Source organism: Bufo bufo, chromosome 8, assembly GCF_905171765.1.
Source record: "Bufo bufo chromosome 8, aBufBuf1.1, whole genome shotgun sequence".
NCBI classification, from domain to species: Eukaryota; Metazoa; Chordata; class Amphibia; order Anura; family Bufonidae; genus Bufo; species Bufo bufo.
The window spans coordinates 176,614,664-176,686,752 of NC_053396.1; the positions used below are offsets into that span (position 1 = coordinate 176,614,664).

The 72,089-nt window shown below is 43.2% G+C and overlaps 1 protein-coding gene across 2 annotated transcripts; it reads right to left on the reverse strand.

The window, feature by feature from the left end:
• Positions 1-19,564: 19,564 nt before the first annotated feature.
• On the reverse strand, positions 19,565-39,869 carry LOC120977039 (galectin-9-like). Of its 2 annotated transcripts, XM_040404765.1 has the most exons (11): positions 39,582-39,867; positions 35,335-35,423; positions 34,604-34,799; positions 29,603-29,719; positions 28,950-28,997; positions 26,913-26,954; positions 22,388-22,429; positions 22,254-22,286; positions 22,092-22,180; positions 20,863-21,028; positions 19,565-20,153 (listed from the first exon to the last, which is right to left on the reverse strand). In XM_040404765.1, the coding sequence occupies exons 1-11, from the start codon at positions 39,609-39,611 to the stop codon at positions 20,010-20,012; spliced, it is 996 nt and encodes a 331-aa protein (XP_040260699.1). In that variant the 5' UTR covers positions 39,612-39,867; the 3' UTR covers positions 19,565-20,009. The 2 variants fall into 2 exon arrangements, with proteins under 2 accessions (XP_040260699.1, XP_040260700.1); XM_040404766.1 differs by lacking the exon at positions 26,913-26,954 and having other exon boundaries at positions 39,582-39,869.
• Positions 39,870-72,089: the final 32,220 nt, after the last annotated feature.

A 72,089-nucleotide genomic window follows, 5' to 3' on the forward strand; every position in this document is an offset into this window, starting at 1 on the left:
AAGCAGATAAGGTGGAGGCAAACAATATGGCTTCATCATCCTGGACTAGATTATTAATGGTCTGTTTTCAGGATGGGTCATCAATATCAGACCCTCTCGACCCCCCAGATCAGAGGACCCACAGTCCCTTTATTTTATTTTTATTTTTTTACCACTAACATACTTTAATAGAGTCTGTTCCTAGTATTTCCACACAGTCCTAATCACTTGAATGGGATTGAGCTACATTAAACACCAGGTACAGCCTCTATAAAAAGAACAGAGCTGTACCTGGTAAAAAAATGAAGGGGCGTGCCGGGCGTTGGAGCACCACAGATAGTGATGGCCTAGTCTAAAGACCTGCATACAAATCCACATTTTCAACCAAACCCACCAGAAAGTAAACTGGATCAGCAACACGAGGCACCTGGTATACACCTGACACTGCAACTGGGCAGTCAAATATTTAAAAAGAAGCTTGGAGATCAGCAGATGACGAGTTCCTACCATCTGGCATGCATAAGACTCAAGTTCTTTCCTTATGCCTTATTGGTTTATCACACTCTTTGGCTGCGGGATTCCACTGCAACTTTTTCCAGGTCCACGCCTTTTGTGATAAAAACATTTGCTGTGTAAGATCGCATGTTGAAATTTTTTGGGGGGACTTAAAAAAAGTGTAAAGAAAAGTAAAAAAAAAATTAAAATCACCACCCATATTAAAAATAAACAATAAAAAAATAAAGATCATAGTTATCGCCATGTCCCATAATGCCCGTACTGTTAAAACATAAAACTGAATTTACCCCTTACGGTGAATTATGCAATGAAACGAAAACAAAATGGCCGATTCACCATTTTTTTGTTGCTTCACCTGCCACAAAAATTTAACAAAAAGTGATCAAAACTTCATACACACCCCAAAATGGTATAAAATAAAATTACACCACAATAAATGATCCCTCACAGCTTCATGACTATAAAAAAAAGTTATGGGGTTCAGAATATGATGCAGAGAAAAAAAAAATTCTTCAAAGTTTTTATTTTTATTTTAATGCATGAAAACACAAGAAAAACTATAAAAATGTAGTATGTCTGTAATTGTACTGACCCAGAGAATGAAGGTTTTATATGACTTACCTCATAAGGAACGCTGTAAAAATGAAACCCATAAAACTGTTGCAGAATTGCGTCCTTTTTCCAATTCCACCTCATTAGGAATTTTTTTCAGCTTTTCTATTATATCACATGCAATATTAAATGGTGCCAGAATATTCTGCAAAAATAAAAGCCTCATATGTCTATGTGAAAGGAAAAATAAAAATGTTATGGCTTTGGGAAGGCAGGGAGTAAAAAATTAAAACAAAAATACGGTCCTAAAGCAGTTAAACCATCCATAATGCCTGGTAGGACAGATTCTGATGATTAACCATAGCTTTCTTCTCCTTATCATATGCTGCATTTATAAATGTTTTTTGTCAAATGCAAATGAGGGCTTATGTGCACAGAGGGTGAGCCCTGGCTACCTTGTGCACCTTAGCTCCACCACGCTGCTTCTCTGGACACTTCCCCTAGATGTCTGGCTCTGCTAATCAAATGAAAGGGAGAGTGTCCTGGGAAGAAGAGCGAAGGAGCTAAGGTGCAGCAAGTGGTTAGGGCCCGTTCTCAGTGCACTTAAGGCTTAATTTGCATATTTTTTTCTTTTCTTTTTTTCTTTTTTTGAGAAAAAAGAAACATACAGATTTATTTTCTATACAAATGTATCATTTTTACCCCAATACTTCTCCCCCCCCCCCCCCCCATTCCTTGCGATGTGTCTCCTATCCCATCCGTCAGTCTCGGCGGAATAGGGATAATGGTGAGGTGGAGGCAGGAAAATTTAAGGTTTCCAAATCCCCCATACCTTATTCCATTTCTCCTTTAATATTTCTTTGTTTATATAAAATTCTTTCATAATTCTTAATCTTATTGACCAGATTCAACCACGTGTACAGGGAGTGCAGAATTATTAGGCAAATGAGTATTTTGACCACATCATCCTCTTTATGCATGTTGTCTTACTCCAAGCTGTATAGGCTCGAAAGCCTACTACCATATAAGCATATTAGGTGATGTGCATCTCTGTAATGATAAGGGTGTGGTCTAATGACATCAACACCCTATATTAGGTGTGCATAATTATTAGGCAACTTCCTTTCCTTTGGCAAAATGGGTCAAAAGAAGGACTTGACAGGCTCAGAAAAGTCAAAAATAGTGAGATATCTTGCAGAGGGATGCAGCACTCTTAAAATTGCAAAGCTTCTGAAGCGTGATCATCGAACAATCAAGCGTTTCATTCAAAATAGTCAACAGGGTCGCAAGAAGCGTGTGGAAAAACCAAGGCGCAAAATAACTGCCCATGAACTGAGAAAAGTCAAGCGTGCAGCTGCCAAGATGCCACTTGCCACCAGTTTGGCCATATTTCAGAGCTGCAACATCACTGGAGTGCCCAAAAGCACAAGGTGTGCAATACTCAGAGACATGGCCAAGGTAAGAAAGGCTCAAAGACGACCACCACTGAACAAGACACACAAGCTGAAACGTCAAGACTGGGCCAAGAAATATCTCAAGACTGATTTTTCTAAGGTTTTATGGACTGATGAAATGAGAGTGAGTCTTGATGGGCCAGATGGATGGGCCCGTGGCTGGATTGGTAAAGGGCAGAGAGCTCCAGTCCGACTCAGACGCCAGCAAGGTGGAGGTGGAGTACTGGTTTGGGCTGGTATCATCAAAGATGAGCTTGTGGGGCCTTTTCGGGTTGAGGATGGAGTCAAGCTCAACTCCCAGTCCTACTGCCAGTTTCTGGAAGACACCTTCTTCAAGCAGTGGTACAGGAAGAAGTCTGCATCCTTCAAGAAAAACATGATTTTCATGCAGGACAATGGTCCATCACACGCGTCCAAGTACTCCACAGCGTGGTTGGCAAGAAAGGGTATAAAAGAAGAAAATCTAATGACATGGCCTCCTTGTTCACCTGATCTGAACCCCATCATCAAATGGTCCATCATCAAATGTGAGATTTACAAGGAGGGAAAACAGTACACCTCTCTGAACAGTGTCTGGGAGGCTGTGGTTGCTGCTGCACGCAATGTTGATGGTGAACAGATCAAAACACTGACAGAATCCATGGATGGCAGGCTTTTGAGTGTCCTTGCAAAGAAAGGTGGCTATATTGGTCACTGATTTGTTTTTGTTTTGTTTTTGAATGTCAGAAATGTATATTTGTGAATGTTGAGATGTTATATTGGTTTCACTGGTAAAAATAAATAATTGAAATGGGTATATATTTGTTTTTTGTTAAGTTGCCTAATAATTATGCACAGTAATAGTCACCTGCACACACAGATATCCCCCTAAAATAGCTAAAACTAAAAACTACTTCCAAAAATATTCAGCTTTGATATTAATGAGTTTTTTGGGTTCATTGAGAACATGGTTGTTGTTCAATAATAAAATTAATCCTCAAAAATACAACTTGCCTAATAATTCTGCACTCCCTGTATACACTAGGAGTATTTGATGAGAACCAAACTCGCGTGATTAAGAGTCTTGCTAAAAAAAAGTACCGATATTTTAATCAAAAGTAGTATTTTATACTTATCACAACTAATTTGAGAGAGATCTCCCAGAATCCAACATTCCACCGTATATGGAATCACTATTTTCAGTTTTTGAGTAATAATTTTGGCTATTGCCATCCAGTATTCTGTTAGTTGTGTGCAACACCAAAATATGTGTAAATCAGCCCCAAGTGAATCACATCTTGGGCAATTAGCCGTACTTCTCAGCCCACATTTATTAAGCCATAATGGTGTGACATATAATCTGTGTAAAATATTAAATTGAACCAAAACATGATTAAAATTATGTGACACTAATCTTAAATTGGTCGTTATTTTCCCCCAATCATCTGGTTGGATCCTTAAAACAGATTCCCAAACCTTTTGTCCAGGGGAGCATATACTATTAAATAGTGCTCCATTTATAAAGTTGAGAAATTTTTAATTTCTGCCCTGACTTTCCCATTAAATCATTCAAAAGTGTAACAGTGTCTATCTGTAACAAAAATCTCACCTTCACACTAGAAAGTGCCGAACGTAACTGTAAATATCTAAACCAAGATAAATTGTTTATATGCTCTCTTTGTGTCAGCTCCAAAAAAGGAAGTACATCTCCATTATTTACCACCTGTGCAACATACAGAATATTATTTTTCTGCCAGTATTTATCTTCAGCTAAAGCATCCCAATCCTGTAAATAATAATTATGCCAAAGGGGCGTACATTGGAAGGATCCTTTTATTCCCAACCAACCTCTAACAGTGCTCAACGTCTTGCTAAATAATTTTCTAGATTCACTACAGTCCTGTTGGACTCTGGATAATGGCCCGGACTCTAATAATGTAAACATATTATCATATGTAGATCTACTCAGCAAATTACTACAGAGTGAACTTTCCTCCCAATGATTGTAAAGCCATAGCTGTGAAGCAATGAAATAACCCTTAAAATAGGGAAGGTTCAACCGTCCCTGTTCAATTGGCTTATAGAGGTATTCCAATTTAAGCCTCACACGTTTTCTTCCCCACAGTAGATCATTAATAATTCTCTCAATTCTCTCTTTTGACCTCAACTTACTTATCAATGGCATCATATTTATACCCAAGTATTCAAATGAATCAGAGATCCTAAGTAAACTCAATGCCCCCTCAATAGAATAGTCAGGTCTATCCACCAGCATAAATGTCGTCTTTGACCAATTTATGTCGAAACCCGAGACTGCACCAAAGGCATTAACTATATAAATAAGTTCGGGAAATGAGGCACTAGTATGATTTATAAAAAAAACAGCACGTCATCTACGTATAAAGAAATACGGTCCTCTACTCCTAATATTCCAAATCCTTCAATCCCGGGGTCCTGCCTAACTCTGGCAGCAAGGGGCTTAATATAAATATCGAATAACAATGGGGAGAATGGACATCCCTGATGGGTGCCTCTACTCAAAGAGAAGCTCTCCGTCAAGTTCCAATTGATATTCAGTCTTGCAGTAGGGGACTTATACAAAAGCTTAACCAAATTTATAAATCTAGTGCCAAATCCCATTCTTCCCAACACCTTCCAAAGGAATCCCCACTCCACTCTGTCAATCGCCTTAGAGGCGTCTAAAGACAGAATGGAGCGAGAGACCCCTCCTGTCACGGTCCCTCCCATGACAGAGGTTAGAAGATCTAGTTGTACAACTTCGGGGTGATCACAGCACTCAACAATAATCTGGCTGTTGTGGGTGCTCGTCTGGATAAGTTCTTGGTTCCACCTCAGGAACAACACTTTGAGACTTGGTATAATCAGACAGCACTCCAGATGATATGGTGAAGTAATTCGTGAATTTTATTCAGCTGGACATGATGCACAACAAATTATGGCAATGTTTCGGGCTAAACAGTAACCCTTCATCAGGCTGGTATACAAAAAGAAATAATAAACAAATCAATCCATGATTCAAAAAACAAGAAAATATTATTATGAAAATAAAATAAATCTAGCTAACAATGCATAAGAATCTGCAGCAGAGATCTACGGCTAAATACCGTGACCAGCAATAATGCCGACCGCGGTAATTAAATGCTTTAGATGCCGTGACCAAGTGGGGTCACGGCATCTAAATGCACAAAAACCCAGAAGCTCGCACTTCCGGGCTTCCTACCGATGCCAATTGGGGCATCAGTACTTGTTCTGAACACTTATAGCCTTGCTGATGAGGCTGAAAGTGTTCATGCTGAAATTCTTATTTTGGCAACCAGATGGCAGGCCAGGATAAGAAATAAGCAAAATCGAGTTTAAATGGCATTTTAAAAATCACTGATAGACCAAAATGAAAAATGTATAGGCTCACATATGAGCAACAAAATCATCACAAATAAATTTAAAACAAAATGTAAAAAAATATATAAAAAATATAAAAGTTTAAATCACCCCTCTTTCCGTATAATAAAATAAATAAATACCTAAATAAAAATAAATATAAACACCATGGGTATCACCGCGACCAAAAACGCCCATACTATTAAAATACGGCGAATGGTGTAACGGAAAAAGGGGTCAAAATGGCTGATTTGCCATTTTTTCATTGCTTCTCTTAACCAAACAAATGTAATAAAATGTGATCAAAAAGTCACGCACACTCCAAAATGGTATAAATAAAAAAACTACAGATTGTTCCGCAAAAAATGAGCCCCTAAACAGCTCAGTAGACATAAGTATAAATAAGTTATGGAGGTCAGAATATGGTGATGTAAAAAATAAAATAAAAATTATCAAAGTTTAAATTTATTTTTACACTATTTAGACATAAAGAACCTATACATATGGGGTATTGTTGTAATCGTACCGACCCAGAGAATGAAGGGCATCGGTCAGTTTTACCGTAAACGCCGTGGAAACAAAACCTGTCAAACGGTGGAGGAATAGCGTTTTTTTCCAATTCTACCCGATTTGGATTTTTTTTTACCGCTTCCCACTAAATTTTATGCCATAATTAATGGTGGCATTATATGTGACCGGAAAAAAAGTTATGGCTCAAGGAAAATAGGGAAGAAAAATGAAAATGCAAAACTGAAAAAAACCTCCGGTATCCTAAGGGTTAAAGAAAAGTCTCTGCTGGGCCTTTTCCAAGAGAAAATCAGCATACACCTGGCTCGCCTTCTGCATACTTTCCCTATTTCCAGGAGTTTTATTCCTAGAGAACTCATTCGTGGCCGCTAACGCTACTTCTTTTCGCTCTCCCTCCTTCTTGCCATATTCCTTTTTTAAATTGGAAATATTACTAATAGAAATTCCCACACATTTAGTGTCCCATACCAGTTGGGATCTAGCCATGTTTTCATTACTATCCCAAAAGTACCCCATCTCCTGTCTAACCCGGTCATGAATATCTTTATCCATTATGGAAATCCAATGGGGGTTGAACCTAAATAAAGATACATGGTCTGATAGTGACTTCATCGATTTAATAAATCTAAGATAGTTTTTATTAATCAAGGCCAGGTCTATCCTAGACATGGAATTTCCAGCTTTACTTATAGAGGAGTAGGCTCTTTTCCCTTTTCCAGCCCCTTCCCATATATCCACGTAGCCTCCTTCTAAACAAAAGCGTGCCAAAGGGGACCCTTGGGCTGGAGTATAAGTATCTCCCCCCACAGAGATCCTATCTATTTCTGGATTCATAACACAGTTGAAGTCCCCAATAACCAGCGAGGGACATTCAGGCCACTGATACACAAAAGTTAATAGGCAATTAAGTACATATAAAGAAAAGGGGGGCAGGATATAACCGAAGGCCAGAATACACAATATTCCAGAAAGTTTGCCATAAAGAAAAACAAACCTCCCCCTTGGTTATCGATAGAGGATGCCTGGCAGACAAAATCAGTCCCTCTATGGATCAGAACTGTAACCCCTCTAGAATAGCTAGTAAAGGTAGAATGATAAGTCTGCGCAGCCCATCCCCTACCGCATCGCAGAACCCACTCCTCGGTAACATGCGTCTCAATCAAGCAGACAATCGCTGGTAGATGTCTCTGGACCTGGTCAAAAACCGCCTGTCTTTTAATCTTATCCACAATGCCTCGCACATTCCACGTGAAAATTCTAATTACCATCTAGACCAGCCAGCAGATTCCCTTAATATATGTATTCCAAATCCCAGACCCCAACCCCACCCTCTTAGGAGACGCATCGCAGCTCATCCCACACCCCTCCCCCCCCCACTTCTTGATCTGCCACATCACTGCACAGATCTCTCACCTGAGACCACCTCACCTCCCCCCCCCCACTCCACCGACAACTAAAGTAGAAAAAGAAAAACAGAAAAAGGAAAAAGTGATCATAAAAAAAGAAACTGCTTAGATATTATTCCGGTCCAGCCTGTCTATAGCGGAGTCCGCAGTATCAAAAAAATGAGTTTCGCCATTAAATATTATTCGCAGTTTAGCTGGATACACAAATATATAATATCCTTTTCCTGTAGACGCTTTTTTGCTGCTGTGAAGCTGCGTCTCTTCTCCTGGATCTCCCTTGAGAAATCCGGGGGAAAAAGCAATTTTTTTTTCATTATACACAATATGAGGACACTCCCTTGCTCTTCTCAAAACCATATCTCTGTCCCGTGATGTCAGTATCTTCACCAGTAACATCCTTGGCTGCCTCCCAGGGATAAGTTTACCCCCTGCAACCCAGGGTGTGCTGTCCCAGCATTTATTTCTTCCATTCAAGATAAATTGCTGTATTTGTGTTATTATATCATTACCATGTTATGTAATGCTGCCACCCTGTGGTCATTCTTGTTATAGGTTTTCTGAATGTATTATGTGAATCCTATTGCCTTTGCTCTCTGTCTACTCCTTCCCTTTCGGTGACATCATATCCTGTTTGTTCTGGTCCTGTGTCTTTCTTTTCTTCAGCAGACTCAGAGCTGGTGAGAGCATTTTGTTCTGACCTCTAATATCCTCTAATGTCCTTTATATGTCTTTGCTCAAGGTAAACTCAATAAATTACCAAAGCATTTCCATTGTATCCTCCTTACTGGAGCTTGACATGCAACTGGTACCATGACCTAGGGATATTAGTGAGTTCAGCGGTCTGCCATTGCTTGTACAGAGATTACCACTCACAACCAGTCAGAGACTTCTCTAATGTACATCTGTGGCAGAATACAGCGTGCCCTTTCCACCAGAAACAGAGGAGAAAAATGTTCCTTTCCTATATTAAGGTCTGTATCATTTCAGCAAGATTTTTTGTCTTCAGGACCTTCGGGTAGACCCAAAATTCTCAAATTACATCTCCTAGACCTATCCTCCGGGTCCACCACCTTCTTTTTAAGAATATTGACCTCCATTCTCAATGTAGTAGTTTCAGATTTAGATATTTTCACCTCATTCTCCAAAACTCCACCGTTTTTTCTATAGTTATGACTCGATGTCCCGGATCTTGGTGACATCGTCCCTTATCAGAACCGCATCTCTCTGAATTACCCCCAATTGCGTTGAGATGTTCTGTATTAGATCTCCATTTTTTTTCTACCGCGGTCGAAATTTATTTTAATGGGGCAGCCTCTCCAATAGATGAATCATTCAGCTCTTTCCTCCTCATGGATGCAAATGACACCATTCATTAAAATAACAAAATTCTTAACTTCTAATAAATAAAGACAAACAATGCGTTGTGGAATAAAAATGTCCGCAATGCTTTATTAAGGGTAACCTTAAAATAGTAACATACTTTAATAAATAAATAAAATAAATAAAACCAACAGTTCACTAAATAAAACCATTTGAAATCGTAATAATCACCGAAATCCACTCAGCAATAGCTGAGTAACACAGCCCCTCTAACAGAGCAAAGCGACAAAAGCAATAAAAAAGGGGGGGAGGGCGGGTCGAGGATCCGGTCCTAAAACTGGACCAGAAGCGCCGCCGCACCTGCAATATAAAGACCAGGTGCAATAGAGCATGACCGCGGTACGGTTACACGGACGTCAAATTATGCAGTGGGTCAGGATATGGGTATAATAGTCTGTAGTTTGTTTGTGACGCCAATTGCAGCGTGCGCAGGGTACTGTCACAGGGCCCTTTAAGGTGTTGGAACTCATGTACCAGGTTAGGAATGCCAGAGTGGTATAATGTCTCTGTATGGTAGTGGTGTCAATGGTGTCTCCTACCTGGGTACGGCTGGACTCCTGGATCCTGGCTCACTTGCAATAAAATGAGTGTGGTGCTAGTAGGAGTAATAGAGGAATTTGCAGCAGTAATTGAGATCCAGACCTTTGTAAAGTTCAAACTTGTCTTTACTGGTTGTAGCTTTCATCCAAGCAAGATACAGCTTTAGTCTTAGGTCCCAGCAGGTATTGGCAATGGTTGGCAGGAATTTATCTTTTGCTCTCTCATGTACCTGGAGCTTACAGGAAAGGACGTCTGCTTAGCAGCTCTGTAACTATGGCAGGAATTTGGCTTCTGCACTTTTTATCTTCTGCTGTCTGGGACTGACTAGCTGAGGAGGAATATGACTTCTCCTGGGTCTCTGGACTTTACTGTCACATGACCGCCATTCATAACAATGGACCAATTATGCTGCACCATTTCCTTAATAATAGCTCAAAAAAAGGGAGTCCAGCAGTGTAGAACAGGCCAATGGCATACCGCCACTATCACCCTTATTCTCCTATTCCCTATATTCATATAATCATGGTTTTATCTCTAATGGTCCACAAATCATGGGCTGTCACAATTTGTCACCCGAGCAGAGGCAGCGCACTTAGAGGGGAGCCCAGGGCTGGGACAAGGCCATTTGGTGCCCAGGGCGAAGATGGCAAACTGCGCCCCCCCCCCCCCCCCCCCCCGTTTTTAAGAAAGAATCAATGTTGTTTCAAAACAAGAATATACTTAAAGCAATAGAACAAAGGACTGTGGGACTTTGAAAGTCACAGACACTGTGATGTGTAAAGAAGCAATAATTTATTACATAGAAAATGTCAAGTGACAAAAGCTACAAATATTAACAAACATACACCATCCATAGTGGTATACATATAAACAACAAAGCAAACAAAAACTGTACAACAAAACATATATAACTGCAATGACACTGTAAACTTGCTGAAAACAGTTGCAAAAATGTCAAGTATACTCCTATGGAAAAGTTAGTATTATGACACAATCACAAAGACACCTTTCTTGCTTTCATAGAAGCAAAATCATCTATGACACTATCAAAATTTATCTCTTTTGCAATTGCATACTCAATAGAAAGAATACTGAGGTTTGAAAGCCTGTCTTGACCCATAGTTGACCGTAAATAATTTTTAATGAGTTTCAGCTTGCTAAAGCTCCTTTCACAAGATGCAACAGTAACAGGAAGAGTCAAAAAAATATTTAATGCTGTTTCAATATTCGGATAACAAGCAGTAAGAGAATAGTCGTGTATTATCTGACACAGATCAAGGGGTGTTGCAGATTTTACATTTGACGGTATAGACTCAATGAAAAATTTAAAGCTTTCAATCTCGGCAGAGATTTCCAAGCCATCAAGATCTTCATTATACTTGGAAGCCAAGTTAAATGCAGATTTTTGTAATTCTGTCACAGTCATTGTTACAAGAGCAGGGCCAGAGAGGAACTCAAAGTCCTGGGATGTTTCCTTTAATGTTTGTGACTTCCATGTCATGTCAGTGATGAGAACATCAAAAACCTGGTTAAAGTCAATTCTAAAACGGTCTTCTTCACTCAGCTTGACCTGAGCATCTTGGGACTCGTATAAGGCTCTGGTTTTAGGTTTTCTTTGCCTCTTTGGTGGAAATGTTGCAGGAATCTGAAGTTTTTCACATACTTCTGCAGCATAATGAAATATTTCCTGGACATCCATATTACGCATTTCTTGAAAAGTGCGTCTTAAGCCATCAATCATATGAGATGCCTGTAGTATGGAAATCCCTTTGGCCTGGATAGCTTGGTTTACTCGATCGACCTGATTCAAGATTCTGTTCCACACAAACAACGTACACAAAAAACGATAATTAACCTGCAGCAGAAGACTTTCAGATGTTGATACAGATTCGGGGTTTGACGAGTTTTCTATAATGTCCGAAAGAGCTTCACATACATCGGTGATCTGTGTCAATAAAGCTTTTATTGCATTTGCTCTTGAAGACCATCGAGTATCTGTATGGCCCTTTAGAGTTGTCTTTACAAGTTTTGTTAAGGTTTCCCAGCGGGATGTGGAACTGGAGAAAAATGTAAACATTCTTTGAACAGTTCCGAAAAAGGTTTTAACTTCTGGACTCACGGAAGCTGCATGTACCCCTGCCAGGTTTAGGCTATGGGCTGCACATGGAACATATCTTGCATGTTTATTTTCTTGCAGAATTCTTGCCTGCACACCATTGTATTTGCCAGCCATGTTAGCTGCATTATCATAGCCTTGACCCCTTGCATCCTTAAGGTTAATTCCATCGGTTTTTAACTTGTTGATAATTTCTGAGGCTAGACCACTTCCAGTTTTCTCTTTTGTATAAATAAAATCTATAAAGCTCTCTTCTATTGTCACCTTCCCTTTAACAACAGTGACATAGCGTAGAACTTCACTCATTTGCTCATGATGGGAGATGTCTGGAGTACAATCAAAAAGCAATGAAAAAAACTTTGCCTCCTTTATTCTTAATAAAATGGTAGAGCGAACAGTGTTGGCCAATAAACTGATAAATTCATTTTGAATTTTATTGGAGAAGTAACTGACGGTATGCCTCCGATGTGTTTCTATTTTTTCTTTCAAAAACATGTTGTGATGGCTTATTACTTCCAAAATGTCAAGAAATATACCAAAATGTGGCCTACCAATGACATCTTCGGAACCTCTAAGTGCCAGATTGTTTTTGGCACAAAACAATATGCAATCCAAAATACATTTTAAGACGTTTCGCCACTTCTCTTTTTCAGTATTTATTACTTTCTCCAGTTCACTTCCAATTACTTTCCCATCTTTCAAACTTTTTTCCATCATTTTCCACTTTGAATAGCATTCCCGATGTTCTGGTGAATTTTCATGTGTAGGTATACGAGGATTCAGGTGTTTCCATGCACAGAATCCCTTTTTTGGGTCGGTTAAGGCATAGTTGTGCTTACCAAACAAAATGCATGGAAAGCAAAATAGACAATGTGAGATTTTTGAATAAATTAACCATGCACGATCAATATATTTACCACTACGCACATTTTTAGTAAACCAAGTGGCATTGAAAGTGCGTCCTTCTTGTGGTTTACATTTTCCAAAGTCACCATCTTTTCCTTGATCTGGGCCCTTTTCAACCAAATAACACCTAATCTTGTCTGTTAAAGTTGGCCATGAGGGAGGATCATTTGGGTTAATCGGAATATAAGCTTCAGGCGAAGTATCCTCTAAAGAGGGCTCACTTGGTGTTGTTTGCTTTTCTGCTGCTTGGGCTTCAGAAACAAATGGCTCGCTGTTACTCTCTTCTGTACAGAGCGTGTTCTCCAAACTTTTATCAGCCTCACTGACAGCAATCATCTCTTCATCTAGGGTGGCTGAAGTATTGTCAGTTGCAGAACTTGTGCTGGCAACTTCTTCTGGTGTGGTGGTGGTATTCAGAGAAACGTTGCTTGTGCTTTGTTTCAACCATTTCTGCCACTGTTGCGATAACTTTGTGGCTTCCTCTTGTGCCAATTTCCTTCGTTTTCGGAATTCTGCCCCAGATGGTTTTTTCGACATTCTTTAGAGAACAAAAATACCAAGCAAACTCCGGTCAAAACTGCATGTTCATACAGCAACGATAAATCAAAAAATGCAGGCTAAAATATCTAAATACAGGGTTTGACAAATTTGCTTGGAATCTAGGAGCCAGCTAAAAAAGTTAGGAACCAAAAAACGCTCCCCGTCCCGCCAAGCTCGCGCGCAGAAGCAAACGCATACGTGAGTAGCTCCCGCATATGTAAACGGTATTCAAACCACACATGTGAGGTATCGCCGCGATTGGTAGAGCGAGAGCAATAATTCTAGCCCTAGACCTCCTCTGTAACTCAAAACATGCTACAAACTTGTAGAATTTTTTTAAACGTCGCCTATGGAGATTTTAAAGGGTAAAATTTTGTCGCCATTCTACGAGCGAACGCAATTTTGAAGCGTGACATGTTGGGTATCAATTTACTTGGCGTGACATTATCTTTCACAATATAAACAAAAATTGGGCTAACTTTACTGTTGTCTTATTTTTTAATAAAAAAAGTGCACTTTTAAGACCGCTGCGCAAATACGGTGTGACAGAAAGTATTGCAACGACCGCCATTTTATTCTCTGGGGTGTTAGAATAAAAAATATATATATTGTTTGAAAGTTCTAATTAGAGGGAAGGAGATGGCAGTGAAAACAGTGAAAAACACATTAGAACTGCTTTTTTGCTACTTGTAATGTAACTACTTGTAATGCCAACGGCCACCACAAGATGGTGCCAGATCACAGAATGAAGCTTAGGCCTGCAGAAAACCGCAAATCCTCCTTCTGTGAAGGCCGCAAAGCCACGGCCTCAATTACTGGCGGGCACGTGCCCGCCGTGATCGAGCCCCGTGACGGGCCTAAGCTTCCCTGAGCGCCAGGTCACAATTTCTTGTCACAATTGCGATAGGGCGCCCGGATTTTGTCGAGCCCTGTCTAAATAAATACATACATTATATGTGCAAAAAAATAAAACACAGTAAGCAGCTTCAATATTTAAAATATCCAAAGAACGTTAAAGTGGACCTTCACTCTCCCAATCAACACTTAATAGTTGTAATCCTTATGCTGCTAGCATTTGTAAACAGATAAGAAAGTATACCGTATTTACTTGGTTTATACTTTGTATTTACATTTACAAGTAAATGCTATATGAATCCATTGCCCTTAGTCAAGATGGCCACTGCCAGAAATGCTAGGGGGTGTTGTTTTTAAAAAAGGGTGTTTTTAATTGCATGAATCTATCTCTCGTCACCGCTGCCGCCCCCTATTCAGGTGTTCGGCCCCTTGTCGGGCGCCAGCCAACTGAATTACAGCAGTGGGGGTGTTTTGGAAGTACCTGATTAGATCCATAGGCTCTAATAGGCTTCAAAATTATTGAGCGTTTTTATGCTTACGTAGTGCTGTGTTAGGGAATTCTCTAACACTGACCCACCTCTCAGCCAATCAGGTGAACCGGGTCTGGTTACCGGTCACCTGATTGGCTGAAGCAACAGATTTGACCGAGAAAGGTAATTTCATGGTGGGGGGGGGGCACACTGGCGGCATTTGATAGGGCTAACTGGCAGCACACCGGTGGCAATTGATGGGGCAAACTGGCAGCACACTGGCGGCAGTTGATGGGCACACTGGCAGTTATTGATGGGCACACTGGCAGCATACTGGCGACAATTGATGGGCACACTGTGGCAATTGATGGGCACACTGGCGGCAATTGATGGGGCAAACTGACAACAAGTGATGGTTACCATTGTTGCCAGTTTGCCCCATCAATTGCCGCCCATGTGTTTTGCCTGTGTGCCCATCAATTGCCGCCAGTGTGCTGCCAGTTTGTCCCATCAATTGCCACCAGTGTGACCATCAAACGCAGCCACTGTGCCATCAAACACAGCCACCTAGTGGCTGTGTTTGATGGCACAGTGGCTGCGTTTGATGGGCACAGCTGAGTGGCTGCGTTTGATGGGCACGGTGGCTGCGTGTGATGGGCACGGTGGCTCCGTGTGATGGGCACAGTGGCTGCGTGTGATGGGCACAGTGGCTGCGTGTGATGGGCACAATGGCTGCGTTTGATGGGCACAGTGGCTGCGTGTGATGGGCACAGTGGCTGCGTTTGATGGGCACATTGGCGACAATTGATGGCACAGTGGCTGCATGTGATGGCACAGTGGCTGGGTTTGGTGGCATAGTGAGGCTGTGAGGCTGCAAGCATGGCTCAAAATAACACAAACACTTTTTTTTTATTTGCCATTTTTTATTAACAAAGTGCTGGTCACCTCAGTCAGCCTCCTCCACCAGCATACTGGTGGCAATTGATCAGGCAAACTGGCAGCACGCTGGCGGCAATTGATGGGCACAGTGGGGCAAACTGGCAACAATTGATGGGCACAGTGGCTGTGTTTGATGGGCACAGTGGCTGTGTTTGAGGGGCAGAGTGGCTGCGTTTAATGGGTACAGTGGCTGCGTTTAATGGGTACAGTGGCTGCGTTTGATGGGTACAGTGGCTGTGTTTGAGGGGCAGAGTGGCTGCGTTTAATGGGTACAGTGGCTGCGTTTAATGGGTACAGTGGCTGCGTTTGATGGGTACAGTGGCTGCGTTTGATGAGCAGAGTGGCTGCGTTTGATCGGCACAGTGGCTGCGTTTGATGGGCAAAGTGGCGAAAATTGACGAGTGGCACAGTGGCTGCGTGTGTTGGCACAGTGGCTGTGTGTGATGGCACAGTGGCTGCATGTGATGGCACAGGGGCTGCATGTGATGGCACAGGGGCTGCATGTGATGGCACAGTGGCGACAATTGATGGCACAGTGGCTGAGTGTGTTGGCACAGTGGCTGCATGTGATGGCACAGTGGCTGCGTTAGGTGGCACAGTGGCTGCATGATGGGCATAGTGGCGACAATTGATGGCACAGTGGCTACGGTTGGTGGGCACAGAGTGGCTGCATGTGATGGCACAGTGAAGCTGCAATTAATGTTTGTTTTTTTTTTACAGAAAAGGCAAGCTTAAAATAACACAAAATCATTTCTTTAAACTGCTTTTTTTTATTAAAAAAATTATGATCATCTCAGTCCAATCCCCCCCCCCCCCCCCCCCCCCGGGGGGGGGGGGATTGGACTGAGATGACCATAATTTTTTTAATAAAAAAATTAGTTTGTTATTTGTATTACATTATTTTCTTACTTTTTACAGTCTGTGTGTGAGTAGCAGCTAGTGAAGGCAGGCTCCTCGTGGCTTGTTCTTCACGCGCCGACACAGCTCCCTGTAGGCTGCGCGAGTCCTCCCTCTCTCACCTCACACCTCGCCTCCGGCGTGAGCCGCGTGACGTCACACGGCGCACGCCGGTGGTATCAACCAAATGAATCATCCTCCATGGGGGGGGGGGGCGAGGAAACGCAGAGGAGGAAAGGGAGCCCGAGCCAGGAGCGCAGTCGGCACAAAATTAATAGGGGGAGAGAAGGAGCAGCGCTGACATGGCTGGTGTGGACGGTGTAGGCGGGTGCAGGAGCGCACTCAGCACAGCAAGCACAGCAAGTGGCGCTTGGCTAATGTGGTACAGTGAAGCTGTACACTGCTGGCACTTCACCTGCGCCCCCCTCCTGTCCGCAAATGGTAGCGCCCAGGGCACCCGCTCCTTCGGCCCCTGCCTTGTACCGGCCCTGGGGGAGCCACAGGCACAGCCATCACCGTGAAGCGACTCTGTGTCCCGGTCCCCATCATAAGAGAACCATCCATTCACATACAGACTGTATCATATCCTAGGCGACCGATGCACACAAATATGTGACCTGAAAAACCGGCCAACTATACTGTGCCAAAGGTCCCGTAGTCCAGGAAACATGTATAATGCTGAGTCACATCCTGTCTGTGTCACCATGCGTCCAATACATCTATCAAAAAATGTTAAAATTTTTGCCACATATTAATTATCGTCAGTGTGGCCCTGCTGTCTTCTAGCTTCCAAGGAGATGCTTCATTATAGAGCAGATTCGCATGTTCATCTATATAAAAAATACATAAAACAAAATATCAGTTGTTGGATTGAATACAATAATTGCACATGTATAAAACCTTACGAGAGAGGTGAGCAGAGTTCATCAGAACCATAAATGAAAATAAAACAAAAAAAGGGGAAAGGAAAGGGAGCAAAGGAAAAGGAGGGGAAAACAGACATAAATGAAAACATAAAAAAAACAAAACACAGAAGTGAGAGATATTCATATAACACTAAAGTCAACATTGAGCCCTCTCGGTTTGAGGGTTTGTAACTCAAAAATCCAATAGAGTTCTCTTCTTTTTAAACGTATCGTCCTATCCCCACCCCTTCTGGACAAAGGCACTTGCTCAAGTATTCTGAATTTCAAATCACGTTCACAGTGTCCTGCTTCCTTAAAGTGTTTGGGCACAGGTAAATCCAGCCTCTGTTTTCTTATGGTATATCTATGTTGGTTTAGGCGTGTTTTAACGTCCCAAGTTGTTTCACCAACATACCACAGTTTACACGGACATGATAATAAATAAATTGAGTATGTGGAATCACACGTAAGGTATTGTAGAATTCTGATTGTTTTACCAGAGGCTGGATTTACAAAAGAATCACCTCTAATCATGTAAGGGCAGTTCACACAATTGCAGCACAGATAACAGCCCTTGCGCGTAGAGCCGAAATATGTGCTGCAATCAATTTTAGTAGATCCAACATCTGACCTGACTAATTTATCTCCTAAATTGCGACTCCTGCGAAAGGAGCACAGAGGGGGGACCCTAAATTCCTCTATATTGTCAAAACCACTGGTCAAAAAGAAGAGAGCTCTATTGGATCTTTGAGTTACAAACCCTCAAACCGAGAGGGCTCAATGTCGATTTTTTAGCTCTTTGCCACTGTATGGGTGAATAAAGACACACTGTTTCATTGAAGATTCATCTGGGGTGCAGTCCGATTTTTATTCTATACAAGTGGGTAAGCTCCTGTTGCCATACTTGGACATTGCACCCGCCTTTTACCTTTTTTTGGGTGGTGCTGCCAGTAGTTTTTTCTATTATATATATATATATATATATAAATCTCCTCCTCTTTTTTTCCCTTCCTTTTTTTCCCCCCTACCCCTCTTCAGGTTCAGTAATATTTCATTCCTCCAAATGAGGTTAAGTGAGGCAAGTGGAAAACAAAAAAATGAAAAAAAAATAAAAGATTATAATCTCAATGTAAGCCATTCCCAGTGTTTTTAAATATAAACTGAGAAAGTTCAGCAACGATTCATCCGAATCAGTCCAGCACATACAGTATATGAAGCGGCATTAAAGATATAGCTGGAAAAGCAAACTATAAGCAGTCATTATATATCTAGTAAACTTCAAAGGGGTCTAAAAGGCGAATTTAAAACCTCATAGAAAGGTGGCTTATTCATAAGAACTGGAGGTATCTTTTTCATATAACCAGGAGGCAGGAGGTATAATAAGACAAATGGAGGCTGAAAAAGACAGTCAAACCTTCCAGTTCCCGCAGGGATAGATTGAAGGCAGGAGGTGGCCCGTTCGTGGACCCAGGCGTCCAGGCGGCAGTAGGCAATACCACTGCAAGCGGAGACAGATAGAAATGTGCAGTAATAGAGTGGAGTGGAGCAGGCGAAGCAAACCCCAGAGCCCAAAAGCTCCCAAATCCAGGGACTAGCTCAGGGGGGAGCATCTCCACTGGGCGCAATCAGCACGGCGGGCTCCAGCGTCTAGCACGGCTCCGTTGCATGCGGACGCCAAAGTTCATCACAGAGCGGCAGGAGGAAGGGGGGAGGGGCGTGACGCAGCTTCACCCTACGTCATGTCGTCATGCAGGCACTTAATATGCTAACTTAACAGCTAAGGTGCAGCAAGTGGTTAGGGCCCGTCCTCAGTGCACTTAAGCCTTAATTTGCCTATTTTTTTAAAAAACACTTATTTCTCCTAAATGCAGCAATGAATCGGGGGAAGAAAGGTATGGTTTTAATTAGCAGAATCACCTGCACCAGCCAGTCCATTCAGGGGCACTTATCACAAGTCACGCACAACATAACCACACTAGGAATGGCAGCCCATTGGCCTGTAAATGAGGAGAGATGTTAGAAGAGATTGAAAGTGGATGCTGATGCAATAGGAGATTGGTGACAAGCTCATACAGATGCTGACTAAGGTCTTCCATCCTAACTTACCTTGACTTTAACGTGCAATTTATATTACATATAAAGTGCCCATACAGTTACTAATTACATTTTAGCATTTTTTTACAATGAAACACAATAGACCCAATGTGAATTAATTTCGTTTATTGAGTCAAGGTACAGTACAGTACTTGTCAGATAACCAACACACAAACACAAAAGAGGTATCATGTAAAGAGGTCCCAGAGGGAGTCATTGATGTATAGCTATCAATGACTGAGCTGAAATGTACTAAAGGAATTTTAAAAATTTCTCAAAAATTTTCACTATGAAGAACAATATCATTACTCCAAGATTTACAAAGCTAGAATTGCTAAGGAAGGCTAGAGAAAATGGTCATGAAAGCACCTTATGAACGTGTAAGTGGTAAACCAAGATGTTATTAAAGCAGATCATTGATGGCTGAGACATAAGAGTACTGTAACCAAGATGCCTTAGTGTCTTCTTCGCTTGGGTTTGTACTAAGATTTAGACATAATGATGTCTGCTTAAGGCTCCTTGTGGACCAATTCTTGTATCTCACTTGCATGAGGTTAGTATTGGACAAAATTCAAGGTGACATCTCCTCCAACTTCAATCATGTCAATTTGGTGGAAAGGTAGGCGGTGGATATAGTCGAATAGTTTTGTTCCACTAGAATAGATCCCGAAAGATCCTCCCTCGTTCCTGATTTCCAGCTAGTAGTGAATAATATATAGGATGAAACACAAATTATTGTTTATTGGTGTCCACAGATGCCATGAGTTGTCCAGGATGAAAACATGAGTGTCTGGAATTACAGCTTAATTCTATTAAAGTGACTGGGGCTGAATTGCAATAAAACACACAACCTGTGGACAGATGTGGCACTGGTTTTAGAAGCAAGGGCGTAACTACCATAGTGGCAGACCATGTGACTGCTATGGGGCCCAGGGCAAGAGGAGGGACAGTCTTAGTTGGGATTATCTCCTCTTCTACTGGAGGTGAAAACTTGGTCAGGACTCTACCCACTAAAGCAGGATTTCTCAACTCCGGTCCTCGGGACCCACCTACTGGTCAGGATTTGAGAATATCCCACAGAATGAATACCTGTGGACACTAATTATATCACCTGCTCAATACTAAGGAAATCCTGAAAACATGACTGGTAGGTGGATCCCGAGGACCGGAGTTGAAAAACCCTGCTATAAAGGAACAACTTTTAGCAAATGAAGCAGTGGAAAAATGGCCCAAGGGTCATTAAAAGGGGTTTATGCAGAAACCCTTCTATCCTTTTCGGGGGGCCTGGTTTGATCCTTGCTATGAGGCTCTTACTTCTCTATGTACACCACTGTTTGGAAGACAAAGCAGGCATGTTTTTCGAATCACGGACAACCCTCTAACTTTGAAAGCATCTCTTGTTCTCACCTGAAAGCTTTGCCCAGAGTGGAATGGCATGTAGGACATATGTCTTTCCTCAGGCCCCCATTTGCCTCTGTCCTGAGTATTTCTTACTATTGCTCCTTCTCTTAAACGAGGGTTCATATGAAGCTGAATATTCCTTGTTCTGCTGTTTAAGAGATTCACGTGAAACCTGGAAAGGTGATGAGGACATAGATTTTAAAGTGAACATGACTCAGACACGGTCTTAGGCCAGTTTCACACCTGTGGTGTGACAGAACCAGATACAACACTTGATGCCAGCTTCCCTATCTGATTACTGTTGATTGCTGAAGGTCTCAGTTGACACCTTCTGCATAAGTTTTGCCTAAAAGAGAAATTGTGCACAGCAGAGCACCCTTTCAATTTTAGGCAAACTAAGGGAGCAATTTTGGTATTCATGTAGTATCTGGTTCTGACCTCTGCCTGTACAATCTACTTTGTACTATCTACTGGTGCAGTACTGGACTGTGGTTTCTTTAGCCCACCATCGAAAATTGTTCCTAGAGACCCATCCTCTCTATGTACAGAACATGTGCCCCAGGACTCTTAACTGCATTATAAGCTTTGGTTTACACCATAATGATTTGTTCCCAAGCCCTTTCCAAATAGCATTCTTTTCTGTTGAAACTTTGGGGCCAATGTGTCAGAGTTTGGACCCACCAAAGGATCCACTAATAGTCCTGTCCACCCCTTAGAATACTACCTCTTAGGGTTTCTATTTTGGAAGCCAAAATCAGGGGTGGATCAAACAAGGAGAGAAAGTATAAGGCTCCATTCACACGTCCGCAAAATGGGTCCGCATCCGTTCCGCAATTTTGCGGAACGTGTGCGGACCCATTCATTCTCTATGGGGACGGAATGGATGCGGACAGCACACAGTGTGCTGTCCGCATCCGCATTTGCGGTGCGCGGCCCCGATCTTTGGGTCCGCAGCTCCGCAAAAAGATAGAGCATGTCCTATTCTTGTCCGCAGCTTGCGGACAAGAATAGGCATTTCTATGGGGGTGTCGGGCTGGTGTGTTGTGGACCCGCAATTTGCGGGTCCGCAACACACCACGGACGTGTGAATGCAGCCTTAAGGACAGATATGACTTCTTGTATAGGACAGATACGACTTCTCCCTGACCATGTGGCAGTACCCTTACTGTCTGCACCTTACATATCCTCCATACAAACCCTAAAGGCTTTTGTTAGTAATCCATGAAGAAACTCACTTGTCTGCCCCATAAGCGATATTTCCCATGATAATGATCTTTCCATTTCTGCCAAAGTGCTTCTGAAAAACAGCTTGAAAGGGCATTACCTGCAGAGAAAATAGTCTTTAGTGTGACACTAGGAAAGAATGGTATGTATTGTAAAGTAAGTAACAATCATACCGGGTTGTACACAGTCATGGGGGCTTTCGGTGGCTGAAAATATATAAAAACACATATATAAGTAACATTATACAGATACAGTATTATTATTATACAGGCTGATATACATATACAATATGGTCATGTACACTCACCGTGAGAGCCCCAAGGACAGGAGCTGCGGCCATAACTTGTATCTAAAACAATTAAAGCACATTCATGGAGCTATACAGTATAAGCACACTCAACTTTAAAAAAAAAAAAAAGATTGGCCACCCCCTTTAAAGGGGTTCTCCGGGAATTAAGAAAATGAAAAATGTAAATTTGAAAATACTTAAATATTACTTTATTATAAATATATTCCCGATACCCTTAATTAGTTATAATGGCTCATTTTGTCCAGGAAGCAATCATCAGGGGCAATAAAATGGCCGCTGTCCTATTAGTACACCCAGAACCTGTCCTAATCATACAGCAGGACAAGTTACTTCACAACATGGAGCTAAAGAGCTGCCTCTCTGCTCTGCAATTTTAAAATTGGGATCCGAAGTCAGCTTCGGTACCTACTGGTACCTGGGTACCGATTCCGACTTCGGATCCCAGTTTCAAAATTGTTTTCAAGTTAGACAGGAAGCTAAAATGATTGCGATAGGAGACTACAACGCTGTAATGGATCCACTCAGGGATAGAAAGTCTGGCAGAGGGGGAGGAGCATTAAAAGTAGATCTCTTTAAATTAGCCCAGGAATTTAATTGGGTTGATGTTTGGCGTTTCCAGAACCCGGATGAAATCATGTATTCCTGTTATTCCAAAACACATCAAACTTGGTCAAGAATAGATATGATCCTGGGAAATAAAAATCTAATGTCCCAAAATAGGATTAAGATAAAGTACGTGCCTATGGCTTTATCAGACCACAGTGCAGTGGTAATGGAACTAGATCTGATTAAAAAGAATGTTTTCCTACCATTTAGGTTTAACTCCCACTGGTTAACGATGATCCCAGATAAAGAGAGTATAATACAAGAACAAAAATTTTTTTTTTGGGTGAATAACGATACCGCTAGTAGGATAATTGTCTGGGATACCGCTAAGGCATACCTGAGAGGATTGCTCTTTAAAAAGGTGAACTATTGGAAAAAAAGCACTAGAGAAATAGGAAATGCACTGGAAAAAAAACTACAAGAAGCAAGAATAACTTGCATAACACACCCTACTGAGTATAATAGGAAATTATGGGAGGAAGAACAAGAAAAGCTAAAGGCATATCAAATGGATAGAAGTAGGAAAGAACTACTTTTTCAAGGGATCCGTTTAACTTCTGAGGGAGAAAAGGTTGGTAAAATTTTGGCAAATATAGTAAGAAACCAAAGAGGGAAATCCTGGATAGGGGCGATTAAAGATAAAAAGGGTGAAAAAAGTAGTACACCGGAAGGAATTAAAGAAGTGTTTCTGGAATATTTTCAGGAACTATATAAATCTAGGGTACAATACTCAAAACAAGATCTGGACCTATACCTAGACAGGATATCTCTTGGAGAAATATCTCAGGCCCAAAAAGAATATCTAGAAAAATAAATATTGATGGCGGAAATAAATGAGGTTCTAGGGAAGGTAAAATCCGATAAAGCACCAGGTTGTGATGGGCTCCCTTTTGAAATATACAAAACGTTCTCTCAGGTGTTAGTACCCGAATTAAAAATAACATTGAATAAGGCCCAAAAACTAGGTGACCTACCAGATTCCATGAAAGAGGCAATTATTACCCTAATCCCAAAAAAGGGCAAAGAACAACTAGACCCCGGATCATACAGGCCAATATCTCTTCTAAATACGGACGTTAAAATTTTGGCGAAGGTTCTGGCCGATAGGCTATCGAAGGTGATTAGCGGAGTTATAAATGAAGATCAGACAGGTTTCATACCCGGTAGAACGATATATTTAAACATAAGAAGGCTGTTCCTAAATATTGAAGCTAATAGATTAGCACCGGGGGAGAAAGCGGTACTTTCTCTGGACGCCCAAAAGGCATTTGACTGTATTGAATGGGAATATCTGTGGGCAGTAATAAAAAGGGCTGGTATAGGGGAGGGATTTATAAGATGGATTCAGCTAATATACTACAATCCTAGGGCTAGAGTGATGGTGGACGGGAGCTTGTCCCTGCCCCTTGCCCTGTATCGGGGCACTAGGCAGGGATGCCCTCTCTCTCCACTATTATTCGCTATTGCGATCGAGCCCCTGGCATGTATAATAAGAAACGATAGGGAGATTAAAGGCTTTCAATATGAGGGAGGAGAAGAAAAGCTGCTAATGTATGCCGACGATATTTTGTTATTTATGCACAATATTGGAGATCAGTTTAATAGAGTTATAGATATAATAGATAAATTTGGATCCTTTTCTGGATTAAACATTAATTGGGGGAAATCACATATGTTGATGTTAGGTGATATACAACCACAGGGAGATTTAAGGGTGCATACGCTAGAGAAACATGAGAATTTCAAATATCTAGGTATACAAATTTCTGGAAATATAGCAGAATATGAAAAATTAAATGTACTCCCTTTATTGAAAGAACTTAGGATCAAAATACACATTTGGCGAAGATTACCAATGTCAATACAGGGTCGGGTAAATTTTATAAAAATGATTTTTCTCCCTAAAATACTTTACGTCCTTCAAAACGCCCCATTGAGGTTACCACAGAGTATCTTTAAGTTACTTGATAGTTTAATGGGGCATTTTCTCTGGAAAGGTGCTATCCCTAGGATAAAGAAAGAAGTGCTCCAGCTCCCAGTAAGAGAGGGTGGATTAGCTGTTCCGAATTGGTTTTTTTATTATTTAATATCACAATATGGTCACATAAAAGGTAGTTTAAATGGTTTAGTGGGTAAACAGGTTATAAATAGATTGGGGTGGAAAGAGGAATGGAACTATTTAGAGGTGTTGGAATCAGGTACACTGGGAAAAAAGAATACAGGGAATAGAATATTAAATTTATTGGAATATATATGGGTGGAGATTAAAAAAATACTAGATATTAAAGGGTTTCTGCACTATACACCTATCTGGAAAAATATAAATCTCAAGGAATTGCAAACGATTAAGCCCTATATAGATTGGGGAAAAAAAGGGATGAAATACCTTGGCCAGATATTCGAACAGGGTAAACTGAAAGACTTTAACACAATGGTTAGAGAGTTCGGGATCCCCCAAAAAGATATGTATAAATACTTTCAGCTTAGGAATGCGCTGCGGACAGTTGTGCAGGAAGATAGATATAGAATAGAAAAATCAGATACAATCTATAAATTCACTAAAGAGGGCGAAAGTGGAGGAATAACCGCAAAAAGATACAGGATATTGATGGAGGGCAAAAAGAAACGGATTATAATACTCGCCCAAAAAAAATGGGAAAATGAACTTCAATTTTTTACGGAAGAGAAATGGAAAGATGCCCTCAGAAGTTATTCTGAGGTCTCTGATAGGGACTCACATAAGATTTCACAGTTTTTCGTAGTCCATAGGTTGCACCGATCCCCATGGATATTGAAAAAAATGGGTCTGAGAGCCTGGGATAAATGTACAAAATGTGGGAGAGAGAGTGCCGATTTAATACATTGTTTTTGGAGATGTCCAAGATTGTTTAGATATTGGACAGAAATAGTAGAGACTGTTAATTTAATTTTGAAGGTTCAAATACCTGAAGATCCTGTGATTTGTATACTAGGGGCAACCGAACATCTGAATCTAATTAGAGATATACGAACGGTTCTCTGTAAGGTGTTGTTTCAAGCTAGACTCCTTATACTTAAGAAATGGATAGGGGTAGATCCTCCGACAGTGGGACAGTGGAGAAAAGCAGTCGATAATCTGATTAAGGAAGAACGGGCGATGGAGGGCCATAACAAAAAAGCTAAAAGTATTGATGAAGTTTGGAAAAACTGGATACTTTAGGGCTGGATTGTTGGAAAACTTAATATATAATTTATTTATTTATTTATTAATTTTTTTACGTCCTGCCCCTCTCCCTCCCCCACAAGGGCGGTGGGTGGGTAAAAAGGGGAGTAAAAACAATTTTGTATGTACAGAAAAATTTGACAGTTTTGGAGAAAATGAAAATGTAACTATTTCCTGTGGATACCGAAATACGATTGTTGAATTGATATGTTTAAATGGAAAAATAAAAGAAAAAATGTAAAAAAAAATAAAAGTTTATCGATGTCTAAAGTTATTCAACAAAGTCTAGCGTCACTTTGGGGATAATGAATTTCACCTCGGCGGAGCCCGTACATTTGAATACTGCACAGAGACGGATCTCCTTACAGCATTCAAGCAAAGTTTTGACCGAAGCGACTTTGCTCAACACTAATCATAATCCCTGACAAGTTAATCCCTGTTCTGAAGTAACTTGTACTCCTGTGTGGTTAGGACAGGTTTTGTCTGTACTAATAGGACGGCGGCCATTTTATTTCTCCTAATGATTGCTCCCCAGACAAAACAAGCCATTATAACTAATGAAAGGTATTTAGGAATATATTTATAATCAAGTAAAAGTTTTTAACAGTATTTTCATTTTCTTAATTCCTGGAGAACCCCTTTAAGACAGGACTGTATCTGGAATTCATAGAGTGCCATCACAGTTTACAACTTTATATACTGTCTTGGTCTCACCTTCTGTGCTGCATATATTGGAGGTTCAAATGAACTTTGAACCTAAAATATGAAAAATGAGAACATATGAACGGGTACCATGGTGTCATTGAATTAGTTCTGCATATTATGGTTTAGCTGATGTCAGAATAGGCCGATTATAATACAAGATAATAGGGAATAAAAGACCAAAACTCCAATATAAAAGAGCTTCAAAACTCTCCTTCTTCTCTAGGGTCATATAGGTACTCACAGGAGGCAGTATTCTAATAGTTTTCTCAGGGTTGTTCTTTACGAGGCAGTAGGTAACCCCTAAGAAGACAATGCTCTTTATGTGGTCACCTTTTACTAGTTTTGGACAGTTTAAGAACGGAGAGGCGCCATGTTTGACAGGATGGCTGAAATTATTTTCAACAAGCCTAATTTTCATATTTCTTTACACTTCAGGAACAATTATAATGGTATCCAGAAATGTAATTTTCTTAAATGTCGTTAACACCCCTATTCATCCATTTCTGGTGATAACCTTTATGATCACGATTGTATTGCAGCTCCAATATAGACTGTCACCCAGATTTAATAGTCACAAACAGCAAATCCCCATGGTTATAGAAGAAGGGGAATATCTGATTAGGCAGAGCTGTCATTCAGGACTCTAGAAAGGATAGCTGACAACCAATACTAGTCCTGTAAAGGGGGCCATATTGGTTGTCACCTTACTTTCTCATTTACAGATATAACTAGGGAAAGCCTAAACAGAATTTTTAAACACTTGACAAAAGATGGTGTGTCAAGGATTTATTTTTATTTTTTTTGTTTTAGTAGTAAATGATGTTTAACGTGTAACTGTAATTAATAAAACTTTTACCATAACACATCAGAAATTTTGATTGGTGGAGGTTCAGGTGCTGAGATTCCCACTGATCACTGAAAGCACTCATCTGAGCGCTGTGCTTGTCTCTGATTGGCTCTCCTCGAAGAGGAGGGGTTAGTGGTGTACCGGCTCCTAGGCCCACATTTACTAATGTGAGTGCACCTAGACCCTGATGTAAATTACAACATTTGTCACATATAGGCGCCATTGGCTGCATTTTTGGATAAATTTAGAGCATCTAGTTTTAGAAAAATCATCTGAGCCTTGCTCAACAAGGGGGCATGGCCTAGGGTGCAACAAGTTACAGCTAAATTGCACCACAATTCTGGCATAAAATTCTGCTGTAAAGTAAGTCAACCAATAGGGTGGTGTAAAGTTAGAAAAAAAATTGTCTATCCCGTGTATTATCCAGCCTGAGCCCCTGTGATATATCTGGTACAGGTCTAGATGGCCTGCCTAAATTTACACCATCTATAACATTAGTAAATGTTCTCCACAGGCTTCCTATGAGTCTGTACAAGTAGAAGCAAGCAGATCCGATCACAGCCGAAAGGACCCTGCACGCAGCTAAGAGCTTTGGCCTCTTGGTTTCAGTGATCATGGGGATCTCAGCATCTAGATCCTCACCAGTCAAAATTTACGACATGTCTGACATATGTTTTTGGAATACCACCACCAAGGGCAGACTGGGAACTTAAAGTGGCCCTGGAAAAAAACTAAAAATGGCCAAAGTCAACACAAGTAGGCGGAGCAAACAACACCATATTGTGGCACATTATACCATTACAGCACCAGCCCAGCAGAGTCAAATACCACAGTATATCACAAAATACCTCCCCAAAAATTGGCCCTCTTGGTGGCTAGCGCCAGTTGCCATGTTCAGTCCTCCTACTCCACTTGCCTTAGGATCGCAATACATTTGAATTCAAGAAACAGGAGGGGAGCACCATCATTACTTACCATGGCTGGCGGCCGTGAGAAGGGCATAGGGCGGCCCCCTCTGCCTCAGCCCACTGGTAAGTTTCCCTGTAGGCACCACCTTACAGATAAGTTAGTGAACCAATAGGAACATTGCGATATCAGAGAATTATTTATTCCAATGTATCTAGCTTTAGCTGTATGTGGTGAAGGAATTATCAAAGAGTGGGACAAGGTGAAATTTTCATATCAACAAATGTACTCACAAATCCTGGACCTGGAGTGTATGGCGGTGGAGCCGGAGACATCCCAACCTAAAATTGTAATGTAAATATAGTACAACCTGAGTTTCCTGTGCACACATATAAATAACATACTAACAAGCCCTCTGTCCCAGAAATTAATCCTAATGATATATGCACCTGAATGACAAATATGGACAGCTATACATCTTCTCAAGCTTCTTCTGGATAAAAATAAAATATTCTACTAACACACTGTGTTACCATATGTGTGAAAAATATAATAATGCTACTAATACCAGTAATAGGGGTACAATGTAGAATGTTGGGTAGAATTACAAAGTAACAAAAAAATGTTTAAAGTTCTTTCCCAACTGGACTTAATAGGGTATATAGAGGTGGGGGTCTGCATTCTATAAGGGGTTAGTCTGGCTAGGAAAACAGTAACACAAACTTTACTTCTGTACCACCTGTAGACGGTCACTATTGGCCCTTGTAACCATTTTGTGTTTTTAGGGGAAAAAATGAGTCTCCAATCTCTAACAACTACTGATACATTTTTTTTTTATCAACTGGGACAAAAAAAAATTGTGGTCTTACCAACTTCAGCCCTCGTTTAGAGAATACATTGTTTGAGCTGACTTTATGAATGAAGTACTCTAACACAAGGTACTTACAGATGGATAAAAGGTGACACAGTTAAGATTGAGGTCACCATTGACTTGAAGGGACTGGATGGTTTGATAGGAGACACGATGACGATATTCCAGGAGGTGTTGCCCATTTACAGTGACCTGAATAGAAAATGAATATGACTCTAATAGGGTGGAACACTACTTGAAGAATTGATATTATTATTAGCATAATTAATCATCATATTTTTATTCGAATTTATAATAAGACTAGCTGAAGGACCCGGCTTCGCTCGGGTATATTTAATCTATTTCATTTAATGTTTGTGTGTGTCGTTAAAAGATATCGACAGTATCCACTATAACAGTGACATCTACAGCCCCCCGCCCCCTTAACAGTGACCTCCACAGCCCCCATCTCTTAACACTGACCCCCCCCCCAGTGCCCAGTCTCCTTAAAATGGGACCTCCACAGCAGCCTGCCCCTTTAACAGTGAGTTTCACAGCACACCACCCCCTTGACAATGACCTCCACAGGGGCCGCCCCCTTAGCAGTGGCATTTACAGCAATCTGACCCTTAACACTGACCTCCATATCGGACCATGCCTTAACTGTGACCTCCACAGCAGCCTGCCCCTAGGGTGGCCAGAGGTCCAGTTTTAGGCCGGACAGTCCGGCTTTCAGACTCCCTGTCCTCCATCAGGTGCAGGGCCTGGACAGACACAGGGATGTCCTTTTGAACGGCTTACTCTCAGACAGCAGCACTGTACATAGAAGTTGATTTTTAACTTCATTTTTCAATCCCTGTCAGCTGAGGAGTGGGAGGGGACGTGTCCTTTTGAACAGCTCACTCTAAGACAGCAGCACTGTGCTGTCTGAGTGTGAGCTGCAGGTAGAAAGTCACCTTCCCTCCCACCTCTGCAGCTCACAGAAGTTGATTTTTAACTTCATTTTTTCAATCCCTGTCGACTGAGGAGTTGGAGGGGCGTGGCCTAACCAGATCGGAAGTGTGGCGTAGTGGGACCTGGGGGCGGGGTTTTAAGGCCATCCTGAATGGCCACCCTACCCTGTTCTTCCTATCTTAGTAGGAGTGGGCTGGTCCTGCTTCCTGCCAGGAGGAAGGAGTTCCTGTCCAAAGTGCTCAGATTCTCCAGCGCAAACTACTCAAGCCTTCCTCAAAGTGAAGTCTTAAGATGCTAGGCAGCAAACTAAACTTCTACAACCAGCATCAAAGACACTGCTGCAAGGTGAGGGAATACAGCAAAGACACCCAATGCTACTAGGCCAGTACTACATAAGTGCTAAATCGTAGCCATCCAACCTGCCTCCATAATCCTTACTAGTGTTGAGCCCGAATATTCGAAAAAGCAAATTTTTATTGTGAATATCGGCACTTGGAGATAGCGATTTCGTAATGACGAATATTCATTTTTAACACAGTACACATCAGGTGATCATCCCTCCCTTCTTCTAGCTTGTGGGCCAATGAAAACGCTTTGTCACAGCTTAGCAACATCCCTAGCAACCAATAAAAAAGTTGCCTACCCTACGCCGGTATTTCGCTCGCATTACGCGAATAATACATTGCCGATTTTCGCAATGAAGAATATAATCTCAAATTTGCGAATTTGAGAATATATGACAAATATTCTACAAAATATTCGCAAAATATCACAAATTCTAATATTGCCCCTGCCGCTCATCACTAATCCTTACTGGTACCAGAGAAGATTTGCACTTAAAGTCTGCTGCTACTGATTGTATTTGAGATTCTACTTTGCACTTAATAAAAATACTTTGTAATGTTTAGTTCTGGCCTTGATCTTCAATATCACATTTCCACCGCACAGAGCCCTGAGAGAGTACACCGTGGCACTACCACTCCCATCCTCTGCATGGACTCCTCAGGGGCTCGCTGCATAAGGTTTCTGGCAGAAGGCACTATGTCAGTAGTGGAGACTGTTACATTTACATGTAACGATCTCCTCCACAGTATGGGGAGGAGCGATCACAAATGCCATCACTCGTCCCCATACAGAATCATTATTTGCCGACAGCATGTTTAGACGGCACGATCGGCTGCCAGCAAACAATGATTTAGGTGCCCAAACCAAAAATCCTATTACCTTGACTGTTACCTTTTGCTCGTTCATTGGGTAATCAGTGGCACCCTTATACCGGCAGATAATCGCAGGCAGATCATGGTCCTTATGAACGATCATCAACTATAACCTACCCAACTGTCGGCAGTATAAAGCACCCTTTGGTTACTGTGTAATTACAATGCGCTGATAAGGTTAGATATTAACTTGTGTAAAGCATCACACAGTCATTTATGGCCGGGCTGGTTTATTCAGTGATAGACTGGCTCCTGGTGTCTTATTGTTAAAGTGGTTTATTTGTAATAGAAATGCGGAAGTACAGCAGGGTCCTCTACACCTCTACCATACAATCAGGAGGTTTCCCTTTCCATCACTTTACTTAATTTCGGTGGTGAGGTAGCCATGCATGCCTAATCATTTTGATATCACAGAAGCTGGACCCCCTGTGTTCTGGCACAGATTCATTTGGCGTGCCAAGTTTATTATATGAAGGTACTTAGAGCTGAACAGCACCCCTTACATAATAGTGTGCACTGGAACTGACCCCTTGTTGTTGTGCACTTTGCATTGTCTGATGCACCATGAAGCAAACGGGACAGTCACGTTGAGCTTATGCATTATGCCAGTATGTGTGGCTAGTCCACTTTTATTTTGCAGGTAATGTGCCTTTAAATGTTGTTATACTGGGGGGCACAGTGGGCTGGTGAGCTCTCTGTTCATGTGTGTGGACATGATAAGGTAGAGCCCGAGTATAAATATTCAAGTATTTTGGCACACTTTGGGGAACAGATTGTGTCTATTGAGAGTGTACAGAAAACCCATCAAGTGCAAGTCAAGTACTGTACTAGATAAGTGTTGCAGCGGAGACCCAGGGAAGATCTGTTGAAATGAGTTGGGCCTTTCCCTCCTTCCACTAGAAGTGCACAGAGCCTTCTTTTCATCGGTCACAGACCAAAGTAACAGCAGCAGTCCAGTAGGGTCACGGTGCTAGACGTGGTCTGAAACTACTCAAGATTCTCAGGGTCGCTGGATGCTTGCAGGTCCCAACTCGTCTCCTCCAGTTGTCTCATCTCCTCCTGCACCGAATTGCTCTCTCTGTACATTACAATACTTTAAGACCACGAGGTGCACCAAACACTTCCTTAAAGGGGTTGTCAAATCCTCAAGTCAAAATAAGTCACTGCCAGGAATGTGTGTAAGATAAAGAAAAAACGCCACCTTTTGAAAGCAGCTCAGTTCCAGCACTGAGGGGCCCAGCTACTTTTGTTCCTTGGTTGAGTGTAACTGTCCTGTCTGGTCACGTGCACCGCTGCTGCCAGTCACTGGCCTCAACAGTGATGTCTCCCTGAGCAGCACATGATGGCAGTGGCAGGTGTCACAATTCCGGTCCTCCAGAAACCAGAGGAGCAGGGACGGACTGATGGCACTAAAACTGAGCTGCTTTCAAGAGGCGAGCTGCTTTTTGTAAATTTTTCTACACACATTCCTGGTGGTATTTCATTTTGGTTTGGGGGTCTGACAATATACCTTCAAAGGGGTTGTCCACAGTCCCGACTGCTTCCAGTCCCTGCAAGACCAGGAATCAGCTTGGTCCTGTGAATGATGTGGCCAATCACAGGCCTCAGTAAATACAGCAATGATGTACCATTCAAGCCACTGTGACTACTGAGGACTGTGATTGGCCACAACAGTCACCGAACAGGGCAAAGCCACTTCCTGGTCCTGGAACAGCAGTGGGACGATGGACACGTGAGTGGAGGGTTTTATGTTCAGGGGGACAGGGGAGGACCCCAGGGGTTGTCAGATTCAAGGCTAGACAATCCCTTTAAGTACTCCATCTCCACCCTAACACAGAGAACAACACTCCTGCATCAGCACACATCACCAGGGACCATGTCAGCCATCATGAACCGTCATATACACTGCAAAATCTAACAGTGACATTTTTAGGCACAGTACTTACAAACGAAGGGCACGTTAACACATAACATTTCAATATTCTGACAAAGAAAAAAGTATGGATCGCATAGCCACAGGCTATGCATTGATCTATTGCTTCTCAGCATAATTTATAAACTGTACATAAAGTACCTGTATACTTTTTGATGCAAATAAATGCATAGACAATGCGTAAGCCTATCCACCACATCAAGGAGACCTCTTTAAAGTGGGTCCCTACTCTAAAGTGGCACAGCGCCACATGGTTACCACTGCTGCTGCAACACCACACCTGCAGGCAGTGCAACCCAGCTGCCCAAGAACACACCTGCTGTCAGGGCTAAGCCTATCATGGCACTAGGCCACACCAACCCACGGGCACAGAGCCACAGCAAGAACGATCGCCATGCAGCACCGCCCCATATAAAGAGATCTTAAAAACTCACTTCTGTATGTGGTCTCCGAAGCGACCTGAAACCAAGTAAGAATTAACCGTCATATGCCTTCACTGGTGCATCAACAGTCAAAGTGCACAATACAAGTTGTCAGTTCAAGTGTACAACACAAGGAGTCGGTTCAAGTGCACAACACAAGGAGTCGGTTTAAGTGCACAACACAAGTGGTCGGTTCAAGTGCACAACACAAGGGGTCGGTTCAAGTGCACAACACAAGGAGTCGGTTCAAGTGCACAACACAAGGAGTCGGTTCAAGTGCACAACACAAGGAGTCGGTTCAAGTGCACAACACAAGGAGTCGGTTCAAGTGCAAGGTCAAAATCTCTGCTTGATGTCACTAAACTTTTGTTTAAATTTCGAGGATGGAAATCTAGGCCTGTCCACACAACTGCAACTGTGTGACACTACATCAGAGTAGCCTGGCATCTAGGGCAGCAGAGGGATGTGTTATGCAATGTTTATCTGATACACTGTAACAAACATTCTTTGTTGTTTTCCTGATAGTTGTCAGTAAGACAAAGGGGTTTCTTGGATGCTTACAAGTACCCACCTGAAAAGCATGTCCCAGCACCTGGATAGCTATGTCAAAGTAGGTGTTCCGCTGGAATGGCATATTATGCCTTCTCTCCTCAGAGCCCCAGTTCTTATGTTGCATTGTGTTGCATACAATGACATTTCCCTCGTCAAATCGGGGGTTAAAGTGAAATGCAATATCATTGTTGTAGCAGACGAAGTTGACGGCAAACCTAGAAAAATAAAAAATTTGACTTTGCTTCATTTACATTGACATACATGTGATCAGGACAGAGGAACGCAGTACCTTACAAGTCAGCTAGACAGCACACATATACAGTGTAGGTTTATCAGTGAGGATAGTCTAATATTACAGTGCCTTGTCTTCTTCTAATGCTATATCAAAAAGGCAGCAGTACAGCAAAAACAAATATAAAAGTAGGGTGCAGGCCTCGGAAGGCTGGGCTCAAAAACCTTCAGTCAAATGTCTCCAAATGACGAGACAGAATCCAAAAATCTTCTCAAGTAAAAAGTGATTTGTTCATCCAAAGGACAGCAATGTTGCAGTCTCTCTATGGAAACTTGGCTTGAATATGGTTCAGTAGATAGAGGGACTGAAATGTTGCTGTCCATTGTGTTAATAAATCACTTGAATTTTCTTGCGAAGATTTTTGAAGTGCTGCTTCTTCATTTGGATAGGTCTTCTTCTGTAGGTTGGAAAAGGTCCATAGTTCATAATTGACCTTTGTGTTTCTCCATATAACTCACTTTTTGGCATAGCCGTGGGCTTGTCCTTGGATTGTCACCCTCTTGCCTTCTGTAATCCCCCCGAGGATTGCACTCTCGAAGGGGACACTCTGCAAAGATGTGAGAAAAATAAGCACCATGAATGAGCAGAACCACGACAGACACTGGCAGCCTAGGGCCCCTGTGCAAGAAGGGTGAATGGTGCTACAAGCCTATGATGGTTACAAAGCTAGGTAAATAGTATATGCCTCTGGATAGGGAATCAATATCAGATCAGTGGGGGTCCAACACCTGGCACTCCCATTTCCCCACCTTGCCAATCAGCTATTTTGGGCTGCCATGGTGGCGGAAGCTATAATGTGTATGAAGCTGGAAGTAGACAGCTCCATACACCATGTAGTGGTCATGCTGGGGTACTGCATGAAGTCAAGTGAATGGGAGATGAGCTTCAGTATATGGGTGCCAGGAACTACACATTAGGGCTCATGCACACGTACGCGTGTCGGCCGTTCTGTGCATTGAGGACCGCAATTTGTGGTCTCCAATGCACAGGTACCATCCGTGCGGTTGACGCAGACGGATGCAGACCCATTCAACTTGAATGGGTCCGTGATCTGTCCGCACCACAAAAAAATAGAACATATTCAATTTTTTTGCGGTGCGGAGGCACGGAGAGAAAAGGGTTCCATTGCCTCTGTTCCGCGCCACTCATTCCGTATTGCGGACCTATTCAAGCGATACGGTGTGCACATGGCCGGTGCTCGTATATTTCTGACCAGCTGTTTGTGGGCCACAGCTTCTTGTTGACTAAAGGAGTCGCTCTTAACATTGCAAACCCCACCTTAAAGGAAATGTGGCATCAGAAAATGACGGTGTTCAAAACACCTTTTTATGCTAAACATATTTTTGAAGAATTTTTATGTGATGTTATTTTCAATTTTCCATGTCAATATCTATATTAAAGAAGAAGAAAAAAATCCAGCTTTTTTCGCAATGGCCACTAGGCCTAATAATAGGCACCACTTCTTGGTCTGTACAGATCACTTTACTGCAGTTACCTACTTATGATCACAGGTAGCATTACAGTGACAATATCACCTCTATATAGATAACAATAGGTGATATTACAGCTTATCTTCTCCCTCCTGACCTCTGCACAGGTCACAGAGCATGCCTAGAAAACTCTCCCATAGAAGTCAATGAGGTTCCTTCCTGACCATCGTGTCTATGGCCCATGGTGGCTGCTGTAAAGCATCTCTCTAAATGCCGTTAAGAACAGCTCCGGCAAGATGGCCGCCCCCATAATCATTTTCAGGAAATAGAATTTAAAACAAATCTGCAATCAGAAACTAAACAACAGATTAGAAAAAAAAAGGAGACGTGTCGTTAACTGGTTTTAACTAGCAGTGTCACCTTCCTTTTAACAATACCTACAAGCAGGGGCGGGCCCTGACTTTTTCAAGGAAATCTAAAGAAAAACTAACTGTACACACTAACAGGACCGTGAAGTGCCAGAAATGTGGATGTAAGGAAGGGGCTAAATATGAAACATGGGGGTTCTTCATTAAACAGAAATACGCCTATATTATGCGTATTACTGCCACAGATTGCGGCGCAAAGACGTAGGAAATGGTCTAAATGTAAGACAGCTAGGAAGCGGTCTCTAATCTAGAAGCAAATAAAAAAACGTATGGCAGCACAACATTACACATACAAACAATAAAACTGGGGAATAGGGATTATTCTGAATAAAAGTGGTATTATACCTACTATAAATGAATAACATAGAAGCTCTTTGCACATTTTAATTCAGAATAATCCCTATTCCCCAGTTTTATTGTTTGTATGTGTAATGTTGTGCAGCCATACGTTTTTTTTGTTTGCTTTCTGCAGGCTAGCTTTATCGATGAGCACCTGCGACTATGAATGTGCTTGTCTAAATTTTCTTTAGTAAATGAAACCTGGAGAGACACACATTTTAGGATAATGCATAATGGATACTGCTATCTATGCTTTCAATTTGCCGTCAGCACCTAGCAGACCAGATAGACTAACAAGTTGCCCAAAATGTCTCACACCGCACACAGATCTGTATCATGGTCTTTGGGCCTGCCCGCAGACCTATTCTCTATGGGGTCAAGTAGCACAAATAGTCAAAGATATCTGGAACCTCAATATTCCCTTAAGGCCTCATGCACACGGCCGTTGTTTTTGTTCGCATCTGAGCCGCAGTTTTGGCGGCTCGGGTGCGGACCCATTCACTTCAATGGGGCCACAAAAAAGATGCAGACAGCTGTCCTCATCCGTTGCTCCGTTCCGTGGCCCCGCAAAAAAAAAAAAATAACATGTCCTATTCTTGTCTGCACTTAGTAAGGCCTTATTAAGACTTTGTGCCCCATAGTTTCTTGTATTGATCCAGGAAGGCAAAACAACAATAGGACATGTGACAATCAGCCCTAAAAGCAAAAAAAAAAACCTTGAACCTTCATGGCGTTAAGACTCCTGCCTGCGCTGGATCTCTTCATAACTTCAGCAGATCCAACGCCGTTTCTAAATGTAAGACAGCTCCCGAACTGTATTACATTTAGACCATTTTCAACGCCTTTGCGACGCAACTTGTGCCAGAAATACACCTAATATAGGCGTTTTTCTGTTTAATAAATGACCCCTTATGTTCTCATATTTACCCCCTTCCCTTCCTTATATCCTTTTGCAAAATGAAAGGTGGACTCTTATTGGTTGCTAGGGGCAACTAAGCCAGTTCTACTTTACACCAGTTTGATAAATCTCCCCCAATGTATTTCAGTGCAGCTTTAGAGGGAATCTGTCCCTCACCCCCTGATTTTGGAGCATTATCAACAGTAATACATGAATAGTACTGCAGATACAGAGTCCAGATCGCTATTTTTTATTTTCCTACTGACCCCCGTTTCCCCGCTGTCAGTGTTTCAAGCCGCTCTGAAATAAATTGTCAGGACTGCCGTGCATGCGCGCAGGGGTCCTCTCCATTATGTTAGAACAGCAGTGAGGACTATGGGGGACATTTATCATTTCAGATCATTTTCATGTCACTTCTAAGCTTGGTTTTGCATTGTGCGGTTGCACCAAATTTTAAATAAGTTCACAGTTTTTATGTGTTAGGTGTAACTTCATTGTGTTGTATGACGTAGTCTTAAAAAATACACCAGGGGGCTGCCTGACGTAGGAGGTGACTATTCTTCGACATTTCAAGTGTGGCATATAGTAAAAGTGCCATAATTAGTGTTGAGCGAACTTCTGTTTTCAAGTTCGGCGTACAAGGTTCGGCTTACCTAAGAATTCCGTTATGGATTCCGCTACCACGGACCAAAAGTTATGGTCCGTGGTAGCGAAATCCATAATGGAGTTCTTAGATAACCCGAACTCAAACCTTTTAGGCTGAACTTAAAACACAAGTTCGCTCATCCCTAGCCATAATCCTTGTTTCATCTCACTTTTCTACCTTAAACATAGACAACTCTGAAAAGTGGGGTCTCCTAAATGTGACAACAAAAACCTGACGTATCTAGTTTGATAAATGTCCTCCAAAGTATTTCAGTGCAGCTTTGACCGCTGACAGCGGGGGAACTGGGGGCTGTAGGAAAATAAAAAATAGTGATCTGGACGCCTTCTCTGCAGGACTACTCATGTATTACTGCAGATAATGGTCCAAAAATTGGGGTTCACAGATTCCCTTTAAGCCAAGGAACCAGGAGCAGTGGGAAAATAGTGATCTGGACTCCTTCTCTGCAGGACTACTCATGTATTACTGCAGATAATGGTCCAAAATTGGGGTTCACAGATTCCCTTTAAGCCAAGGAACCAGGAGCTGTGGGAAAATAGTGATCTGGACTCCTTCTCTGCAGGACTACTCATGTATTACTGCAGATAATAGTCCAAAAATCGGGGTGACAGATTCCCTTTAAGCCAAGGAACCACGAGCAGTGGGAAAATAGTGATCTGGACTCCTTCTCTGCAGGACTACTCATGTATTACTGCAGATAATAGTCCAGGATGGTGGTTGCAGCTTTAGAAAGTCGCTATGTTCCACTTTGTAGAATACCTCCGTACGGTGGAAACTGTACAGTCACACAAAATCATTTTATCTTACTGGAGTGATTGACCTCTATAACAGTATCGCAAACAATATGTTCTTCACATACGCGCCATCGTCTCAAAGACGTAAAGAGACCTGGATTATTGTTTCAGGATTGCAAAATTAAGAATGAAGTGAACAGATCATTACTTACTGGATTGTAAATGGGAGCGAACGATGCCATGTGCCGTGTCTGATCTTGCAGGAGAATAATCCTGTGAGTTTCGTTTCTGAAGAAAAAGCAGGGAAGGACTGTGCTAGTGGAAAGAGAAAACAGGAAGAGCTGAATGGTTTAGCACAGAGGTCAAAGCTGACATAGCACATCTATACTGTGTACAGTATGTCTTGTTCAAACAATATCTACATCATACTACATCGCTATGAGTGTATGTTTAAATGTGTACGCTGTATTTTAAGCGTAGGATGGCCTATCACTGCTCAAGGTGCTTAGTCCACACCATCAGACCTGCATCAATCCGTTGACTGAAAGGGTCGCTCTGCAAGGGTACTTTGAAAGGTTAACTTGCACTGTGATTTATGCTGTTGTGTGCATTTATGTATGTTTATTGTAATATATCCTGTTCATTTGCACTGTTATCACACTATAGCTGCAGTGCACTGCACTGTGGAAAGGGTTAATGCACAGCCAACTAAGGCTACTTTCACACTAGCGTTTTTTGCGGCTCTGTCATCGATCTGCAAAAACGCTTCCGTTACAATAATACAACCGCATGCATCCGCCATGAACGGATCCGGTTGTATAATGTCTTCTATAGCAATGAGGGATCCGTCTTGAACACCATTGAAACTCAATGGGGGATGGATCCGTTTTCCATTGTGCCAGATTGTGTCAGAGAAAACGGATCCTTCCCCATTGACTTACATTGTGTGTCAGGATGGATCCGATTGGCTCCGCTATTTCAGGCAGACAGCAAACCGCTGCAGGCAGCGTTTTGGTGTCCGCCTCCAGAGCGGAATGGTGACTGAACGGAGGCAAACTGATGCATTCTGAGCGGATCCTTTTCTATTCAGAATGAATTAGGGGAAAGCTGATCCGTTTTTGACCGCTTGTGAGAGCCCTGAACGGATCTCACAAACGGAAAGCCAAAACGCCAGTGTGAAAGTAGCCTAATACTGACCGACTTTATGACTGTACCTAAAACATGTTTTGGAGGGAAAAAACAGACCCACTGACCTTCTAACTGTCTGGTTTAGCTATGTTATTTATGTATGAAGACTTGTTTATGTCTGGAAAAACTCGTTAGGGTACTTTCACACTTGCGGCAGGACGGATCCGACAGGCTGTTCACCCTGTCGGATCCGTCCTTCCGCTATTTCGCTGTGCCGCCGGACCGCCGCGCCGTCCGCATTGACTATAATAGGGACGGGGGCGGAGCTCCAGCGCAGCACGGTAGTGCACGGCGAAAGGCCGCCGGACTAAAAGTCCTGCATGTCCGACTTTTTAGTCCGGCGGCCTCTCACCGTTAACTGCCATACTGCGCCGGAGCTCCGCCTCCGTCTCCATTATAGTCAATGGGGACGGAGCGGCGGTCCGGCGGCACGGCGAAATAGTGGAAGGACGGATCCGACAGGGTGAACAGCCTGTCGGATCCGTCCTGCCGCAAGTGTGAAAGTACCCTTATTCATTCTCAGACATTCATTGAAACTCTCTACCAGTCTATGACAGACATAAATTGCAACATTGTATCTGTTTAGGCTGCACTTCTCCCACTAGAAGGTTCTAGTTCAGCTAGAAACTGTATATAAGGAGAGCAGTCAGAGCCCCTAGTTGTCTGCAGATAGTGACCAGATTAGTAGGAGGGACACTGCCTGAAGAAGACGCTGAGATGGAGATACTCTACCAGAGAGAGAGGGACAGCTAACTCTGGCATTTCCTCAGCATGGAAACTTATTCTGCCAGGAAGGAGACTGTAGAAGCCAGCTCAGTGCCTTACTTATATTGTTTTGCACTTGAGTTCCTCCAGTAAAGAAGCATACTGGTTTACTGCAAACTCTGACTCTCTGGACTTATTTCCCCCTGGGCTACACCATGTCTTGCCATGTCTTCTAGAGAGCAGAAACACGTGTCGACACCTCGACAGTGTCCGAAGGACCCAGTGTAACACTGGGGCCACCCCAAACCCTAGCATTGCATAAGGTTCATCCAATCCTACCAGAGAAGTAAGAATTTTGGATGGTCTATGGGTAGTTTCTCCAGGTATTACATTTCCTGTTGTCACTTAGACTTTGAACGGAAATGTGTCATTGGCCATTGATGAGAAATTATTGGCCCGGGGTCTGAGACAAAAATGTAATAAGCCATACCCTCCCTCGCCGCTTTGTCACTGCCTGGCCCTGTCAATTAAAGCAGCCAGGTGAGGGCTGGTTACAGAAAGGAGCAGAGCTTTGGTGCAATAAGAGCAATGGTGACACCTTCATTGCACTAAAGGCCTAATTTGCAAATTGAGAAAAAGTATCATAACTCGGGAACAGAGTCTCAGATCAACAAAAGAAAAATAGCTTTTTAATCAGTTTATCCACAGCTAAGTGTCTATGAATAGTGAGGTCACTGCTGACAGATTCCTTTAAGGAGATCCAGTGCCAAGCTATATTTTCTTTCCCCCCCTTTAAGGAGACCAACTTAGTGATGATGCTCCATGGGAAAATAAAATGCAAAAAGGTATCTCTCAGGGAAAGAGAACCATCTCGCTAGCACCACTTTTTGGAAGTGTCAAGATGATTCTCCTTCCTTGGCAGATACCTATTTGCATAGAAAAGAAGCACATCTACAACATCTTTTACCTGTAGCCCATGTGGACTTCCTGCTTCCAGGTAACCTCTCTGAATTTAATGGGTTTTCCAGGACTCCTATATTGATGACCTATTCTCAGGGTAGGTCATCAATATCTGATCGGCTGTTTGAAGAAACTCCTGCACTTTGGTGAGTGCTGTGGCCTCCTCATAGGTCACAAAGCACAACGCCGTACATTGGATAGCTAATGTGTTTGGTATTGCAGCCCAGACCCATTCACTTGAATGGGGCTAAACTTCAAGTAGGCCATGTGACCTATGAACGTGACATCACTGACCTAGAATGAGGCTGCAGCCCTCACGGGGCCTCTTCAAACAGTTGATTGGCAGGGGTGCCGGGAGTAAGACCCCCACTAACCAGAACATATAAATTGGACATGTCGAAATCCAGCTGCCTGATCCTTTTCCCACCTGACATCTACAGTCAGGGAAGAGTGAGGAGGCCCATGGGCAAATTAGACGGTCAGCCTGTCCCACCAAAATCGTTGGGTTTGCCAGTAATTCATCTGATATGGCCAGCTGAAAGAGGAAAAGTGGTTTCATGAAGTGGAATCGAAAGTTAAGATATAAGTAGAATGTTACATCAGCTTATCAAATAATGTTATCAGTAGGTGTCAATACTAACCAGCCTGACACTGACACCTCCCGTCCCACTTATATTAACCCATTCACCACCTTTCATAGCTTGAGGTAAGAACTGTATTTTAAGAAATAATGTTTAATGGGGTTTTCCAGGATTTAACAATTGATGACCTGTCTCAAGGATAGGTCATCAACATCAGATCATCAATAGTCTGACACTCCGAGCCCCCACCGATCAGCTGTTCGGAATAGCTCCAATGCCAGAAATAGGCGCTGGTACTACACAGCCAAGTGCACTGGGTAATGGGCAGACCTGGTTACTGCAGCGCTACTCCCATTGACTTCAATGGAGGCAGCATTGCAATGTGATGTCAGGTCAGAGTGCAGCACAGGACGAAGTATTTTTTTTATTTTTATCTGGTGTAAGGTCTGCCTTTAGGGGAAGTGGGGTGGGACAAGCATTTTCGCAGATTCAAAGTTGTGGAAAGCGCAGATGCGGGAGATGTTTTTGAGTTGGAGGCAGCAGGTGGTGGAAAGGGCTTGGATGTGCGGTCGGAAGGAGAGGGCAGAATCCAATGTCACTCCAAGGCAGCGGACTTGGTTGACCGGGGAGAGTGTTCAGCCATTGATCGTGATAGATAGGTCTGTTGGGGGGTTGAGCAAGATGGGGGAAAGATGATGAATTCTGTTTTATCCATGTTAAGTTTTAGAAAGCGAAAGGAGAAGAAGGAGGATATGGAAGATAGGCATTGTGGGATTCTGGATAGTGAGGGGGTGATGTCTGGACCAGAGAGGTAGATTTGTGTGTCATCAGCATTAGGCCTCATGCACACAACCGTTTTTTTTTAAGGTCTGCAAAAAAGGGGTCCGTAGGTCCGTGATCCGTGACTTCCTTGATTTTTGGAGGATCCACGGTCATGAAAAAAAAGTCGTTTTGGTGTCCGCCTGGCCGTGTGGAGCCAAACGGATCCGTCCTGAATTACAATGCAAGTCAATGGGGACGGATCCGTTTGACGTTGACACAATATGGTGCAATTGCAAACGGATACGTCCCCCATTGACTTTCAATGTAAAGTCAGGAGTCCCTTTTATACCATCGGATCTGAGTTTTCTCCAATCCGATGGTATATTTTAACTTGAAGCGTCCCCATCACCATGGGAACGCCTCTATGTTAGAATATACCATCGGATTTGAGTTAGATCGTGAAACTCCGATCCGACAGTATATTCTAACACAGAGGCGTTCCCATGGTGATGGGGACGCTTCAGGTTAGAATATACTAAATGAACTGTGTACATGACTGCCGCCTGCTGCCTGGCAGGTGCTGCCAGGCAGCAGGGGGAAGACCCCCCCCTGTATTTAACTCATTGGTGGCCAGTGCGGCCCCCCCTCCCTCCCTTGTATTTAAGACATTGGTGGCCAGTGCGGCCGGCCCCCCCTCCCTCCCTTGTATTTAAGACATTGGTGGCCAGTGCGGCCGGCCCCCCCTCCTTCCCTTGTATTTAACACATTGGTGGCCAGTGCGGCCGGCCCCCCCCTAATTAAAATGACCGACCCCCCCATCATTGGTGGCAGCGGAGAGTTCCGATCGGAGTCCCAGTTTAATCGCTGGGGCTCCGATCGGTGCAGTAGCAGATGCAGTAGCATCCTAGTTGCCATGGTTACTTAGCAATTTTTAGAAGCATTATACTTACCTGCGAGCTGCGATGTCTGTGACCGGCCGGGCGCTCCTCCTACTGGTAAGTGAAAGGTCTGTGCGGCGCATTGCTTATAGCACAGACCTGTCACTTACCAGTAGGAGGAGCGCCCGGCCGGTCACAGACATCGCAGCTCGCAGGTAAGTATAATGCTTCTAAAAATTGCTACGTAACCATGGCAACCAAGACTGCAGTAGCGTCCTGGTTGCCATGGTAACCGATCGGAGCCCCAGCGATTAAACTGGGACTCCGATCGGAACTCTCCGCTGCCACCAATGATAGGGGGGGAGATTTTAATTAGGAGGGGGAGGGAGGGGGGGCCACTGGCCACCAATGAATGGACAGTAATACAGGGGAGGGAGGGGGGCCCACTGGCCACCAATGAATGGACAGTAATACAGGGGAGGCAGGGGGGGCCCACTGGCCACCAATGAATCTAGAGTACTACAGGGGAGGGAGGAGGGCCCACTGGCCACCAATGAATGGACAGTAATACAGGGGAGGGAGGGGGGCCCACTGGCCACCAATGAATTTAAAACTGGGGAGGGAGGGGGGTGTGCCCCCTCCTGCCTGGCAGCACATGATCTCTTACAGGGGGCTATGATACGCACAATTAACCCCTTAGGTGCAGCACCTGAGGGGTTAATTGTGCAGATCACAGCCCCCTGTAAGAGATCGGGTACTGCCAGGCAGCAGGGGGCAGTCATGTACACAGTTCAAAGTATATTCTAACTAGAATATACTGTCGGATCTGAGTTTTCACAAAGTGAAAACTCAGCTCTGAAAAAGCTTTTATGCAGGAGTCTGTGTGAAAGTAGCCTATGGCCACGGACCACGGACGTGGATGCCAATCTTGTGTGCATCCGTGTTTTTTTACGGACCCATTGACTTGAATGGGTCCGTGAACCGTTGTCCGTCAAAAAAATAGGATGGATTTTTTGACGGACAGGAAACACGGATCACGGATGCGGCTGCAAAACGGTGCATTTTCCGATTTTTCCACTGACCCATTGAAAATCAATGGGTCCGCGAAAAAAAAACGGAAAACGGCACAACGGCCACGGATGCACACAACGGTCATGTGCATGAGGCCGAAGAGTGATACTGAAAGCCATGGGACTCTATGAGATGTCCCAGGCCAAAAAGAAGTGAGCCTTGCGGGACACCAACAGAGAGGGAATGAGACAAGGAGGTGGTGCGAGAGACGCTAAACATCCGGTCTGTGAGGTATGATGTGATCCAGGAGAGGGCCAGGTCAGTGATACCAAGAGATGAGAGAGTTTGCAACAGAAGGGAGTGGTCCCTTCTAGTTATTAACCCCTTTCAGCAGTCCCCATTCCCAGTAATGTCCCCCCTTTCAGCAGTCCCCCATTCACAGTAGTTATTAACCCCTTTCAGCAGTCCCCATTTCAAGTAGTTATGCCCCCCCTTTCAGCAGTCCCCATTCCCAGTAGTTATGTCACCCATTTCAGCAGTCCCCTTATACAGTACTTATTCCCCCCTTTCAGCAGTCCCCCATTCACAGTAGTTATTTCCCCCTTTCAGCAGTCCCCCAATCACAGTAGTTATTTCCCCCTTTCAGCAGTCCCCCAATCACAGTAGTTATTAACCCCTTTCAGCAGTCCCCCCTTCACAGTAGTTATTCCCCCCTTTCAGCAGTCCCCCATTCACAGTATTTATTAACCCCTTTCAGCAGTCCCCCCTTCACAGTAGTTATTCCCCCCTTTCAGCAGTCCCCTATTCGCAGTAGTTATTAACCCCTTTCAGCAGTCCCCCCTTCACAGTAGTTATTCCCCCCTTTCAGCAGTCCCCCATTCACAGTATTTATTAACCCCTTTCAGCAGTCCCCCATTCACAGTAGTTATTAACCCCTTTCAGGAGTCCCCCATTTCCAGTAGTTATGCCCCCCTTTCAGCTGTCCCCATTCCCAGATGACCAGTATGAGTACCTCAGTCCGCGCAGCGCTCCTCAGAGTCTGTTCCCAACTTGTTCCCGCGCCTGCAGAAAACAGAATTGACTGGCGCGATGCAGGCAGCGCTGCCGGCCGTGTGACGTCAGTGCGCTGCGTGAGTGTGTGATCTGGATGTGACAGGCCTGACAATTGGTTGGGGATACTTAAAGTGCCCGTACCCGCCGATAACCACAAAAAAGGAGGACTTCTGGCCGTCCGTCCTGAAGTCAGCGTCTAACACGCGCCTCTCCAGACGAGCAGTGACACTCTCCTAGTCTCCTGGCTCAGACTTGATAAAGGGGACTTTAGCACCCCGAAACGCGTTGTCTTACGAATAAATGGAACATTACTGAAACTAAAATACTGTCCTTGATCGGTCGTTTCATGCGCCCCCAGCAGTCCACACGCTCCACTTAAGGTTCAGCGTACTCTCTTCTATAGCCTGTTTGAAGAAGCCGTTGTGGTCCGGTGAGAGCTGCGGCCTCCACACAGCAGACCAGGCACAGTTCCATGCATTGCACAAGCGCTGTGCTTGGTATTGCAGCCCAGGCCCAGTCACCATGTGACTGAAGAATATGACATCACTGGCCTAGGAAGAGGCCGTTACGCTCACCAGAGCGCCATAGCCTCTTCCAACAGCTGATTGGTGAGGGTGTGAGGTGTCAGACCCCCTCAGATCAGATATTGATGATGACCTATCGTGAGGATGGGTCATCAATATTCTACTCGTGAAAAACGCCTTTAAAATGTCAAATGACAGTACTATGGAATGCCGGCTTTATTACTGGCATGAACTCAGCACAGTCCTTACTGTATATGGCTGCTCAAGACCACATAAACAACGTTTTGTTACGAATTGTGAATCTTTGGATTTTGGCTTATGTGCCAGTAGGAAACTTGCACAAAAGCGCACGTCTGCGGTAAGCAGCTCACTTCCTATATGAAGGAAGATATATAGAGCAGCTAGCCATCAAATATACTGTATAAGAGTGACACGGCTGCTTTCTTCCAGATACAGCCCCACCCCTGTCCATAGGTTGTGTCTGGTATTGCAAGCTGAGCTGCAGTGCCACATTCCGGCTGTGAACAGACAGGGCACTGTATTTAAAAGAAAATCGGACATGTTTTCCTAATCCTGGACATCCCCTTTAACTGCAATCACTTGTGATAACGAAAAAAATGAATAAGAAACATGGAAGAAAAGATCAAAGTCCACCAGTAACATACTGAATGTGCTCTGGTGACATTCAGTACATGGCACATGACTATGACCAATAAAAATGATCACTATCTCCAGGACGATCAGTAAATGACACTGACAATAGCCTAGCCCACTACGCTCCTCATCCGGCAGGGAGGACCACCATCAGATCTGTAGGAGTTTTCTAATTATTTGGAGGCGATTCGGAACATTGTCCCATGTACAGGGAACATCAATTCTCTGCTGCTTTCTTTTCTTATCTCTATGTAGCAGAGCTAAATTTGACATTCATCTGTTCATTTTGTGCACCCGGCGATGAGGGATCCACCGGTAAAATAACTGGCAATCATTCATACGATCTGCTAAAAAGGTGATTACAGGACTCGCCAGATGACTTTCAGGAGATATTTCCCTCCGAACTGCAATAGGCAGATGATAGCGATGTTATAGTTACTTCTGCTCAACTCCTCCATTCATCTGCCAGGAGTGGCAGGCACTGGGTTGTGAGCACCGGGGCAGGGGGCACTGGGTTGTGAGCACCGGGGCAGGGGGCACTTACTAGATCAGTAACTTTTTTTATGCAGAGATGTGTTTTGCATGAGCTAAGCCAGGAAACTAGGATAAATGCTGTATGATGTCTGCTCTCCTGTAGAAGCCACAGATAAAAAAATTAAAAAAATTCTGCCAGATTACAAATTAATCGCAGCTATATCGGTATGTGGAAAAATTAAATTTAAAGGGTTTTCCAGGGATTTTTTTTTTTTTTACTGATGACCTATCCTCTGGATAGATGAAGATAATGATGATCAGCCGGCACTCTATAACAGATGGCGTGGTGCTCGCGTCCGAGATCACGATCTCATAAATATGGTAAAGAAAGACCGGCACTCACTTGAACTTGAAAAGAAGAAGTCTTTATTGTCACATATAATCCGTGACGCGTTTCGACTCACATCTGGAGCCTTTCTCAAACGTATAGGATATGGTACAAACAAAAGTGAATACACGTCATTTAAATAACCCGCCCAGGCAGAAGTGACATCACATTACCATAGTGATATAGTCAACAAAGCAATTAAACAATTAAAGTCTAAAGCAAGTGAAGAAAAGAAAAGATCCCAGCCGCAATCAATTATCAATTCAAATGCTGAATGTATCTTGATGGCAGTAATGGGGTTAAACAAGGTTGCACAATAGTAATGCCGCTGGGATGTCTTTAGGTTTTCTAAGAGTAAAAAATGAAACAAATTTTCTTATATATTGGTTTGCAACAATGGTAAATGTTTTTTATACAAAAGGAAAAATAAAAGAAAAACGTTTATAAATGATAGCAACTATCTAGAGATCTGAAGATTCACAAGAAGCTGTGGAGGTCGTACTCCCGGTTCAAGCCTTTGGGCTCCAATGTTTGCAAAGTGTGAATCCAGTAAGATTCACGCTTCTTCAACATCTTAACCCTGTCACCACCTCTACGGGGTTGTGATACATGTTCTATAATCTGAAACCGCAGTTGCGAAATATTATGATTGCAACGATCAAAGTGGTGCGGTATAGGTAGAAGCAGGTTCTTTTTACGTATGGTCGATTTATGTTTGGAAAAACGATCCTTCATGCGCATCGAAGTCTCGCCTATATATAATAAGCCACACGGACACTTTAATAGATAAACAATAAAGTTACTATTGCAGGTATAGAAACCCTTAATAGGAAATTGTTTCCCTGTATGTGGATGTGAGAAATACTCACCTTTGATCACACTAGAACAGTGTATGCAGCCTAGACAGGGAAAGGTGCCCTTTTTTGGTGTAGATAGAGTAGTTTGTCGTTGTGTCATGTGAACACACCCTATATAAGCCCGCACCACCATATCACGTATATTTTTTTGTTACGTTTATAACAAATCAGCGGACGATTCTGGAATTCCTCTACGGAGGGATAAGCCCTGGATAGGATATTCCAATGTTGGTTAATGATTAGTCTGCACTTATGGATCCAAGGATGGAATTTTGAGACAAAAGGAATACGTGATTGTTTTGTAGTTTTGTCAAATGGAAGAATGGCCTTATTCCTCTCTTGATTAAGTAAAGGGGTGGGGTAACCGCGATGTCGAAACCTATCACTCATCTCACTGAGGCAAGTTTCCTTGATATCAGCTTCAGAGACGATTCTGCGAATCCTCTGAAACTGGGAGTGAGGTAAAGCTTTTTTAAGAGCAGGGGGATGGTTGCTGGAATAATGTAAGAGAGAATTTCTATCTGTACTTTTGATATGTAAATCAGTTACTGTAAATCAGTTACTAACAATCCATCTTGCCCTTTAATAACAACAGTGTCAAGGAAACTAATCCTCTTGTCATCATAGTGTAAAGTAAACTGCAGTTCACTCCACACTGAATTTAAGTACTCAGCAAACTCAAGAAGGGTTCCAATGCTGCCCCGCCATACACAAAACACATCGTCAACAAATCTTCGCCAGAAGATACAATGGGATTTAAATAAGTCATTAGAGTAAATATATTTATCTTCGAACCATGACATATATGTGTTTGTGTACGGCGGTGCGGCATTCGAACCCATCGCGGTCCCACAACACTGTTTGTAAAATGTATCTTGGAAAAGAAAATAATTTTCATACAGAATAATTTCCAATAAACCCAAAAAGAAGTTTTTTTTGCGTGTAGTATAGGTGGAGAGGGATAATAGTGTCGTCGCAAATTCTACGACACAACTTCTTTTGTGTGGCTCCAAATCAGTTAGAATTATAAGTATGAGCTCATACAGCTTTCTCTCTGAGACCAATGCAGGCTGGTATCATGGAAAATATCTCTCTTTATTACAGTTACACACACTTATATAGGCAACATGAGGTAGACAAGAGGGTGGTCCTAGATGAAAGTTTATTGGCTCTGTGACAAAAAGGGAGTAGTTTACTAACTTTATTCCTGAGTTGATTGGCACATTTGAAACTAGCAACTTAACTCCTCCTTTCTTTCACTAATGATCTTAGAACAAAGAAAATGTACGAGACTCCTAATTGAGTTTTTGCCATCTAGTGGAGACAAATGTGTACTACAGGAGAAATCAAATCTTGTCTCTCACAAATCCCTCCTTTTTGCGGTAAATAGATACAAGATGAATAAGCAATGTGAGGTACTCTCGCAACGCCCTAAACGGCGAAGAGCTGGACTTTCCTTATTGCTTCACCAGGTCCCCCCAACTCCCTTTCGGGTTTGCCTTCATCTGGTTCTATTTATTCCGCAACTATCAACAAGATTTCATTTGTTTTAGGACGGAATCGCGTTCCTCAAAGAGGTTCTCCAAATAATCTTTAGGTTTGTCAGTTTCACAATGCATGTACATGGTTGTTGCAGGTGTGGTTGAATTGAACATTTTAAAAACAATTTTTCTAAAACAAGGAATCACACAACACCCTATTAATGCCAATACCACAAGTACTACCACCAGTGTCATTAACATATTGGTTAACACATTAGACCAGTTCCCAAACCACTGTTCTAGCCATGAATTAATGGGGTTGTTGATTCCAGAGTTTTCCTCTAGTTCATTCGATAAAGAAGTCAGTCCATTCAAAGCCTTTGTGATGCTTCCGTCAGGGGCAGTGTTGTTCGGAATGAAGGTGCAGCAGGAACTTCCGATCATCTTGCAGACGCCTCCTTTTTCCGCTAGGATCATGTCGAGGGCCAGTCGATTCTGTAACGCCATCACCGATGAAGAGCTCAGTTGTTCCGATATTCCTTTTACTGCATCTCGGGTATAATTTACGAATCTCTGTTGATTATAATACAAATAGTTAATCCATCCTACATTTTTATTTACGCCAATTATGGGAAGTATTGATTCGAAACCAGCAGCTATCTGGTTTCTAGCCTTGAATTCATCAGGAACTCCTCTAGGGACTCCTATAGCATCTATATATACATGAGAATCAAAAGATGTAGGGAGTGACCTCCTTAGCCGTGACCGGACATTGGCTTGCTTACTGACTTGATCCCACTCAAGAGTCGAAAATAGAACAAATGGCATCAGCACCTTAATCAAGGTACATTGGCCAATCCATTCCATTCTTATCCTGGGTCGGAGCTTCATGTCTCCACACAACCACCAGATATCCGAATGTTGATAACCTTGGTGGACAAACCATTTGTCAGGGTAAGCATCAGAGTCACTACTTGTCTCATTTAGATAGATGTTATAGGAACAATATCCTGGAGGGAAAACACCAATGTCTTTGCCTGTACCGTTACGATTGAAACAGGTATAATTTCCAGGGTATGGCGTTATACCGAAACCCATATGATCTTTATCATGAACAATAGGATAGAGTAATTCTAATGTCCTGCAGCGGGAGGTGTCATTACTGGGAATGGTTTCAGTGTACATCTTAAGGATGCACTTGAAACCCTCAGGATCGGTAACCTCACTCAAAGGGAAAGGTACCGTACCCAAATAAGGTCGAGCTGCAGCACATGCTATGCAGTTGGATCGCTTCTGGGAAAGAACCGTATAGCGGATCCATTCTAGCCATACATTTGTGTCTGAAAACCCTGTCTCTAAGGCCATTTTGTCAATCATGGGTGAAGCTGTAGGAGATGTAATTGCATTCTGATTCCCTTGTATTAATATTGTTCTAAATATGGAATTTGGGATTTGATCTGACTGTGCATTTTCCCCTGTACAATATAAAATGAACAGTAAGACATGAAAAGATATTACGGCCCTTGCAGTCATTCCAGCACTTGAGGTTCTGGTACTTTTTTGCAGTGTGATGCGTGGACCCAATTAGGCTTTCCTTCCAACTTGACAGCAGTGGCGGTGGTTAACAGTACTTGATGTGGACCCTCAAATCGTGGTTCTAGAACTTTCCGCACGTGTCATTTCACCACTACCCAATCTCCTGGTTGTAGAGAATGAGTTGCCTCTATGCTGTCTGGATCTGGAAGAGAAGCAAAAACTTGGGAATACACATTAGACAGTCTGTTTGTAAGACAGATAACGTACTTTGAAAGACTATTATGCTGCATCTGGAGTTGTTGTGGAAAATAGAGTCCTAGTCTAGAGGCATTCCCAAAGAGTACTTCATATGGACTCAGGTCTGTCTTCCGGTTAGGTGTATACCGGATGGAGAAAAGTGCCAAGGGTAGACACTCTGTCCATGGCTTATTCAGTTCAGCCATGGCCTTCTGTATTTTTGATTTAATTGTCCCGTTGAGTCGCTCTACTCTACCGCTGCTTTGTGAGTGATACGCAGTATGGAAGGCTTGTTCAATCCCCAGGGCTCCCATAATTTCACGCATGACCTCCCCTGTAAAGTGAGAACCTCGGTCACTCTCAATTGTCTCTGGGACCCCATACCGGCAAACTATCTCATTCAGAAGTTTCTTGGCTGTGTTTTGTGCAGTGGCTTTGGCCACAGGATAGGCCTCTGGCCACCCTGAAAACAGATCTACACATACCAAGACGTATTCTAGGGTCCCCACTTTGGGTAGTTGGATGTAATCTATTTGCAGTCTTTGGAAGGGAAAATCGGGCCTGGGAGTGTGCCTCAAAGGTGTTTTTACTGTCCTTCCTATGTTGTGATGTGCACAAATCATACAAGCCTGAGTGAATTTGGCTGCAGTTACACTGAATCCTGGGGCATACCAGTGATTATTAACAAGAGCAGTCATGGCAGTTTTGGACAGGTGAGTATTCCCATGAGTGGCCTGGGCTGTGACTGGGAACAAGGCACGGGGCAAACACAGCTTTCCTCTAAGTTGCCATGTTCCTTTTGGGGTCATCACAGCTCCTTTCTCTATCCATACTGCCTTTTCCTCTTTGGTTGCTTGAGACTGTAAGGTTTTAAATGTTTCATAGTTGACAGGCAGGGAAATTTGCTCTTGTACTACTGCTATCCCTACAGGATCATCTCTGGGTTTCTGTGCAGCAGCTTTTGCTGCCAGATCAGCTCGATGATTTCCTCGAGCTTCAAGAGTTTTTCCTGACGAATGGCCTTTAATTTTCATAATGGCCACCCTCGTTGGCAACAGCAGAGCGTCCATTAGGGCTTTCACCCCTTTGCCATTTTTAATTGGCTTGCCATTTGCTGTAAGGAAGTCTCTAGCCTTCCAAATTGGACCATAATCATGGGTGATCCCAAAAGCATACCCGGAATCTGTATAGATGTTTGCATTTTTTTCTTCTTTACCCTCCGCATACCTGCAGGCCTCTTCCAAAGCCTTAAGTTCAGCTTCCTGTGCAGACATGTGAGAGGGCAGTGATTCCGCTTTGATCGTATCGTGCTGAGTGACAACTGCATACCCAGTATAAAACTTCCCCTGGACACCATACTGCGATCCATCCACAATGAGCTCTAAATCTGGGTTTTCTAAGGGAGTATCTACCACGTGATCAAACCCTGCTGTCTCTTGGGACATTAATTGGAGACAGTCGTGTTTATCTTCCAGGTCAGGAAGATATTCGGCTAGATGACTCATACTACTACTCCCTCCCCCCTCCAGAGGCAGCAGAGTAGCTGGATTCAAAGTTGTGCACCTTTTGATGGTGACATTTGGTGGCATAAGTAGTGCACATTCTAGTCTAAGGTGTCTGGCAGTGGACAGGTATTTAGGCTGTACTTGTGTGAGAATGGCCGAGATGAGCACAATCTCAGAGCTCTTGTCAAGCATGAGTTGTACAGCCACTACCGCACGGACACAAGATGGCGCTCCTCTAGCCACTGGATCGAGTCTGGCAGAGTAATACGCCACTGGACGCTGTTGGCCAGCCCTAGCTTGTGTGAGAACAGCTGAAGCGTGGCCAAGACATTCAGTGCAATAAAGTCTGAAATCTTTATTGTAGTCTGGTAGACCCAATGCTGGTGTGGAACTGATGACTAGTTTTAATGTATGGAAGTTCTCCACGGCCTTATCTGTCAATGAAAAAGGAAGAGAGGTGAGACAATCATACAAGGGTTGCAGAAGAGCAGAGGCATTCCTGATCCAAGGCCTACAGTATGAGACTAGACCCAAATAAATTCTCAGAGCCCCCACAGTAGTAGGCAAAGGAATTTGTTCAACTGCAGTTATACGGTCTGGGGTGAGATGTCTAATCCCAGCAGATATACAGTGCCCTAGAAAGGTGACAGTGGTACAACAAAATCGAAGCTTCTTGTTGGAAGCTTTACAGCCATTTGCAGCCAGGAAGGTGAGAAGAGACAACGAAGTTTGTTTACACACCTCCTCTCCCGGGCAGCAAAGAAGTAAGTCATCTATATATTGGAGTAAGACAACTCCTTCAGATGGAATGGGCCAATCTGCTAAAACCTGGGCTAAGGCAGTACTGTACATACTGGGGGAATTATGGGCACCTTGTGGTAAGACCGTCCAGGTGTATTGCTTCCTGTCATGTGTGAAAGCAAAAAGATATCTGCAATCTGGATGTAACGGAACTGAGAAAAATGCATTTGCAAGATCCACCACAGTGAAATGGGTAGCACTGTGGGGAATCTGTGCCAACAATGTATGTAAGTTTGGTACCACAGGGGTATTAAAAACTGTAGCCTCATTAACAGCCCTAAGATCATGTACCATTCTATACTGCACTGGCTGACCTTCCCCCCCCCCCCCTTTTCTTAATGGGGTACAAGGGAGTGTTACATGGAGAGGTGGTTTCAATTAGTACCCCATTACTGACAAAATCATGTACTATTTTGGTGATGGCATCCGTTTGTTGTATACTGAGGAGATATTGTGCCTTCCGAGGTAAAGGAGCATCAGGTTTACGTTCTATCATCATTGGAGGGACAGATAAACGGCCAACATCTGTAGGTCCTGAGGCCCACAGATGTGCAGGTAATTGTTGCAGCAGAAGGGACACGCCCTCTTCAGAGAGTGTAGACACGTACATGTGGAATGGATTATAATCACAGGCTGCTAAGAGACATATATCCTCTTCTCCTAGTTTGCCTTGTAACTTCACAGTACAATCAGGAAGATATGTTATCTGCGCATATATTCTCTGCAACAAATCTGCTCCTAGCAAATTAACAGGGGCAGTGTCACTGACTAAGAGGCGACTTAGCATTTGTTGGTTTGGGGCAAATGCAATTTGTATTGGCTTTGTGAGAGGAGTAGGAACCTCATTACCATCTACTCCTACACATGGAATACTATCCTTAGACATGAGGGATCTTTTTACGTGTTTGCTGCGAATAACAGTTTTGGCTGCTCCAGTGTCAATCAAATAGGGGATGGGCTCCCCCCCATTGATTGACAAGGAGACAACTGGGGCAGGCCCTAAGGTTTGAATTTTTAATAGGGGCACAGCATTTGACTCTGGATTGCCAACTCCCTATGGGCGTCGCATTTGAGGGGGCTGAGCTCTCTCCTCCTCTTCCTCCTCCCATGGGTTAGGAGTTTGGCAATCCCGCATAAAGTGCCCCACCTTGCCACAGTTATAACATCTTAAGATATACCTTGCGTTCCTTCCCCCTTTTTGGGGAAAGTGCTGGTATGCGGCCACACCTGCCTTAGGTCTTTTGTTCAATTCAGCTTCTACCCCCTTTGCTACTTGTAACAAAATGGAGGGCTGTATAGTTCTCCATTCAGGCCTAGCTGATACCAGACCCTTGCGAATGCTTTCCCTAAGACCATCCACAAAAGCAGCACTCAAAATTCTCTCATGCATGTCTGAAGTATACTCAAAGCCCAAATCCACCCATCTTTGCTGGAGTCTAGTGTAAAATTTCTCCACACTTTCCGTTTTATCCTGATGCATATCCGACAACGTAACAGACTGATCACCTAATCGCTTTCTCCCCCATTCCGTGAGTCTTACTATGTATCGCTCACCGGACAACAAAGTAGTATCATCTCCCTCATAACATCCCACTGCAGAGGCTATAATCTGAGAGAAGGAGTCACCAGCTTTACACTGGACTAAATCTTCCAAATCCCTCCAGCAACATGAGAAAGCTTTCCGTATCTTCGCTAACTCTCGACAGAACAGCATGGGTAAGTCCTCTGGATTGGGGATTCTACTCATCATGGCCAGCATCTCACTAGGGGACCAAGGGCGATACACAGGCTCATCAGGGATGTCATTTGGACCTCTGAGAGGAGCAGCTCCAGGGTTTAGGTACCTGGGCGTACGATAGAATAGATTAGGTCGAGGTGGATTTGGCGTAGATGATATAACAGGGGAAACTGGGTGCATCAGATTTCGCATATCCAACAATGATGCTGGATACCCCATACTTTCCTGTGATAGATATCCACTCAAGTCTGAAGTCGGACTTAAAATGGGTGCATTCCTAGATTGAGTAGACTGGTCTGGAATATTTCTAGTAGGCATCATAGGGGCAATCACTGCAGGTACATTTTTAACTGATGGGACATACAATTGGGAAGGGTTATTGGCAGACATCACTGGATATAATCCAGTGTTGGGAACTATGATAGGAATTGTGTCCTGTCTTTGAGATCCACACATAACACACATGCTATTTGTTTCAGCATTCCTGTGCCTGCACACACACCCCCATCCCCCATAAGGAGGCGGTTGATGTTCTATGGAAAGAGTTTTGGGGAGGGGGAAGGGATAGAGGGAGCAGAAGGCACAGTGGGTGGTGCTGATAAGCACATTCCAGCACATGGTGTAGAGGAGGGGCTAACAGAAGAAGCAATAGTATTGTTTGTTGGACCACAAGACCCAGGATTACTTACAACAGAGGTGGTGGGGGAAGGGATGTCGCATGGCAAACTGTCCTGTTCTTTGTTCCTTACCACACCCAAATCCTCCATTTTACTATACCAATATTGTCCATTCTTCTCAATTTCTTTCAACTTTCCATCAGTCACATCTGCAGACAACTTCCACCATAACTCTGCTTGCACCAGCCTATTATTATCTCTCAGCCAACCTTTCTTTTCTTGTAATATATTTTTCCATAAACTTTCATCTAATCTTCCAGTTTCATGCATACCAATTGCCTGCATGAACGATTTTAACTTAGTTACTGAAACTTTTCCTTCTCTTTCTCTCATCAACTGAGCTGCTGTTAACATCTTTTCACTCTGTCCTGCAACATTAGAATTTCCCATTATTGTAGTTACACGAAGATCAAACAATTGCTACTTATCAAACCCGCAAACTTAAGCGTAGTTGCACAAAGATCAAACGGTATCCGATTACTATAAGTAATCGCCACCGAACCCACAAACTTAAGCGCAGTTGCACAAAGCTCAAATGATATAATAGTATTGAGCCCACAATCTCTCAAAGTGAAGACCCCTAGTCAATTCACCGGGATACAAAATCTTAATAACTTCCAATTGCTTATGACAATTGGTGTTAACCCTTTCCCCAAAATTCTCGTCAGAATCTTGGCTGGGATCCAATTCTACGTCACAGGATATCCGACTCAGCTGTCTAACAACTTCCGTTTAGTTTCAGCATGTTCCACCACACAAAGAAGGAATATTTCAACAGGTTCTTTCTAACGGACAGATCAGCTATAATTTGAACCCTTATATCGCGATAACACCAATTCAACTCTTGAGAAAACACTTGGGCAAAAGACTCAGAGGAGGTTGTAAGAATAAAAGCTTCTTACCTTGCTGCAGCTTATGCCTCGTCTGATGGTTTTACGCAAGTCCTCTCCTGGCGTTTGAATCGGAAGTTACGCAAGCTGTCTGTCCCTGTTCGGGCGCCAATTTGTCGTTGCAAATTCTACGACACAACTTCTTCTTTTGTGTGGCTCCAAATCAGTTAGAATTATAAGTATGAGCTCATACAGCTTTCTCTCTGAGACCAATGCAGGCTGGTATCATGGAAAATATCTCTCTTTATTACAGTTACATACACTTATATAGGCAACATGAGGTAGACAAGAGGGTGGTCCTAGATGAAAGTTTATTGGCTCTGTGACAAAAAGGGAGTAGTTTACTAACTTTATTCCTGAGTTGATTGGCACATTTGAAACTAGCAACTTAACTCCTCCTTTCTTTCACTAATGATCTTATAACAAAGAAAATGTACATGAGGCTCCTAATTGAGTTTTTGCCATCTAGTGGAGACAAATGTGTACTACAGGAGAAATCAAATCTTGTCTCTCACAATAGGCAATCAACCGCACGTATGCCTTTGGAATGAATAATAGCGAACATACGTCGAAGGTTACCAGCAAATCATCATCCTGTAATGCCAATGTCCTAATTTGATTAAGAAATTGATGAGTATCAAGGAGAAAAGAAGGCATGGTTTTAGTCAAGGGTGTCAAAACCTTATCGAGTAGAATAGCTGGGGGTGACAAAATGGAATCCGTCAAAGCAACAATTGGTCGGCCAGGGGGCTGATTAAGGGACTTATGAATCTTAGGAAGTGTATAAAACACCGGCGTGACAGGATGATGATTAATCAAGAATTGGCACAATTTTGGGTCTATGGTTTTGTCCTGTAAATATATGTCCACAATAGTACAAAGCTTATTTTTGATAGTAAATACAGGATCCCCTGGTAACGGTTGATAAACCTCAGTATTAGAAATTGCCCCAAAATTTTAGCGGTATAGTACTCTTTGTCCATGAGGACAAGAGCACCTCCTTTATCTGCAGGTTTAAGGATCAAAATGTTGTCCTGCATAAGATCATCAATAGCTCGTTTCTCAACCTGTGAGAGATTATGGGTTAAATGACACCCACTTTGTCTTAAATCCTGCAAAGCTTGTGAAATATCACGTTGGACAAGGGCAACAAATGTCTCAATGGGATGATAGGATTTTGGCGGTTGAAAAGTACTTTTCAGCCTTAAACCAAAGTCCTGCCGATTAAGTGAAAATTCATTAACATTGACATTCGCATTGACAATCTTGTCAGGAGTAGAAAAATGTGCCTTAAGCCTAATATTACGACAGAAGCGCTAGCAGTCCATATCTAATTCGAAACTATCTAGTGGAGCCGTCGGACAGAAGGACAGGCCCTTTTCAAGTACACTCAGTTGCACTGGACTCAGGTTTTTAGAAGAGATATTGAAAACTAAAGTTTGATATGAGTCTGTACCTGAGAGCGCGTTGTCCTGGGGGCATCGAGACCGCCGATAATGACGTCCTGCTCTTCTTGTATTCTTCTTGTTGGGGGTCTTTGTCAGCGTCTTCCTAAAAAAGTAGACCGTTGGGTTCCGGTAGTGGAATCGCTGCCAGACCCAGAGGACATGGAACCTGTACGGCGTTGTGGACGAGTGAATAAAGGGGTTGCAGTGCCTGACAAGTCCTGCCATTTATAGATGCGTTTGTTCTGATAATCCTCAGAGTCCCTGATAAACTTCTGACGTTTAGTTGCTTCGATATCCTTCCTTAGATCAGTGCAGATTTTTTCAACCTTTAATTTCAAGGTCGTTAGTTCATCAGCCGCCAATGCGTCTTTTAATTGAGATTCAATAGACGCTACTTTTTGTTTGCTGGTGGCTATAGCCTCCGTGAGGAATTCTATGGTTAAAACCATAAGGTCCGTAGAACATTTATTAAGAATGTTGGCAAAGTGAGTACAGTACTCAATATTATCGCAAAAGAAAGTGGGTCGAAGATGGACCCTTAATCCACGTGGGATGCGTTGTAAGCGGCAATATTCAGCCAGGGTGGAGACATGCTATTCCCAGGAGGTTAACTTCCTCAGCTCCTTCTCCAGCTCTCTCCCCCGGAATTCAGTAGGAGGTATCTTTAGAAAATCCACATTAGCGGTTACATTGGACACGATTTCGCGTGCCCGTTCATCCGTGTAAGAGAAGGAACTCATTGAAGAAAAATCCTTAGGTGCTCGCGCTGAAGACGGAGTAGATGAAGATAATGATGATCAGCCGGCACTCTATAACAGATGGCGTGGTTCTCGCGTCCGAGATCACGATCTCATAAATATGGTAAAGAAAGACCGGCACTCACTTGAACTTGAAAAGAAGAAGTCAAGAAGAGCAGGACGTCATTATCAGTGGTCTCGATGCCCCCAGGACAACGCGCTCTCTGGTACAGACTCATATCAAACTTTAGTTTTCAATATCTCTTCTAAAAACCTGAGTCCAGTGCATACTGAGTGTACTTGAAAAGGGCCTGTCCTTCTGTCCGATGGTTCCACTAGAAAGTTTCGAATTAGATATGGACTGCCAGCGCTTCTTTCGTAATATTAGGCTTAAGGCACATTTTTCTACTCCTGACAAGATTGTCAATGCGAATGTCAATGTTAATGAATTTTCACTTAATCGGCAGGACTTTGGTTTAAGGCTGAAAAGTACTTTTCAACCGCCAAAATCCTATCATCCCGTTGAGACATTTGTTGCCCTTGTCCAACGTGATATTTCACAAGCTTTGCAGGATTTAAGACAAAGTGGGTGTCATTTAACCCATAATCTCTCACAGGTTGAGAAACGAGCTATTGATGATCTTATGCAGGACAACACTTTGATCCTTAAACCTGCAGATAAAGGAGGTGCTCTTGTCCTCATGGACAAAGAGTACTATACCTCTGAAATTTTGGGGCAATTGGGTAATACTGAGGTTTATCAACCGTTACCAGAGGATCCTGTATTTACTATCAAAAATAAGCTTTGTACTATTGTGGACATATATTTACAGGACAAAACCATAGACCCAAAATTGGGCCAATTCTTGATTAATCATCATCCTGTCACGCCGGTGTTTTATACACTTCCTAAGATTCATAAGTCCCTTAATCAGCCCCCTGGCCGACCAATTGTTGCTTTGACGGATTCCATTTTGTCACCCCCAGCTATTCTACTCGATAAGGTTTTGACACCCTTGACTAAAACCATGCCTTCTTTTCTCCTTGATACTCATCAATTTCTTAATCAAATTAGGACATTGACATTACAGGATGATGATTTGCTGGTAACCTTCGACGTATGTTCGCTGTATACTTCTATTATTCATTCCAAAGGCATACGTGCGGTTGATTGGCTATTATCCCTCTCCACCTATACTACACGCGAAAAAACCTTCTTTTTGGGTTTATTGGAAATTATTCTGTATGAAAATAATTTTCTTTTCCAAGATACATTTTACAAACAGTGTTGTGGGACCGCGATGTGTTCGAATGCCGCACCACCGTACGCAAACACATATATGTCATGGTTCGAAGATAAATATATTTACTCTAATGACTTATTTAACCACCTCCGGACCGCTGTACGCAGATTCGCGTTCCGGAGGTGGCAGCGCTGCGCACAATCACGCATATACGCGTCATCTCGCGAGACGCGAGATTTCGCTGAAAGCCGGCCCGCGCATGCGCATCGCGGGCCGGCAAAATTAAAAGAACAAGTTCGTCACCAGCCTGCCAGCAACGATCATTGGCTGGCAGGCTGGCGATTTTCAAAAAATCCAATCACAAGTCATATAACAGATCATATTAGTAAATATGATCTGTTATATGGCTTGTCTGCTCCTGTGCTGGTCCTTTTCGTCGGTTGGATCCAGCACAGGAGCAGACTGAACTGTGAGTACACCAAACACTACACCTTAGCCCCAGATCACCCCCCTGCACCCCAATTAACCCTTTGATCACCCCTTTGATCGCCCCTGTCAATCACTAGTGAAAGGAAAAAAAGTGATCAGTGTAAACTGTCACTTTTTTTTTTTCACTGGTATTGACTGTTAGGTTTTAGGGATAGTTTAGGCCCCTTGGTTAGGTAGTTAGCGTCAGTTAGCGCCCACCCCACCGCACCGCAGTCACTTTTATTCGCTGATTAGCGTATCGCTAATCAGCATTTGTACTTTTATAGTATCTGTAAGTGATCAAAACTGATCACGGTCAGATCTATAATAGTATTAGTGTCACCTTAGCTCGCCCTCCACCCAAAACGCAGTGTTTGCCCGATCAGGCCTGATCGGTCGCCCACACGAGCGTTCACCCACGCCCGCCCCACCGCAGTGACAAAAAATATATATTTTTTTGATCACTGCACATTCATTTTACACGCACTGCGGCGATAAAAAAAAATCAGTTTTGATATTTTTTATCAACCGCAGCGGCCTCCGGTACTTCGCTAGCCTCCCCTTTGTAAGACAGGTTTGCTTTTTTTCTTGGGTAGTCTCAGGGAATACCCCTAAATTTAGTAGTCCAAAATGTCAAACAGGGGGTATTCTTCTGAAGAGGCCTACAGGATTCTGACCCAGTCGGATGAGGAGTGGGAACCCTCATCTGACGAATCTAGTGGGTCAGAATATGAACCTGTGGAAAGCAGTGGCTCTCTGACCAAAAGTTTGGACGAGGAGGTTGAGTTCCCTGGCAGCACCAGGCGTACCCGGCCCCGTGTCGCTAGACCACAGGTTACGCAGGATCTGCTTCAAGAGCAGCAGAGTGGGGCTGTCGCTGCCGGATCACATGGTGAGGCATACACCAGCAGCGCAGCCCTCCCTGGACCTAGTACCAGCACTGCCGTACAACATGGTGACGTGGCGAGCACCAGAAGGGCAGTTGAAGCTGGTACGGTGGCACGTGCAGTAGTTACCCCGTCGCAGCCACCGCACAGACAGGCCCGTAGAGCCCCTAGAATCCCTGAGGTGCTGGCAAACCCTGATTGGCAGTCACCAACTTCAGCCGCACCTGTAGTTCCCCCTTTCACCGCCCAGTCTGGAGTTCGGGTTGAGACGGCTCAAATCGGTTCGGCCCTGGGATTTTTTGAGCTGTTCTTGACTGCGGAGCTCTTGGACTTAGTCGTGGCAGAGACAAACCGGTATGCCACACAATTTATATCCGCCAACCCGGGAAGCTTTTATGCCCAGCCTTTCCGGTGGAAACCAGTCCAAGTTTCCGAACTTAAAATTTTTTTGGGCCTTCTCCTCAACATGGTTCTAACTAAAAAGCATGAATTGCGGTCATATTGGTCCACGCACCCGATTCATCACATGCCCATGTTCTCTGCTGCTATGTCCAGGGCACGATTTGAGGCCATCCTCCGTTTCCTGCATTTTAGCGACAACACCACCTCCCGTCCCAGAGGCCACCCAGCTTTTGACCGGCTCCACAAAATTCGGCCCCTCATAGACCATTTCAACCAGAAATTTGCAGATTTGTATACCCCCGAGCAAAACATCTGCGTAGACGAGTCCCTAATACATTTTACCGGGCGCCTTGGCTTCAAACAATACATCCCACGCAAGCGTGCCTGGTATGGGGTCAAATTGTATAAGCTCTGTGAAAGGGCCACAGGCTATACCCACAAATTTCGGATCTATGAGGGAAAAGATCAGACCCTGGAGCCGGTCGGTTGCCCTGACTACCTGGGGAGCAGTGGGAAGACAGTCTGGGACTTGGTGTCACACTTATTCGGCAAGGGGTACCATCTTTATGTGGACAATTTTTACACAAGTGTGGCCCTCTTTAGGCATTTGTTTCTAGAACAGATTTGCGCCTGTGGCACCGCGCGAACTAGTCGCGTGGGCTTCCCCCAACGGCTTGTAACCACCCGTCTTGCAAGGGGGGAGAGGGCTGCCTTGTGTAACGAAGAACTGCTCGCGGTGAAATGGAGAGACAAGCGTGACGTTTACATGCTCTCCTCCATTCACGCAGACACGACAATCCAAATTGAGCGAGCAACCCGTGTCATTGAAAAGCCCCTCTGTGTCCACGACTATAATGCGCTCATGGGAGGGGTGGACTTCAATGACCAGATGTTGTCTCTGTATTTAGTTTCCCGCAGAACCAGACGCTGGTATAAGAAGGTGTCTGTATATTTAATTCAATTGGCGCTGTACAATAGTTTTGTTCTCTACAGTAAGGCTGGGAGAACACGATCCTTCCTCAAATTCCAGGAAGAGATCATCGAGAACCTCCTTTACCCAGGAGGTTCCGTGGCCCCATCCACCAGTGTAGTTAGCCGTCTACACGAGCGACATTTCCCCAGTGTCGTTCCTGGTACCTCAACCCAACCGTCACCCCGAAAAAGATGTCGTGTCTGTAGCAGGAGTGGAATAAGGCGTGACACCCACTATTTCTGTCCTGACTGTCCTGACCACCCTGCCCTATGCTTTGGTCAGTGTTTCCGGAAGTACCACACACAGGTACACCTAGCATAGGGATTGCATCTCACAGGACAGGCACACAGGGCTATTAGGGCCCTTTTACTCACAGCTGCTGCAAACCTCTCCTTTCACCTGGGATAAAGTGCATAACGTACTTTGCCACATCTTTGGGCGATTTGCGCTTTGCACATTGTCCCATGGGGAAGGAGAGGTTTGTTCTATAAAGGTAAAAAAAACTAAACAAAAAAAAAATTACCGGTAAGTAAAAAAAGTTAAAAAAAAGGTTTGTTTTTTTTTGTTTGTTTTTTTACCTTTCAGGTGGACCAACCGATCGACTAGCTGCAGCACTGATGTGCATTCGGACAGAAGCATTGCGCTGCTGTCAGATTACACGCAAGTCGGTGTATGCGGCGCTGCAAGACGAGATTTCTCCTCTGCAGTAAAAGATACGTTTGCCGAGGCATATGAGCTGAGGAGGTGGCGGTGTTCATATACTTTGGCAAACACTTTGTATATATAAAAAAAAATACCCCGGCAATGATTTATTCATCCACATCGATTGATGTGAATGGAGAAATCGGGTTTGCCAGGGCATACGAGCTAAGTGGGTATGGATGTTGGGCGGAGCTCCTATGTCCTGGCAGACGCCTTTCCCCTCCTTTTTCTTTTTTTGGCAGAGATTTTTTCTATGAACTCGCCATGCCCCTCATTGAATACCTTGGGGTGTCTTCTTTCCAAAATGGGGTCACATGTGGGGTATTTATACTGCCCTGGCATTTTAGGGGCCCCAAAGCGTGAGAAGAAGTCTGGTATCCAAATGTCTAAAAATGCCCTCCTAAAAGGAATTTGGGCACCTTTGCCCACCTAGGCTGCAAAAAAGTGTCACACATGTGGTATCTCCGTATTCAGGAGAAGTTGGGGAATATGTTTTGGGGTATCATTTTACATATACCCATGCTGGGTGAGATAAATATCTTGGTCAAATGCCAACTTTGTATAAAAAAAATGGGAAAATACGGCGATACCACATGTGTGACACTTTTTTTCAGCCTAGGTGGGCAAAGGGGCCCACATTCCAAAGAGCACCTTTCGGATTTCACAGGTCATTTACCTACTTACCACACATTAGGGCCCCTGGAAAATGCCAGGGCAGTATAACTACCCCACAAGTGACCCCATTTTGGAAAGAAGACACCCCAAGGTATTCCGTGAGGGGCATGGCAAGTTCCTAGAATTTTTTATTTTTTGTCACAAGTTAGTGGAAAATGATGATTTTTTTTTTTTTCATACAAAGTCTCATATTCCACTAACTTGTGACAAAAAATAAAAACTTCCATGAACTCACTATGCCCATCAGCGAATACCTTGGGGTGTCTTCTTTCCAAAATGGGGTCACTTGTGGGGTAGTTATACTGCCCTGGCATTCTAGGGGCCCAAATGTGTGGTAAGGAGTTTGAAATCAAATTCTGTAAAAAATGACCAGTGAAATCCGAAAGGTGCTCTTTGGAATATGGGCCCCTTTGCCCACCTAGGCTGCAAAAAAGTGTCACACATCTGGTATCTCTGTATTCAGGAGAAGTTGAGGAATGTGTTTTGGGGTGTCTTTTTACATATACCCATGCTGGGTGAGATAAATATCTTGGTCAAATGCCAACTTTGTATAAAAAAATGGGAAAAGTTGTCTTTTGCCAAGATATTTCTCTCACCCAGCATGGGTATATGTAAAATGACACCCCAAAACACATTCCCCAACTTCTCCTGAGTACGGAGATACCAGATGTGTGACACTTTTTTGCAGCCTAGGTGGGCAAAGGGGCCCATATTCCAAAGAGCACCTTTCGGATTTCACAGGTCATTTTTTACTGAATTTGATTTCAAACTCCTTACCACACATTTGGGCCCCTAGAATGCCAGGGCAGTATAACTACCCCACAAGTGACCCCATTTTGGAAAGAAGAGACCCCAAGGTATTCGCTGATGGGCATAGTGAGTTCATAGAACTTTTTATTTTTTGTCACAAGTTAGTGGAATATGAGACTTTGTAAGAAAAAAAAATAAAAAATCATCATTTTCCGCTAACTTGTGACAAAAAATAAAAAGTTCTATGAACTCACTATTCCCATCAGCGAATACCTTAGGGTGTCTACTTTCCGAAATGGGGTCATTTGTGGGGTGTTTGTACTGTCTGGGCATTGTAGAACCTCAGGAAACATGACAGGTGCTCAGAAAGTCAGAGCTGCTGCAAAAAGCGGAAATTCACATTTTTGTACCATAGTTTGTAAACGCTATAACTTTTACCCAAACCATTTTTTTTTTTACCCAAACATTTTTGTTTTATCAAAGACATGTAGAACAATAAATTTAGAGCAAAATTTATATCTGGATGTCGTTTTTTTTTGCAAAATTTTACAACTGAAAGTGAAAAATTTCATTTTTTTGCAAAAAAATCGTTAAATTTCGATTAATAACAAAAAAAGTAAAAATGTCAGCAGCAATGAAATACCACCAAATGAAAGATCTATTAGTGAGAAGTAAAGGAGGTAAAATTCATTTGGGTGGTAAGTTGCATGACCGAGCAATAAACGGTGAAAGTAGTGTAGGTCAGAAGTGTAAAAAGTGGCCTGGTCTTTCAGGGTGTTTAAGCACTGGGGGCTGAGGTGGTTAAATCCCATTGTATCTTCTGGCGAAGATTTGTTGACGATGTGTTTTGTGTATGGCGGGGCAGCATTGGAACCCTTCTTGAGTTTGCTGAGTACTTAAATTCAATGTGGAGTGAACTGCAGTTTACTTTACACTATGATGACAAGAGGATTAGTTTCCTTGAAGCTGTTGTTATTAAAGGGAAAGATGGATTGTTAGTAACTGATTTACATATTAAAAGTACAGATAGAAATTCTCTCTTACATTATTCCAGCAACCATCCCCCTACTCTTAAAAAAGATTTACCTCACTCCCAGTTTCAGAGGATTCGCAGAATCGTCTCTGAAGCTGGTATCAAGGAAACTCGCCTCAGTGAGATGAGTGATAGGTTTTGACATCGCGGTTACCCCACCTCTTTACTTAATCAGGAGAGGAATAAGGCCATTCTTCCATTTGACAAAACTACAAAACAATCACTTTTTAAATTGCAACACTACCTATGCGATTTATTGCATAACATGCACAAGTTGCAAGCTACAATATGTGGGATGTACCACAAATGCAATAAAAACACGCATCAGAAAACATATATCAGACATACCGCACCATGAGAACCGCAACATATCTGCGGCAAGTCTCCATTTTGCCATGGTACATGGTGGTGATGTCTCCTATATGTCAGTACAAGGCATTGAAAAGGTTAAAAAAACAATAAAAGGTGGCGACAGAAAAAGGAAACTCTTAAACAGAGAATCATATTGGATTTTCCGACTTGAAAGTCGCCAGCCTCAAGGTTTAAATAAGAAACTGGATCTAATTTTGCAGTATTAACCAACGGTTTATTTCTCTTCTTTTCTTCCTTTATTTCCCATTTTCCTTCAATCTATTGTTTTATGGACCATATGAATTGTCTTTTGGCATGTTTTTACCTATGTACACATGTGTGGAAGGGAGGGGTTGAATTTCAGCCTGATTATTTCAGGTGAGGGATCCTCCCCCTCCTCTCTACAAAAGTAACTCACAGTGTATTTGAAAACAGTCATGAGTAAGGACTAAGATTGCATTGTGCCCGAAACATGTAGACTCTGCTTTCTGTACCTGGATTTTATACTGAATATTCAATAAAGAAGCCTTTGGATTACCACAACCACAAGCTGGACAAAACCTCTTTTTCTCTATACTTCCGTATTTCTCCTGATTCGGGTGGAGGAGTTGTTCCGTGCTATACAGTGGAATCCTTGGCAGGTGAGAGCTGCTCAAAATCTCTGTTTTCTTCTCTACAAAACAATCACGTATTACTTTTGTCTCAAAATTCCATCCTTGGATCCATAAGTGCAGACTAATCATTAACCAACATTGGAATATCCTATCCAGGGCTTATCCCTCCGTAAAGGAATTCCAGAATCGTCCGCTGATTTGTTATAAACGTAACAAAAATCTACGTGATATGGTGGTGCGGGCTGATATAGGCAGTGTTCACATGACACAACGACAAACTACTCTATCTACACCAAAAAAAGGGCACCTTTCCCTGTCTAGGCTGCATACACTGTTCTAGTGTGATCAAAGGTGAGTATTTCTCACATCCACATACAGGAAAACAATTTCCTATTAAGGGTTTCTATACCTGCAATAGTAACTTTATTGTTTATCTATTAAAGTGTCCGTGTGGCTTATTATATATAGGCGAGACTTCGATGCGCATGAAGGATCGTTTTTCCAAACATAAATCGACCATACGTAAAAAGAACCTGCTTCTACCTATACCGCACCACTTTGATCGTTGCAATCATAATATTTCGCAACTGCGGTTTCAGATTATAGAACATGCATCACAACCCCGTAGAGGTGGTGACAGGGTTAAGATGTTGAACAAGCGTGAATCTTACTGGATTCACACTTTGCAAACATTGGAGCCCAAAGGCTTGAACCGGGAGTACGACCTCCACAGCTTCTTGTGAATCTTCAGATCTCTAGATAGTTGCTATAATTTATAAACGTTTTTCTTTTATTTTTCCTTTTGTATAAAAAACATTTACCATTGTTGCAAACCAATATATAAGAAAATTTGTTTCTTTTTTTACTCTTAGAAAACCTGAAGACATCCCAGCGGCATTACTATTGTGCAACCTTGTTTAACCCCATTACTGCCATCAAGAAACATTCAGCATTTGAATTGATAATTGATTGCGGCTGGGATCTTTTCTTTTCTTCACTTGCTTTAGACTTTAATTGTTTAATTGCTTTGTTGACTATATCACTATGGTAATGTGATGTCACTTCCGCCTGGGCGGATTATTTAAATGCCGTGTATTCACTTTTGTTTGTACCATATCCTATACGTTTGAGAAAGGCTCCAGATGTGAGTCGAAACGCGTCACGGATTATATGTGACAATAAAAACTTCTTCTTTTCAAGTTCAAGTGAGTGCCGGTCTTTCTTTACCTATCCTCTGGATAGGTCATCAGTATGTGATCGGTGTAGGGTTGCCACCTTTCCCAACAAAAAATACCCTCCAAATTAAACCATTTTTCAATGCCCCCCATTGGTTCCCCTAAGTAATATGAATGGCCCTATTAGTGCCCCTAGAATTAATAATACCCTCATTAGTGCTCCTCATTAATATTAATGCCCCCGGGGCGTGGCTAGCCGGACATGTGAGCGGACGTGAGTTGCGGAGCTCCTGCACTGCCTCAGACATTTATCCGCTACAAACAGCCTGAATTTGGGGTATACTGTGGACTAAGTCACATCTGAAGGTCCAGGGACCTCGCCGCTACCTGCATGCACCGGTGTTCTGCTGCCATGTCCAGGAAGAGAGACGGGAGAGGTGTCGGGGCCGCCACGCCGAAGCGACGAGACCGCGTGAGTGACCTACAACAAGATGCGGCCAAGAGGCTCAGTCAGTATGCGCACACCCCGGCACCCCCCAGAGTGAGACATGCCTCGGACGCAGGCTGTGAGCCCTCCCTGATGGATGGGGGAAGGGATTCAGTAGGGGAGGAGGCCGGAGAGGTGATGGGTCTGAAAAGGCACCCTAATAGATTTGCCTCCATACAGGATCAAGAGGGGGCTGAAGACCCAGATGTCCCTGGCTCTGAGGTGGAGGAGCCGACTATTAAGGACGTTCTCCAGGCCATTTCTAAGTGGGGCAAGTCACTTAATGTTATGTCCATGCAGATGGGAGCCATTAAGGAAGATATATCTATTGTCAGGCATGATCTGCGAAAATTGGCAGACCGTACTACGTCTCTAGAGGATCGTATGGGAGAAATAGAAGATGCAGTGCACCCTCTTAAAAGAGACTCTGCAGATCACTCCCGCAGAATTGATGTAATCTCTGCTAAACAAGACGATCTGGAAAACCGTCTGAGACTAAATAATGTGCGGCTAGTTGGAGTGCCTGAGAAAGTGCAAGGCTCTAACCCCACAGAATTTTTTTAAAACTGGCTCAAAGAACAATTTACAGGAGGTGTCTTGACCCCGTTATTTGCCATTGAATGTGCGCACAGAGTCCCCACCAGGCCTTTACCACCAGGGGCGCCACCACGACCGGTTCTCATGAAAGTGCTTCATTATAGGGACCGTGACTCTATTCTGCGAAAGGCCAGAGACCTGCCTGATATTTCCATCGACGGCCACAATGTGTCCTTCTTCCCTGACTTCTCTATGGAAGTTCAAAAGAGGAGGTCAAGATTCCTGGACGTAAAGCGAAGTCTGCGGGAGCTGGGAGCAACGTACTCTATGCTGTATCTGGCCAGGCTTGGGATGGCGGCTCTTGGATCCACAAGCTTCTTTGAAGACCCGAAGGAGGCATCTAAATGGCTGGACCGTCATGAAAGACAACTTCGGGTGGAAAAGAACCAGGGCGACTGAGAGGTCTATGATACAGGCTGACATTGTATATTTTGGATGTTGATTGCCGGCTGTGTAGCAGTATACAGACGGTTGTTAGCGTCTATACTCAGCCCCTTCCAGCGTTAAGCTAATGGTTGGAGCTAAGATGCCAACAAAATGCATAGAGTTTCTTACATTGCTAATATTGTCCATATCAACAATAACTGAGGTCAAGTGCAGGATGTTATTCATGCTGTTCGTATCACTATTTTTCACTGTTTAACAGTTTATCTTTCAAGTTGTAAATCTCGGAAGTGTTAATTTCTGCCCTACCAGGGATTGCGGGGGTTAAGGAATTTGCTCTGCCAATAGAGAGTTTAATTTCCCACAGACCTTTGTACTAAGGTGTATTGGTGGGATCTGTTGGAAAGAGTAAATCCAGGTGCTAGTTAGACAAGGGGAGGGATGTTTTCTAGGTTGGGGAAGGGGGGAGGGGAGTTGGGGGGAGAAATGATCCCGGGTCCGGATACTTTCCTCAATGGGTAACGGAACCTATAGAATGTATATTGCTTTATCCGTTTCAGCTATGGTTCCCTATATGTAATTATGGCTAACCCAGTGAATTTTCTGAGCTGGAACGTTCGAGGGGTTAAGGATGCCATTAAAAGAAAGGCCATAATGGAGAGTGTTAAAGTGTACCACCCTACGGTCTGCTGCCTACAGGAGACGCACCTCCTTGCGGAGCAATCCCAGTTGCTTACCCCTAGGTGGGCGAGTCATTGCTATCATGCTACTTACTCCTCATATGCAAGGGGAGTAAGTATACTGATCACAGACAGCTAGTTTTTAGCTGCATAGATAAGAGGATTGATACAGAGGGACGCTATATCTTCCTTTATGGAAAACTTTTTAATGTC

Coding starts and splice junctions, on each gene's coding strand:
- LOC120977039 (XM_040404765.1), bottom strand. CDS start 39,611: ATGGCATCGTTCGCTCCCATTTACAATCCA. Junction 35,424..39,581: donor TCGCTCCCATTTACAATCCA/GTAAGTAATGAT, acceptor ACATCTTTGCAG/AGTGTCCCCTTCGAGAGTGC. Junction 28,998..29,602: donor GTGTCACCTTTTATCCATCT/GTAAGTACCTTG, acceptor TTACAATTTTAG/GTTGGGATGTCTCCGGCTCC.